Source organism: Microcebus murinus, chromosome X (genome assembly GCF_040939455.1).
Source record: "Microcebus murinus isolate Inina chromosome X, M.murinus_Inina_mat1.0, whole genome shotgun sequence".
Taxonomy (NCBI): domain Eukaryota; kingdom Metazoa; phylum Chordata; class Mammalia; order Primates; family Cheirogaleidae; genus Microcebus; species Microcebus murinus.
In genome coordinates, this window is record NC_134136.1 from 12830083 (window position 1) to 12902171 (window position 72089).

A 72089-nucleotide genomic window follows, 5' to 3' on the forward strand; every position below is an offset into this window, starting at 1 on the left:
TTATATATATCGTCCAAGTGTGTCCATCCTTTAGATGATGTGCACCAAACCCAATAGATGTGAATATAACCATCCCTTCCTCCCCCCTCCCACCTGTCCAAAACCCAATAAATATTTAAGGTACTGGCACAATGAGAGAGACATAAATGAGTGGAACAGAACTGGGAACCCAGATATGAAACAAGCATCATATAGCCATCTAATCTTTGACAAAGCAGACAAAACCATACACTGGGGAAAATAATATTTATTCAATACATGGTGCAGTGAAAATTGGATATCCACATGTATAGAATATATTTTAATTTAATCAAGTCTCATTTATTTATTTTGTTGTTGTTGTATTCTTCATAAGTTCTTTGACTAGGCCAATATTCAGAAGAATTTTCCAAAATTTTCTTCTAAAATTCTTATAGTTTCATGCCTTGAGTTTAAGTCTGTTATCCATTGTGTATTAATTTTTGTGAGTCGTAAGAGGTGTGGATTCTGTTTCAGCCTTCTACATATGTTTATCCATTTTTACCAGCACAATTTACTGAATAAGAATTTTTTATCCATGGTGCATGTTTTTGTCTTCTTTGTCAAAGATCACTTGGTAATATGAGGACAGTTTTATATCTGCATTCTCTGTTCTGATCCATTGGTCTATGTCTCTGTTCTTGTGCCAATACCATGCTGTTTAGGTTGCTATAGGTTTGCAGCATTTCTTGAAGTATGGGAAAGTGATGTCTCCCAATTTATTCTTTTTGATTAAGGCTGCTTCAGGATTTTTTCTTATTCCATATGAAACTTAGAATTATTTGTTCTAGGTCTGTGAAAAATTATATTAATATTTTAATGGAGATTACGTTAAATATGTAAATCACTTTGGTAATATGGGCATTTTAACAATGATTCTTCTGATCCATGAGCATGATATCCTTTTCCATTTATTCACATCCTCTGTGATTTCTTTCCTCAGTGTTTTGTAGTTCTCCCTGTAGATGTCTTCCACCTCCTTGGTTCAATATACTCCTATGTATTTTGTTTTCTTTGTTAGTTTTGTGAAAGTTATTAACTCTTTGATTTGATTCTAGTTTGACTGTTGATGTATACAAATGCTAATGTTTTATGTACATTGATTTTGTAACCTGAGACTTTGCTGAATTTATTTATCAATTCTGGTAGTCTCTTGGAAGAGTCTTTGGGGTTTTCTAGATATAAGATCCTATCATCAGCAAAAAAATCACAATTTGACTTTTTTTTTCTCCTTTGGATACCCTTGATTCATTTCTCTAGCCTGTTTGCTCTGGATAGGACTTCCAGAAATATTTTGAGTAGAAGTGGTGACAGTGGATAACATTGTGTGATTCCAGTTCCAGTTCCAAGTGAGAAAACTTTCAGTTTTTCCTATTTAGTATGATGTTGGTTGTAAGTTTTCTCTGTATGGCTTTTATGATTTTGAGTTATGTTCCATCTATGCCTATTTTGTTAAGTGTTCTTATCATAAAGGGGTCATGAATTTTGACAATTGCTGAAATTCCGTCCCTGATGGTTCTCCATAGTGCTGCTTGCCCAGTGGCCCCATTAGAGTGGGTAAACCCCAAGGCAGATTGACATTGAATGAGCTTGGGTACCCTGTAGGTGCCTCGGAATCAGCATGCTTCTCCCTGGCATGGTCAGAGATTGATCTCTGGATCCATGGGGATGGGCCCACAGGCCATATACCATACACTCAGGCCTTGGTCATATTCCCTGGGGGTACAGAGGAGACATTTTTGCATTAGTCTCAGCAGATGGGGGTGAGTGCAGTGTGTGTCCTAGCTGCAGTGAACTCACGGAGCAGCACTCCTCTGATGGGAGGGCCATACTTTCAGCTCAGTCCAGGATCCTGGGCAGGGAAGCTCTTGGCCTACATTACATTTGTGTGCGATTTCAGCTGGTTTTAGGTTTTACCAGTCAGTAGAGGCCTGGGGTAAACTGCAGAAGAGGGGTAGAAAAGTGTAAGGACTGCTCCAGACTGATGGATTATAGGTATCAGACACACTTGCCTCCACAGGCTGAGTTTCTGATTAAGTGGGGCCATTTTCAGCCCTCCCTGGCAGCTTTGCCCAGAGATGGGGAATGAACTTTTGACCCCTGATGAACCAGATGCCCTTGCCAGCATTTGTGGAACTTGAGGGTAGGCTCATCCAACCCACTCTTGCCCAGCATAACTCCCCCACCTATGTCTGCCGTGGTGGAAAATAAGGACTCACCTGAAAATTCCAGAGTGCCACCCATGACCTGGGGCATTCAAGTTTATCTTTTGAGGAACCAGTGTTGGTCATAGGACCCAAAAGCAATATTGCAGTTGTTCCTTATGGCAAGTGCCACCTACTGAAAGTGAGGTCAATTTTCACACCGTTTACAGCATTTACTAACTCAATCATACAGGGTATGGTTGATTCTTACCCACAAGTTCCACCTATTGGCTCAGAGATTCAAATGGGCATGTCATTGTCTAAACAAAATAGAATTCAAAGTAATTAGTCACAGCTGCTCCAGATGTCAAGGAACCAGAGTAAGAACACTGGAAGTCTGAAGAATCACAGTGCTAGGATACACCTAAAAGGGAACAACAGCCCCCTAGCAATGGATACCAATGAAAATTACAATAGCAAAATGACATATAAAGAAATTCGAACATGGATTGTAAGGAAGTTCAATGAAATACAGCATGTGTAAGTGCCAGTGGTGGGTTAAATGGGCTAGTACACAGGGTCTTAGTTAGTGCATGTGGACTGGTAACAGTGGCAGTCATGATGGTTGTCTGGGCAGGCCTAACCTCAGGCCTCTGGGAAGAGTGCATGGACACTGGCAATGGTAAATGGACTTTCCCTCATTTGATTAGTAAAAAAAAAAAAAAAAAAAAAAAAAAATCAAAGTAGGGGTGTCTCTTAAAGAAAAAATTCTAATTTTGGGTACAGAGAACTCATTAATTTTTAAGGCAGTGGATATTCACTGAAATTTTTGAGCCACAAATAATATTACTAGAGCTGGCAGAACCAGGAAGGACAAAAGACTGGGGAGAAAAAAACTAGAAAGGCAATTCATATGCCTATTACACAAAGAATTCAAAAATACGAGAAAAAGGTTGATCATACATTCCTGTATTCATTTAACAAACCATCAATGAGCATCAGCTATGTAGGTGTAGAAATAGATAAATGTGTCAGAAATTACAATCTAACAAATTTATTTTCTCAATATTGTGACTAGAGGACAGATGTAGCTAACTCTGGGTGAGTATGACCCATTCTGAAGTGGAACAGAATTAAGAAGTACATCTTATTCCAAATCTGGTTGTATGTGGAGCCAGTGGGTAAATGCAAATTGACATTAAGGAGGATTGTAGTTCCAATGCTAGAAAAGCCTGTCTAAACAGGCAACCAAAGCATGAGGCCCAAAGGCAAATAATTAAAGGTAAGACATGAAGCCAAGGGATAGAAGAATGAGCCAAGGAAAATAACACTAAAGAAGAGTCAAATAAAATGGGAGAGGAGGAGGGCAATCTAGGCATATTCAGAGACAGAGAGTTTATATACCCTTCATCCAAAATGTTAAAAGCCATATACAACAAACACACAGTCAACATAAAACTGAACAGAAAAAAAAAATTGAAATCATTCACCCATAAGCCTGGAACCAGACAAGGGTGTCCTCTATCACCACTTCTATTCAACATAGAGCTGGAAGTACCAGACAGAGCAATCAGAGAAGAGAAGGGAACCAAGAGGATACAAATGGGGGCAGAAGAAGTCAAACTAGTGCTCTTTGCTAATGATATAATCTTATATCTATAAAACCCCAGAGATTCTGCCAAGAGACTACTAGAGTTGATAAATAAATTCAGCAAACCCTCAGGTTACAAAATCCACATACACAAATCAGTAGCATTCATATATACCAACAACAGTTAAGCTGAGAACCAAATCAAGGACTCAATACATTTCACAATAGCTACAAAGAAAATAAAATACCTACGAATAAAATTAACTAAGGAGGTGAAAGACGTCTACAGGGAGAACTACAAAACACTTAGGAATAAAATAGCAGAGGACATAAACAGATGAAAAACCATACCAGGCTCATGGAGCAGCAGAATCAATATTGTTAAAATGTTTATACTTCCCAAAGTGATTTACAGATTCAATGCAATCCTTATTAAAATACCAATGTCATTTTTCACAGATCTAGAAAAAAATAATTCTATGCTTGATGTGGAACCAAAGAAGACCCTGGAAAGCAAAAAGAACAAAATGGGAGGCATCAATTTACCACACTTAAACTATACTACAAGGCTATAGTAATCAAAACAACATGGGACTGGCATAAGAGCAGAGATATAGACCAACAGATCAGAACAGAGAACCCAGATATGAAACCACCCTCATATTGCCATCTAATCTTTGACAAAGCAGACAAAAACATACACTGTGGAAAAGAATCCCTATTCAATAAATGGTGCTGGGAAATTGGATAGCCACATGTAGAAGATTGAAACAGGATCCACACCTCTCACCACTTACAAACATCAATTCACAGTGGATAACAGAATTAAACATAAGACATGAAACCATAATAATTCTAGGAGAAAATGTTAGAAAAACTCTTATAGACTTTAGGTAAGGTGAAAAAATAAATTATGAAGAAGATCCCAAAAGCAATCACAGCAACAACCAAAATAAATAAATGGAATCTGATCAAATTAAAAAGCTTCTACATAGCCAAGGAAAGTATCATTAGAGGGAACAGACAACCTGAAGAATAGGAGAAAATATTTGCATGCCATACATTTGATAATGGGCTGATAAATATAATCTATATAGAACTTAGGAAAATCAGCATGAAAAAAATAAAACAACTCTATTAAAAAGTAGGCAAAGGACATGAACAGAAACTTTTCAAAGAAGATAGACTAATGGCCAATAAACATATAAAAAAATGCTCAACATCTCTAATCATCAGGGAAATGCAAATCAAAACCACAATGAGATATCACTTATCTCCAGTGAGAATACTTGTTATCAAAAATTCCCCAAACAATCAATGTTGGTGTGGATGTGGAGAGATAAGAACACTCATACACTGCTTGTGGCACTGCAAACTAGTACAACCTCTTTGGAAAGTAATATGGAGATACCTCAAAGAGCTACAAGTAAAACTACCACTTGTTCCAGCAATTCCATTACTGGGCATCTCCCCCAAAAGAAAAAAGACATTGTATAAAAGACACAACTGCACTTGAATATTTATAGCAACACAATTCACAGTTGCGAAGATGTGAAAGCAACTCAAGTGTGTAGTATATGTATACCATGAAGTACTACTCAGCCATAAATAATAGTGAAGCAACTCTTGTATTATGCTGGATGGAGCTGTATCCCATTCTTCTAAGTGAAGTATCACAAGAATGGAAAAACAAGCACTGTGTCTATTCACCATTAAATTGGTACTAATTGATCAAACCTTATGTGCACATATGGAAGTAACATTCATTGGGTTTCAGGAAGGTAGGAGGGGGCAGGAAAGGATGGGTGAATTCACAACTAACAGATGTAGTGCATGCTGTTGGGGGATGGACATACTTGTGGCTCTAATTTGAGTGTTTCAAAGGCAATTTCTGTAACAAATAGTTTTGTTCCTCCATGATATTCTGAAGTTTCAAAAAGATATAATTTTTATATTCTTAGATTTGAATGAACAAAACAAAATGAAGTACCGTTGTATGATGGTTAATTTTATGTGTCAACTTGACTGGGCTAAGTGATGACTAGATAGCTGGCAAAAGTTTTCTAAGTACGTTTGTGAGGGTGTTTCCGTAAGAGATCATCATTTGAATCAGTAGATTGTGTTGAGCAGATCACCCTTATCAATGAGGGTTGGCATGATCCAATCCATTGAGAGCATGAATAGAAAAGTAGAGGAAGGGCAAATTGGTTTTCTACTTGAGCTGTGACATCCATCTTCTCCTACTCTTAGGTGTCTGTGCTTTTTATTCTCTGGCCTTTAGACTCAAACTGGGACTTATACCATTGGCTTCCCTGCTCCTCATGCTTTCAGGCTTAGACTGTAACTACACTACTTGCTTTCCTGGGCCTCCAGTTTGCTGACAGCAGATTGTAGGACTTCCCAGCCTCCATAATCATGTGACTCAATTTTTCATAATCAATTTATTTCTATAAATCTATTTATACTCTATTGGATATGTTTCTTTGGAAAATTTTGACTAATATACCTTGAATAAATGTGTTCGTGTTCTGAACAGCATGGTAGTGGATAGGTTCAATGCACTCAAGAACCTGAGACAGAGCAGACAGACTATGCCATTCAACTAAAATTAATTCAGTGAGCTATGGGCTGGTTCATTGGCCCATGGATGCTCCATCTCAAATATAATCGCTTAAATTTCATGATTTAATGTTAAATTTGTTCAGCATAGAATTATTCCTTTAACTTACCTAACGTTTGTATGAAAATAAATGTCCTTATATCTGTTTAGTAATTAAAACTTTCCTAAGATCCTTTACTTATGTTTTATCATTTGCTCACAACAGCCATATGAAAATGAAATTCTCATATTTACAGAAGTTGGGAGATGAAGCAAGGTTCAGAGAGGTCAGAGAAAATTTAATGGTAGATAAGAGCAAAACATGGGCCTCAATCTTTCTGGGGAAAAAGTCTTTAGCCATATGTAACAGTGATGCTAATGTACCACTCATATTTTAGACTGTAGGAAGTATATTTCACTGACAATATAACTGCCACTCCTCTGGATCATTGACCTATTCATATTAGGTCACACTCCTATAGGTTTCTCCCTAGCCAATAACCGAGTATGGTAGGAATGTTAGTATAGGGCCATTTCTGCAGGACTCCTCTATCAGGCAACATTTACTTGAGGTATCACCATCAGCCTATCCAAAACTTTCTCAAAACAATGTTGCAGTTTGAGACTCCTGCTACCCAATCCTCCTTCTTTTACTCTCTCTCTTTAGAAGTGTCATATATGTATTACAGTGTGAAATATTTTCCTGCCTCTGCAGGCTCCCTCTCCTTTATTCATCATAGGTGCTTCTCCACAACAAATCTCTTGCACATCTAATCCCATCTTGACATTTGCTTCTCAGAGGACACAAACTGATATAGGTAGTACCAGTAAGAAAGGCTTTGGTGACTGGCTTACTCACATCCTAGCTAGCAATTATGGTCTCATTCTGACCAGTGTAAGGGTGCCCACATGGAAGTAATATTCATTGATGCCAGGTGGGTGGGAGGGGGGTGGTGGGGATGGGTAAACTCACAACTAATGGGGCTAGAGCATGGGCATTAGCATTAGCTAGAGCATGGACTAGAGCATGGGCACTTATTGAGCATGGGCATACTGTAGCTCTGGCTTGGATGAGGCAAAGTCATTGTATGTAACCAAAATGTTTATACTCCCATAATATTCTGAAATTTAAAGAAATAATTTTTTTTTAAGTAGCAGGTCAGTTGCTGGTGATTTTACTGGTAGCTACAGTTTCTTAAAGTATGAGTTCAGTTAAAGCATTTTAAAGGATTGAGAGAGACAATGACTCAAGGAAAATGGAGTTGGTTGCTTATTGCTAAGTGGTATTTAAACCCCCATGAGGGAAAATAAGAAACTGAGGACAGTTAAAGAAAGTTAAAGTGTGAAATCCAGAGCTTTCATAGCTTACAAAGAAAAAAAATTATCTCCTGCAGTGAAAGAGTACACACAGCAAAGCTGCAAACACTGGATTTAAAAATAAGACAGGGCTCCAGAGATATTTAAATTCTCAGCAAAGACAGTTTGTAATAGTAATGTCAAAAATCTTTCAGAAAAAAATGGGACCTTGAAATGTGGTATATGTGAACATCTAGATGGATGCCCTGAAAATTTTTGACTCTGTAGACCTTACTGGACCTTCTGAGCTCGCAAGTGTTACCATGTCTTCCTATTTTCAGCTAAGACTTCTCTTTAGTGGGCTGAAAGGACCTTTGGAAGTAGGGAAAACTTAGAACTAGGGTGGCTCTTAGAAGCTTGGGTAAAATGGAAAACTTAGATATTTTAAGAATTGTTAGACAAAGGTCTGAGTTGACATTGATACCTAGAGACCCAAAAGATAATTGCATCCCCTTTTTCAAAGTTGGGGAATACAGGAGCCAGGTAATAAATGGTGTTCTGTCCAAAGTTCAATTCAAAGTAGACCATTTGGGTCCATGGGCCTACTTAGTAGTCGTTTCTCCAATGTGGCCCCAACTATTTTACTGGAGCCAGTTGGCGTAATCACACTTAGGATCCTTGACCTATGAAAGTAAAAGTTATCAAAGTGAGGAAGGCCAAGCAGAAACCCCTGAAACTCTATTTAACAAGATCATAAACTAAAATAGTTTAATTCTTCATAAGAGATGATTGTTTTAACGTACTACCTTGAGTGAGGTATGGTGAGGCAAGATGAAGATCAAGAGAGAAACTAGAAATACTTTTAGTTTGTTATACTCACAGTTTCCTGGAGAGAACACAGACACTGTGCAGGACTATTTAGTAGAAGCACTGGGGTTGGTCAGGAGGCAGAAGGAAAGAAGAGAACTGTGGCTGAGTGTCTTTATTGTGATTTCTGCAGGAAGAAACAGGTAAGACTATGTTAGTATGTTTAAAATTTGCTAATTTGAACAAATTCAGTGGGCTTTGGGATATAGAGGATGTCCAGGGCTGTCTGATACCTGTCTCTAGAGTGATTAAGATAGATGTATAATGGCCCAGAGTATGCAAGCCCAAAAAGGGAGGTGGTAGGGGTTGTGGACTTAATCAGCTGTTAAAGAAGAGGAAGTAACCAGTCTCTAACCAGGATCTCAGAACTGGGTTAAGAAAATATGAAAGCTATATTAAAACTATGGAGATTATTACCAACATTAATGACATAAAGAATGCAATGGCTATACTCTTGTGCATATCTCTGTTTAATTTGTCCCTAACAAAAAAGAAGAAAAAATGAATCTTGAAAAATAACTGTAGACTACTACAAGCTCAACCAATTAATACCTCTAATCACAACTGCTCTGCCAGAAATTGTATTGCTTCCATGGCAGATTAATAAGACCTCACATAAATGATAAATCATTATTGACTTGTCAAATACATTATATTCTATTCCAATTATGAAGTAGATTCATGAAGAGTTTGAATTTATATGAGAAAGATGATTATATTAATTCATAGTTTTCCCCAGGGCTATTTTCACTCTCCCAGTGTCATATTTTATGAAGAGATATGTACCAACTATACATTTCACAGAACATCACACTAATCTAGTCTATTGATGACATTATTCTAATAAGTCAAGATAAGAAGAGATAGCTAGTATGTAGACGCCCTAATAAGACACAGATGATCTAGAAGGAAGGCAATAAACCCTATGAAGATTCAGGGACCAAGTACTTTCATGAATTTTTTAGAGAACTATTGGTCAGGGATGTGTCGTGATATCCCTTCCTTATTATAAGATAAATTTAGGCATCTTATACCTTCTACAAAAGGAAAAAAAACAACACAGTGTATCTTAGGTCTCTTGGGTTGTGGAGGTAGTACATTGTACATTCTCGGATCCTGCCCTGGGGTTTCCGGCGCCTTGGACTGCGGGTGCCCACCGATAGTTCTCATTCCTCGGCGGGACTTGTATGCGGGCCCCGGCCTCCACGCATCCTGCGCAGGGATTTTCACCGGCTTGGACTGCGGGTGCACGCTGATACTTCTCGTCCCTCGGTGGAACTTGTCCATGGCTCCCAGTCCCTTGAGCTCTGCTGATGAAGGGACAGAGGGCGGGGTGAGAGTCATCCTCCATGGATCCTCCTCAGGGATCCCCAGCAGCCCAAGCCCTGCTGCTGCGGATACGTGCCGATAATCTCTGCCCCTGGGTGGAACTTGTCCGGGGTTCCCAGCCCCTTGAGCCCTACTGGTGAAGGGTCAGAAGGCGGGGCAAGAGCCATCCTCTGTGGACCCTCCACAGGGGTCTCAAGCGGCCCACGCCCCAACGTCGCCAAAACATACAGATAGTTTTCGCCCCTCCCAGGAACTTGTCCACGGTTTCCAACCACCTGAGCTCTGCCGGTGAAGGGACAGAAGGAAGGGTGAGAGCCATCCTCTGCGGACCCTCCACAGGGGTCTCCACCTGTGGGGTCACACACCTCGGGTCACACACCCCGCTGAAGCGGGGACCCACAGATAGTTTTTGCCCCTCCGTGGAACTTGTCCATGATTCCCAGGCACTTGAGCTCTGCCGGTAAAAGAACAGAAGGCAGAGTGAGAGCCATCTTCTCCAGACCCTCCCCAGGGGCCTCCAGTGGCCCAACCACAACGCTGCAAGGATGCACAGATAGTTTTCAATCCCCAGCAGAATTTGTCTGCAGACCCAAGTCGCTTGAGCTCTGCCGGTGAAGGGACAGAGCTGGGGGTGAGAGACATCCTCTGCAGTCCCTCCCCAGGGATCTCCAGCGATCCAAGCCCTGCTGCCAGGGACGGAGATGTGTGGATAGTTTTCACCCCTCAGCGAAGCTTGTCCATGGTCCCTAGCCACTTGAGCTCTGCCAGTGAAGGACCAGAAGGGGGGGAAAGAGAGCCATCCTCTGTGAACCCTTCCCAAGGGTCTCCAGTGGCCCAAGAACTGCCAGCGGGGTGCAGAAAGTTTTCATCCCTCAGTGGAACTACTCTACAGACTCCAGCTGCTTGAGCTCTGCCTGGGAATGGACATAAGAGAGGGAGAGCGCCATCCTCCATGGATCCTCCTCAGGGGTCTGCAGTGGCAAAAGCTCCACTGGTGACACACGGAAAAGGGATAGTCATCACCCCTCAGTGGAGATTCTCAGTGGTCCCTGGCAGCTCAAGCACTGCTGATCTTAGCTCATAATCCATTCACTCCATTTCCAATCCTCAATAAAGCATCCAGATGAGAAAGAACCAGAGAAAGTTTACAGGAAACATGAAGGACCAGAGAGAAAAGTCACTTCCAAAGCAAAATTCCCATTTTCCATCGTCTGACACCAACTTACATGATATGAGTAAACTGAAAGAGGAAAATTTCCGAATATGGATTGCTACAAAACTGAATGGAATTGAAGAGAAAATAGAATTACAAAATAGAGAAACCACAAGAACAATACAAGAAATGAACGAAAGATTCTCCAAAGAAATTGACACTATCAAGAAAAACCAAACAGAAATCCTGGCAATGAAGGAAACAATCAAGGATCTTAATAATTCAGTGGGAAGCCTAAAGAACAGGATGGACCATGCAGAAGAAAGAATCTCAGAACTTGAAGATTATGCCTATGCTTTAAATAAATCAGAGGAAGAAAGGGAACACAGAAACAGAAAAACAAAATCAAAGTTTACAGGAAATGTGGGATTATGTTTAAAAAACAAATATCAGACTGATTGGGATAACAGAAGGGGAAGAGGAACATTCACAAGGGATGGAAAACTTATTTCACGGAATACTGGAGGAAAATATGCCAGGCGAGGCCAGAAATCTTGACATCCAAATACAAGAAGCACACAGAACTCCAGGGAGACTCAATGTGAAAAGGCATTCACCTCGCCACGTGGTTTTTAGGATGACCAAAGTAAACGTGAAAGAATCAATTCTCCGAGCAGCGAGATGAAAGCAATAAATGACCTATAAAGGTAAGCCTATCAGACTAACAGCAGACTTCTCATCTGAAACCTTACAAGCCAGGAGGGATTGTGTATCTATCCTTAATCTTCTAAAACAGAACAAAGCCCAGCCTAGAATTCTTTATCCAGCAAAATTAAGTTTCACCTATGAGGGAGAAATAAATTCCTTCTCAGACAAACAATCACTGAAGGAATTTGCAAAGACCAGACCACCCCTACAGGAAGTTCTTAGACCTGCATTTCCAACCGAGCAAGGCAGTAGACACTCCTCAAAGTGAAATCATCAAAGAATTAAAGTTTAGATCTCGAACTAAAGGATGGCCCAAGGAGTAAGACAAAGGAACAAGACTCCACCCAAAAATATGAATGGTAATCTTCCTCCAATTTCAATCCTCTCAATAAATGTAAATGGCTTAAACTGTCCTCTGAAGAGACATAGACTGGCAGAGTGGATAAAATTGCACAAACCTAGCATCTGTTGTCTACAGAAAACACATCTAACTCACAAAGAGGCCCGCCAGCTGAAGGTCAAGGGATAGAAAACTATCATCCAGTCAAACGGAAGTCAAAAGAAAGCTGGAGTAGGTATACTATTTGCAGATAACATAAGCTTTAAAATAGCAAAAGTAAAAAAGGATAAAGATGGCCATTATATAATGGTGAAAGGGAAGATCCAACAAGAAGATTTAACAATTCTTAATGTCTATGCACCCAAGACAGGAGCAACCAATTACTTAAAGCAAACCTTGTCTAATATAAACACCTTGTTACATAACACTACCATAGTAGCAGGGGACTTCAATACCCCATTGAATGATCTGGATAGATCCTCCAAACAGAAAATAAGCAAAGATTTAATTGACCTGAATAAAGCCCTTGATCAAAAAGGCCTGACAGATCTCTATAGGGCATTCCACCCAAACAAACTTGAATTTACATTCTTTTCAGCAGCCCATGGATCCTACTCCAAAATTGATCACATCCTAGGCCACAAATCAGATCTCAAAAAATTCAAGAAAATAGAAATTATACCTTGTATCTTCCCTGACCATAACGGTATAAAATTACAGTTCAATTCCAGTAGAAACATTCAACCCCTCACAAAACCATGGAAAATAAACAATATATTAATGAAAAATTATTGGGTAAAGGAAGAAATTCAGAGGGAAATCGAGAATTTCTTCAAACAAAATGATAATGGTTATAGCTCTTACCAAAATCTATGGGATACAGCAAAAGCTTACCTGATAGGAAAACTAATAGCAAACTAATAGCTCACATCCAAAAAACAGAAAGCTTAGATACTGACAACCTAATGAATGAGCTTAAGGAATTGCAAAAAGAAGAGCAAACAATCTCCAATCCTAATAGAAGAAAAGAAATAACAAAGATCAAAGCAGAACTGAATGAAATGGAGAACAAAAGAACTATACTAAAAATCAGCAAAACTAGAAGCTGGTTTTTTGAAAAGATAAACAAAATCGATGGCCCTCTTGCTAGATTGACAAGGACCCAAAGGGGAAGGACTGTAATAAACTCAATAAGAAATGAAAAAGGAGAGATAAAAACAGATACCAAAGAAATACAAAACATTATTTTTGATTATTATAAAAAAACTATATGCCCAAAAACTACAGAACGAAGATGAAATGGACAAATTCTTGGATTCATACAACCTCCCTAAAATCACGCAGGAGGCAACAGAATTCCTAAATAGAGCAATCTAAAGCTCAGAAATTGAAGCAGTAATTAAAAACCTGCCCAAACGGAAAACTCCTGGGGCAGATGGCTACACTTCAGAGTTCTACCAAACATACAAAGAGGAATGCATACCTATACTACAGAAACTATTCCACAACATTGAGAAGGATGGTATCCTTCCTAACTCATTCTATGAAGCCAATATCACATTGATACCAAAGCCAGGAAAGGACACAACAACAAAAAAGAAAATTATATACCAATATCCCTCATGAATACAGATGCAAAAATCCTAAATAAAATTTTGGTGAATAGGATTCAGCAGCACATCAAAAAAATAATTCACCATGACCAGGTCGGCTTTATTCCAGAGATGCAATGATGGTTCAACATACGCAAATCTATAAATGCAATTGACTTCATAAATAAAATCAAGAACAAAGACCATATGATTCTGTCAATAGATGCAGAAAAAGCATTTGACAAGGTCCAACACACCTTTATGATAAAAACTCTTAACAAAATAGGCAGAGATGGCTCATACCTTAAACTTATCAAATCCATCTATGACAAACCCCCTGTAGTATCATCCTAAATGGAGAAAAATTAAAATCTTTCCCCCTTCAATCCGGAACTAGACAGAGGTGCCCACTATCTCCTCTCCTATTTAACATAGTGCTCGAAGTCCTAGTGATAACAATTAGACTGGAGAGGGGTATTAAGGGCATTCAAGTGGGGGCAGATGAAATCAAACTCTCGCTCTTCACCAATGTTATGATATTATACATAGAAAACCCCATGGACTCTTCCAAGAGACTCCTAGACTTGATAACCAAATTTGGTAAATTGTCAGGTTATAACATCAATATACACAAATCAGAAGCATTCATATATGCCAAGAACCATCAAACAGAAACTCAAATCAAAAACGCAATACCCTTTACTATAGCCCCAAAGAAAATTAAATATCTAGGAGTATTCTAGATATATTCTAGATAGTATTCTTAACGAAAGATATAAAAGATTTATATGAGGAGAACAATGAAACACTAAAAAATAAATTGCAGAAGATTTAAACAGATGGAAAAATCTACCTTGTTCATGGATTGGTAGAATCAATATAGTTAAAATGTCAATATTACCTAAAGTGATCTACAGAATCAATGCAATCCCCATGAAAATATCATCAGCATTCTTTACAAATCTAGAAAAAATAATTCTTCACTTCGTATGGAATCAGAAAAAACCTCGTATAACAAAAGCAATCTTAAATAGAAAGAAGAAACTGGGAGGCATCAGTCTTCCTGACTTTAAACTGTACTATAAAGCAATAATAGTTAAATCAGCCTGGAACTGGCACAAGAACAGAAGCATAGATATCTGGAATAGATCTGAGATACCAGAGATGAAACCATCAGTATATGGCAATCTAATCTTTGATAAAGCTGACAAAAATATACATTGGGGAAAAGAATATCTCTTCAACAAATGGTGCTTGGAAAACTGGTCAGCTACATGCAGAAGAGCAAATCAGGACCCCTACCTCTCACCTCTCACAAAAATTCACTCAAGATAGATAACAGACTTAAGACATGAAACCTTAAGAATCCTAGAAGAAGATGTTGGGAAAACCCTATCAGACATTGGCCTAGGCAAAGAATTTTTGAGGAAGACCCCCAAGGCATTCACCGCAGCATCAAAAATAAACAAATGGGACTCATCGAGGAAAATGGCAGAGTAGGGGTGCTCTCCTGGCTTTCTGCTCCCAGAGCGAAAAGTGAAGAAAGCGGATAGCCACACTCGAGTAATCTGCACTTCCACGAGACCAGCTTCGCAAGCCTGCAGACATCCAACAGGAAAAGGAGGGATAAGACCATTTGCAGCCTAAAGCAAAGGTGAACCGATCATTCTTCCGCAAAACTCGGGGATTTGGAGGCACACAACAGGGAGGGAGTGAGGCGTGGTTTAACCGTTGCCGGCTGGCAGTGGCTCCAGCCCAACCTGGTGCTGAGAAACACCCCCTGCTACACTGACCTCCACTTCCACGTAGGCCGGGAGGTACCTGAAATTGGTGAGAAGTGGCAGCGTGGGACTAAGCTGTGTGGAGAGGAGACTAGAACAGGGAACACGCTGAGTTCTCCAGAGCATACAGCTGCCACAGTTTAAGGTGGAGGAGGGTCCAAGCGCAGCAACTGCTCTCCATGCAGCAGGAACCAGAGCCCACTCAGGCATCTCCCTGCAGAAAACTCCCAGATCAAGGTTAAGGGGAGTTTACACAGAAGGAGGCTTTGACTTTGGATATAGAGGAGGTTTGGGATAGCACTGAGAGGTCAGAGCATGCAAAGTTAGAGTCCTCGATCCATTAGGACCCCCCTCCCTCTACCCCTCCGGCACCGCTCCCGACCCCACATTCCGGTGCTGACTTGGGCTCGGGGTTTGGAGAGGAGGTGCAGAGAGAGCGCCAGTGCGCGCCACTGCTCCACCAATTTGATATTGAACCGTCACTTGATGCACAAGGGGCACTGACTCTGTGCTCAGAGAGTGGACCCTGCCTGAATGGGGCAGTGCTACAGGGGAGATTGCCCTTGGCGAATTTAAGGCAGAGAAAAATTGCCCTCCACACTCTCCTGGGACCCGGAGCCCCGCCGTGGGCTCCAAAGTCTCTGTCCCAGCCTTGGGGGTGGAGCTGAGATAGAAACTGTTCTCATTCGGGCCGCTTATCTCCACCGGTGTAATTAAAGAGACAAAAGACAGGGATAGGTGGATCCCATTGAATGCCTGCCTGCTTCTGGTCAGTCTCTCCCTGCACAGGTCTCCTGCGTGCTGTGCCCAGGAGCCCGCCTAGGCAGAGCTTGGCCTTGCAGAAGGCTGCCTTTAGTGGTTATAAGGCAGAGATATTTTACAACCCCCACATCCGGGGATTTGGGGCTAGGCCTTTGGCTCTAAAGTTTGTATCCCCGCCTTGGGTGCGGAGCCGAGACAGAAACTGCTCCCCTTCCTGCCGCTTATCTCCACCTGTGGAATTAAAGAGACAGAATACGGGACCTGGTGGGCCTGGCTTCAGGACAATCTCTCACTGCACAGGACTCCCGAGTTCTGTGTCCAGAGTGCATAACCCGCCTGGGCAGAGCCTACCTTTGTAGGAGGCTGCCCTTAGTGGCTATAAGTCAGAGAGACTTTATGTCTACCACTGTCCCGTGTCTTGTGGCTGAGCCTTCGGCTCCAAAGTCTCTGTCCCCGCCTTGGGGGCAGAGTTGAGATAGGAACTGTTCCCATTCCTACTGCTTATCTCCACCTATGTAGTTAAAGAGACAAAAGACAGGGATAGGTGGGTCCCACTGACTGCCTGCCTGCTTGAGGTCAGTCTCTCCCTGCACAGGTCTCCTGTGCTCTGTGTCCAGAGTGCAGAGCCTGCCTGAGCAGGGCTGAGCCTTGTGGGAGACTGCCCTTAGTGGCTATAAGGCAGAGAGACCTTACGTCCACCACGCTCCAGTGTCTTGTGACTGAGCCTTTGGCTCCAAAGTCTCTGTCCCTGCCTTGGGGGCAGAGTTGAGATAGGAACTGTTCCCATTCCTACTGCTTATCTCCACCTGTGCAATTAAAGGGACAGAAGACGGGGATCCGTGGGTTTGGCTACGGGCCTGCCGACTTCAGGACAGTCTCTATCTGCACAGGTCTGTGCACGGTGTCCAGGCCCTGGAGTTTGCCTTGGCAGGGCCGAGCCTAATAGGAGGCTGCCTTTGGTGAATACAAGACAGAGAGACGTTACGACCCACACACTCTGGTGATTTGGGGCTGGGCCTTCTGTTCCAAAGTTTCTCCACCCGCCTTGGGGGTGGAGCTGAGATAGGAACAGCTCCCATTCCTGCCATCTATCTCCACCTGTGTAATTAAGGAGGCAGAAGACGGGAGGACACCAGAGCAGCCCAGAGACCAGCGGGAAGGGTAGGGTAATTGACTGTTTCCCCTCCACTACATCTTGGACTGCTGGCTCCCCAGCGGGTAGAGAAACGTGCAGACACCAGTCCAGCGACGCCTGCCGCAAGTGAGCAACATCACCTACTGGCTCAGAAACTAAACAAGGCATGTTAATACCCCAAAGAAACCCTAAAGGAAAGAAACAACAACTGAGAAAAATAGGAAGAAATCAGCGAAGGAACTCCGGAAATGGGAAGAAACAAATGGAAAACACACCCACAAAGAGGAGCACCAGTCCCTTAGAAACAGACAACAACCAAAACCTGGCAACCAAAATGACAGAAGATAAATTTCGAATGTGGATCATAAGAACACTCACCGACCTGCAACAACAACTCAATAACCAACACAAAAAAACCACAAAAAGCCTCCAGGATATGGAATAAAGGTTCACTAAAGAGATCGACACAGTGAAGTAAACTTTAAACGAACTTCTGGGATTGAAGAATCAACTCAGGGATTACAAAATACTGTGGAAAGTCTCAAGAATAGGGTAGAACAAACAGAAGAAAGAATCTCAGAGATTGAAGATACCACTTTCCAATTAAATAAATCAGTGACAGAGATAGAGCAGAGAAACAAGAGAAAAGAGCAAAGCCTACAAGAGCTGTGAGATTATGTGAAGAAACCTAACATGAGGGTCATAGGGTTAGCAGAAGGGGAAGAAGACAACACTCAAGGTTTGGACAAAGTTTTTGAAGATATAATAGAGGAAAATTTCCCAGGCCTTGCTCAAAATATCAATATAAAAGTTCAAGAAGCCCAGAGGACCCCTGGGAGGTTCAATACAAACAGGAAGACGTCACCTCATGCAGTCATCAGACTGACCAAATATCAACTAAAGAGGCCCTCTAAGAGCTGTAAGAAGAAAGAAGCAAGTAACTTACAAGGGAAAGCCAATTCGAATAACACCAGACTTCTCTAATGAGACTTTACAAGCAAGGAAAGACTGGGGCCCCATTCTCACTCTTCTGAAAAAAACAATGCCCAGCCTAGAATCTTATTCCCTGCAAAACTAAGCTTCACATATGAAGGAGAAATAAAGACATTCCCAGACAAGCAAAGCCTCACAGAATTCACCAAGACAAGACCAGCCCTACAAGAAGTACTCAAAACAGTGTTACACATGGAACACCATAATAGAAAATCACGAATATAAAAAAAACCCAAACCCAAAGATTAAAGGCCAGATGTTTCTATGGATCAAGAGAGAAATCAAAGCAACAACATCCAACCCAACAGAATGAACAGTAATCTACCTTACCTATCAGTTCTCTCAATAAACGTTAATGGCTTAAACTCTCCATTGAAGAGATATAGGCTGACTGAATGGATAAGAAAATAAAGGTCAAGTATATGCTGTCTTCAGGAAACACATCTAACCTGCAAGGATACATATAGACTAAAAGTAAAAGGGTGGAGAAGAGTATTCCAGGCAAGTGGAAGCCAAAAGAAGGCTGACGTGCCAGTTCTAATTTCAGATGATATAGTTTTTAAACCAACAAAAGTAGTGAAAGACAAAGAGGGTCATTATATAATGGTGAAGGGCACACTTCAACAAGAATACATAACAATTTTAAATATATATGCACCCAACTTAGGTGCACCCAGATTCATAAAGCAAACTTTACAGGATCTAAACAAATTGATTAACAGCAATACCATAATCACCGAAGATTTCAACACCCCACTGACGGCACGAGACAGATCCACCAATCAGAAAATTGACAAAGAAATAATGGTCTTAAATAAAATTATAGAACAATTGGGACTGACTGACATTTACAGAACATTCTACCCAAAATCCACTGAATATACGTTCTTCTCATCAGCTCACGGAACATCCTCTAAGATTGACCATATCCTAGGACACAAAGTAAAACTCAAGAAATTTAAAAAAATAGAAATCATACCATGTACCTTCTCAGATAACAGGGGAATAAAATTAGAAATCAACCCTAACAGAAACTCACACTTCTACACCAAAATGTGGGAATTAAACAACCTCCTATTAATGATTACTTCATAAATGAAGACATCAAGATGGAAATAAAAAAATTCTATGAAGAAAATTACAATGGAGAGACAAGTTATCCAATCCTCTGGGACACAGCTAAAGCAGTTCTGAGAGGAAAGTATATCTCCATAAATGCCTATAACCAAAAGTCAAAAAGATCACAATAGACAATCTAATGAAACGACTCAAAGAGCTCGAAAAAAGAAGAACAGACCAGCCCCAAACCCAGCAGAAGGAGGGAAATCAATAAGATCAAATCAGAACTAAATGAAATTGAAAACAGGAAAGCTATTCAGGAGATTAACATAACAAAAAGTTGGTTCTTTGAAAAAATAAACAAAATTGACACACCACTGGCTAAGCTAACGAAAAACAGGAAAGAGAAATCTCTAATAAGCTTTATTATGAACAAAAAAGGATATATCACAACTGATCCCAAAGAGACACAAGATAGAATTACTGAGTACTACAAAAATCTTTATTCACACAAACTGGAAAATATGGTGGAAATGGACAAATTTCTAGAAACACACAGCCTCCCTAGGCTCAATCAGGAAGAAATAGATTCACTGAACAAACCAATCTCAACAGCTGAAATAGAAACAGCAATTAAAAATCTCCCTAAAAAGAAAAGTCCCGGTCCAGATGGCTTCACACCCGAATTTTACCACACTTACAAAGAAGAACTAGTACCTATCTTGCAGAAACTATTCCACAACATCAAGAAGAATGGAAACCTCCCCGACACCTTTAATCAAGCGAATATTACTCTGATACCAAAACCAGGAAAGGATGCAACAAAAAAAGAAAACTATAGACCAATATCTCTAATGAATATAGATGCAAAAATTTTCAACAAAATCTTACCTACCCGAATCAAGACACTTATCAAAAAAATAATCCATCACGGCCAAGTGGGCTTCATCCCAGGGATGCAGGGATGGTTCAACATACGTAAATCTATAAATGCAATTCACCACATAAACAGAAGCAAAAACAAAGACCACATGATTCTTTCAATAGATGTAGAAAAAGCTTTTGACAAAATTCAACACCCTTTCATGATACGAACACTTAAGAAAATAGGCATAGAAGCGACATACCTAAAAATGATATAAGCCATATATGACAGACCCATAGCCAACATTATACTGAATGGGGAAAGATTGAAATCATTCCCACTTAGAACTGGAACCAGACAAGGCTGCCCACTATCTCCACTTCTGTTCAACATAGTTCTGGAAGTCTTGGCTACAGCAATCAGACAGGAAAATGGAATCAAAGGTATCCAAATAGGGGCAGAAGAGATCAAACTTTCACTGTTGGCTGATGATATGATATTATATTTAGAAAACCCCAAAGATTCAACCAGGAAACTCCTGGAACTGATAAATGAATTTAGTAAACTCTCAGGATATAAAATCAATACACAGAGATCAGAGGTATTCGTATACGCCAACAACAATCAAATTGAGAACCAAATTAAAGACTCAATACCGTTCACAATAGCAACAAAGAAATTAAAGTACTTAGGAATATACTTAACCAAGGAGGTAAAAGACCTCTACAAGGAGAACTATGAAACACTGAGTTAGGAAATAGCAGAGGATGTAAACAGATGGAAATCCATTCCATGCTCGTGGATCGGCACACTCAACATCATTAAAATGTCTATACTACCCAAACTGATCTACAGATTCAACGCAATACCTTTTAAAATCCCATCAGCATTCTTCACAGATATAGAAAAAATAATTTTACGCTTCGTATGGAACCAAAAAAGACCCCGAATATCAAGAGCAATTCTAGGCAACAAAAACAAAATGGGAGGTATCAATATGCCAGATATCAAACTATACTACAAAGATGTAGTAATCAAAACAATCTGGTATTGGCATAAAAATAGCATTATTGACCAGTGGAACAGACATGAGAATCCTGATATGAAACCATCCTCATATAGCCATGTAATCTTTGACAAAGCAGACAAAAACATACACTGGGGAAAAGAATCCCTTTTCAATAAATGGTCGGGGAAACTGGATAGCAACTTATAGAAGGCTAAAGCAGGACCCACACCTTTCACCTCTAACAAAAATCCACTCACGCTGGATAACAGACTTAAACCTAAGGTATGAAACTTTTAGAATTCTAGAGGAAAATGTTGGAAACACTCTCCTAGACATTGGCCTAGGCAAATAGTTTATGAAGAAATCCCCAAAGGCAATCAAAGCAGCAACAAAAATAAATAAGTGGGACATGATCAAACTACAAAGCTTCTGCACATTCAAAAAACAATAATGAAAGTAAAAAGATAACCTACATAATGGGAGAAAATTTTTGCATCCTATGTATCCGATAAAGGGCTGATAACTAGAATATACTTAGAACTCATGAATATCAGTAAGAAAAAATCAAATAACCCTATTAAAAATGGGCAAAAGACTTGAACAGAAACTTTTCTAAAGAAGACAGAAGAACGGCCAACAAACATATGAAAAAATGCTCATCATCTCTAATCATCAGGGAAATGCAAATCAAAACTACAATGAGATATCACTTAACTCTAATGAGAATGACCTTTATCAAAAAGTCTCCAAATAACAAATGCTGGCGTAGATGTGGAGAGAGAGGAACATTCCTACACTGCTGGTGGGACTGCAAACTAGTTCAACCTCTGTGGAAAGCAATATGGAGATACCTTAAAGCGATACAAGTGGATCTACCATTTGATCCAGCAATCCCATTACTGGGCATCTACCCAAAGTATCCAATGACACTCTACAAAAAAGACACCTGCACTCGAATGTTTATAGCAGCACAATTCATAATTGCAAGTCTGTGGAAACAGCCCAAGTGCCCATCAATCCAAGAATGGATTAATAAAATGTGGTATATGTATACCATGGAATACTATTCAGCTCTAAGAAACAACGGTGATATAGTACATCTTATATTTTCCTGGTTAGAGATGGAACACATGCTACTAAGTGAAGTATCCCAAGAATGGAAAAACAAGCACCATATATACTCACAAGAAAACTGGTATTAACTGAGCAGCACCTAAGTGGACACATAGGTACTACAGTAATAGGTTATTGGGTAGGAGGGAGGGGAGAGGGGGTCAGGTATATACATACATAATGAGTGACATGTGCACCATCTGGGAGATGGTCATGCTGGAAAATCAGACTTGTGGGGGGGAGGGTGGGGAAAGGGCATTTATTGAAACCTTAAAATCTGTACCCCCATAATATGCCGAAATAAAAAAAAAAACAAAGCCTTTGGAGAGAAAGATAACATAAGAGCAATTTGGTCTTTCTTGGGATTAATTCATTATGATGTTTTATTTGTAGAAACATACATAGTACAAGTCCAGGTGCTGAGAAAGCAATACCAACTACCAATACTGATGGTGGCTATTCAGCAGTGAGAAATATGATAGAGGCCTGGATTAAAGAGTAATCTCTAACACCAGCTATGACAAATGGTTGACCCAAATGATCAAAGATAAGTGGCAGAGGATCCTAACAGCTGGGCAGGGCCAGCCAGAAAGACCCAGGTGTTAGCAATACTTGAAAATTCAGGCAATTATATCTGAGAAGAGTAGAACAGGGAGACTGATGAGGAAAGGGCAGGACACCAATCCCAGCTGAGATTGGGCAAACTCTGTGGATGATTGAAAAAGGAATTTCAGACAAGAAACTAAAACTAAAGAATTTTTGGTAAATCCTTGCCCAGAATGCCCTTTCCAAACAGGCACTACACAACAGCTAAAGCCCCACAATCAATCATCAGTTATCATCATCAAGGTTGTACAATAGTGATAATTTGGATTTAAGTCCCTGAATACCTAGCAGAGCTAAAGTGACTACCAAAATGAAAAAGATATACAAAAATCATAATGTGATACCAATACCTGGACACAATACATTAGAATTGCCTTTGAAAAATTTCTACCTATTATTGGAATTGGTATTTCATGCTGAGTTGTTTATTAGTCATGAAATTATTACCAATAAAAACTCCATTTGAACTATATACTTTATTGTCCAAATAGGGACACATTTGAAAGTAAGAGTTGGAAAAACAAATACCACATGTACTCACTTATAAGTGGGAGCTGAACACTGGGTATCCATGATCATACAGAGTGGTATTATGGACTTTAGATACTCAGATGGGAGGAGGGGGAAATGACGGTTGAGGTATCAAAAACCACCTACTAAGTACAATGTACACTATTTGGGCGATGGGTACGCTAAAAGCCCTGACTTCAGCATTATACAATTTATCCATGTAACAAAAAACAACTTGTATCCTCTAAATCTAACTTCTCAAAAGAAGACAGAATAATGGCCAACAAACATATGAAAAAAATGTTCAACATCTCTAATCATCAGGGAAATGCAAATCAAAACCACAATGAGATATCACTTAACTCCAGTGAGAATGGCCTTTATCAAAAAGTACCCAAACAATAAATGCTGGCGTGGATGCGGAGAGAGAGGAACACTCCTACACTGCTGGTGGGATTGCAAATTAGTGCAACCTTTGTGGAAAAGAATTTTGAGATACCTCAAACAGCTAGAAATAGAAATACCATTAGACCCTGCAATAGCATTGTTAGGCATCTACCCAAAAGAGCATAAGACATTCTATTATAAAGACATCTGCACCTGAATGTTTATAGCAGCACAATTCACTATTGTACGATCATGGAAGCAGCCCAGGTGCCCATCAATTCATGAGTGGATAATTAAAATGTGGTATATGCTCACAATGGAATATTACTCAATCCTAAGAAATGACAGTGAGCTAGCACCATTTATGCTATCCTGGATTAAGCTTAAGCCTGTTATCCAAAGTGAGGCAACACAAGACTTGGAAAATGGGCTCCACATCTACTCGCCATCAAATTGGTACCGACTGATTTAAACTTTGTTTTTCAAATGGTGGCAATACCCACCAGAGATTCGGTGGGGGGGGGGACCCAATCTTAGGGATAGGACGAGCATTCTGGAGGGGGAGGGCATAACTCTAATCCTTCTTAGGGAGAGGCAAAGATATACAATGTAACCAAAATGTTAAACAAAACAAACAAACAAAAAAAGCTTTCTAGCAGGTGGTGGGCAGGCAGGAGTGGGGAGGAGGAAAGGGGTGTATGCTTCCATAACGTGTATGATGCACACCACCAGGGCATTGGACATTTCGGGTGAAGGGAGGGGGCAAGAGCAATATTTGTAACCCTAACAATATTTGTACCTCCATAATCTGATGAAATAAAAATCATGTTATAATAAAAAAAAAAGAATGCAGTTTTAACTCATATACCACATGACACAGAAGAATGCTAAGTTTGAGTTCAGCCAGGAGCAGGAAAGAGCTTTGCCCCAGGTCCAGGCTATGTTGTAAGTAAACCTGCTGCTTGGACCATATGAACTGTAAAGCTCTGTGGCATGTGATATTGGAGGTGTTGATGGTGGGAAAATATGCAAAATGGAGCTTTTGGCAGCCTCAAGAATCACAATGAACTCCCCTGGGATTATAAATAAAGGTTTTACCTTTCACAGCAAAGAATAATATGTCTTTTTTAAAAATTATACAATATATTTACTGTTTTTTCTCTTTTTCTTTTTTTAATTTCAGCATATTATGAGGATATAAATGTTAAGATTATGTATATTGCCTTTGCCCCCCCTTCCCCCTTGACTCAGAGCTTCAAGCGTGTCCATTCCCCAGATGATGCGCATCATTCATTATGTATGTATATACCCATTCCCTACCCCCCACTTACCTGACACCTGATAAATATTATTCCTATCATCTCTAGTCATCAGGTAAATGCAAATCAAAACCACAATGAGATAGAGATATCACTTATCTCCAGTGAGAATGACCTTTAATAACAAGTCAAAACAATAAATTTTGGCATGGATATGGAGAGATAGGAGCACTCCTACACTGCTGGTGGGACTGCAAACTAGTTCAACCTCTGTGGAAAGCAATATGGAGATACCTTAAAGCGATACAAGTGGATCTACCATTTGATCCGGCAATCCCATTACTGGGCATCTACCCCAAAGAACAAAATATATTCTATAAAAAATATATCTGCATCTGAATGTTTATAGAAGCACAATTTACAATTGCAAAGTTGTGTAAACAACTCAAGTGCCCATCAATACATGAATGGATTAATAAAATGTGGTATATGTATACTGTGGAGTACTATTCAGCTTTAAGAAACAATGGTGATATAGCACCTCTTGTATTTTCCTGGATAGAACTGGAATCCATTCTACTAAGTGAAGTATCCCAAGAATGGAAAAATAAGCACCACATGTACTAACCAGCAAATTGGTTTCACTAAACAATGTGTCTCTTTAAAATCAACTTCTGAAGCGTTACTGTGCGTTACTGTGTCCTGATAGAGCTAGAAGTTTGACCACAAGGCACCATGCATTCACAGCTGACCATTATTAGCTGGATTCTCTCACATGTGCTAAAACAAGCCTTATAGCACTTCATCATAATATAGAAAATATAAATATTAGATCAAGCCTGAGGTGGATCAAAGGACATAAGTAAGCATCATGAGAAGGTAGCCCATACCCTCATCTTACCGACTATAGTTGTAATAGCACTCCTTCCCTAAATCAAATCTGTGGTAAAATTTGATTTCCAATATGACCAAATGAATGTGGGGGAAAAAACTCAGGCTTGTTTTACAAGTGGGTCACTTTGGTACGTGAGTGTAATCCAAAATGGGTGATGGCTGCATTATAGCCAAATTAAGGGGTGATCTTCAAATAATTTGGAAAGGGTAAAGCTTTCCAGTGGTTGGTTTTGAAAATGGTAAACCTGATCATTCACATTGTGTGGAAGGAGAAGAGGACCAATATGAGGACAGTAGATAATTATCTAGCTATCTGACCAGAGGCCTGGAAGAAAAAAGGCTAAAAGATATGAGACAAGAAGGTCTGCAGTAGAGGCATGTGGATGGGACATATTGTGGGCAAACGCTGTGAAGATTTTTTTATCACGTGTTTATGCATACCATAAAGCATCCACTTTAGAAGATGCATTGAACAACCAGGTAGTAAAAATGACTCAGCAAGTTTACATTTACCAGCCTTCAGCACTGATCCTCCTAGAACTGGCATGATTGGCACGTGAATGGTGTGGCCACAGTGGCAGATATAGGAGCTACATGTGGTTCTGATAGCATGGAATCCCATTTAGCAAGGCTTATTTAGCTATTGCAGCCACTGTATGTCCAATCTGTCAGCACCAGAGACCAACACTGAGCCCCCAATTTGACACTATTCCTCAAGGAGACCAACTGCTCACTTGATGACAAGTCACCTACATCACACTCCTATCTTGGAAGGGCCAGTGTTCTAACCTCATAGGGATAGATTCCTATTCTGAGTATAGGTGTGCATTTCCTGATAATGGAGTTTCAACTAGTACTAGTATCTAGGTGCTTATGAAATGTTTAATTCATAGGCAAATAATGCCACACAACATAGCATACAACCTGGGGACTCCCTGCACAATGAAGGAAGAAAAGAAGTGGGCCTATTACTGTGGAATCCATCATTGTATCATATACCATATGATATAAGAGGATCTGGCCTAATAGAGTGCTGCAATAGCTTGTTAAAGTGTCAGGCCAAAGACAATACTCTGAAAAGATGGAGTACCATCCTACGTGACTCAGAATGAATGTGCAGAAATCTCTATATAGCACTATTAATATGTCCCCTATAGGACCAAAGGATGAAAATAGGAATGGCCTCACTTATCATCATTCTCAATAACCTGGTGAAGGACTTATGTTTTCCAATTTCTACTACTATAAGGTATATAGTTTGTCAGCCCTGTTCACCAAAAGGGTGCACACTTTTACCATGAGAAAGCAAAGGTCCTATTGAACTACAAGCCTCAGGTTCTTCATGGCACTTCAAACTCCTTGTATACAGAGACTAGCAGGGGAGAAGATGAGTTACCATTTTGGCAGAGGTAATTGACCCCAATCAACAGAAGATGTAAGGCTACTTTTATACAATAGGGGTAGAAAAAATACATGGAGAATCCAGGTGATCCACCTGAAAACCTGTTGGAATTCCCTTGTTCCATTGTAACTGTGAATGGGCATGTGTGTGTGATTTACCAAGGATTCATACCTCTTAACAATAAAGATTATATTGACACCACCAGGTAAACCATCAAAACCTACAAGAAGTATTAGCGAGGGAGAAGGGAAATTACAATAGATAATGGAAGAAGAGAAAGAGGAGTACAATTTGTGGCTTTTAGACTAACTTCAGTGATTATGGTTTATTCTGCTGGCTTTATTCCTTTAAGTTTCACTTTAGAAAGCAAGTCCAATGTTGTGGTAGTTTCTCTTGTTGCTGTAACAAGTTATCACATAGTGACTTAAAACGACACAAATTTATTATCCAACACTGCTGGAGGTAAGTGGTCCTAAATCAATCTCAGTGGGCTAAAGTTAAACTGTTGTCAGGGTTGTCCCTTGTAAAGAATCTAGGATAGAATATGTTTCCTTGTCTTATCTTGATTCTTGTGATTGCCTGAATGTCTTGGCTCAAGACCCCTTACTTCGTCTTCAAAGCCAGCAGTGTAGCTACTCCAGGTCTGTCTCTGACTCTCTGATCTCTATTTCTACTGTAACATTTCTTTCTCTGTCTCTCTTCTTTCAAAATCCCATTACCTATTCTCCCTCATAATCACATCTCCTTTGAATTTAACTTTCTTTCCTCATTCTTATGGTGAGGGTCTTTATTGTTCAATTGGGCCTGCCTAAATAATCTGTAAAAATCTTCCCAATTCAAGATGTTTAATCTAATTACGTTTGCAAAGTCCCTTTTGCAATATGTTACCTTTGTCAAGGTAATATATTCACAGCTTCTGGAAATTAGGATGTGGGTATCATTGGGGTAGAGGCATTATTCTGTCTACCACAGCCCTCCCTCTGGCCACCAAAGATTTATGTCCATCCCCTATGCAAAATGCATTCACCTTATTCAAAGATTCCCCCATAGTGTTAACCCGTTACACATGAGAGCCATAGAGAAGCTACTCCTCAAACCTGTATTGGAAAGTAGAGCTATGTGGTGTATGCAGTGGATTGTGAATGCCATGAAAATGTGCCACTCTGATATCTTTCTGTGGAAAGCATAGGAGACTGACAGCTCCAACTTCCATGCCTCTTGATTCACCATTGCATCTGTGCCAAGACTAAGGTCACCCAACTAAGCAGTAAAAAATACAGAATTCCAAATTACATTTTAACTTTACAGAAACAACAAATATATGTCCCATGCAATATTTAGGATATTTGGGAAATATTTATAAAAATTGTTTATTATTTATAGGAAATTCAACTTTTATTTTGTATCTTGAATTTTATCTGTCAGCCCTATCCAAGACCATATTCTTTGTGTTATGAAGTATTTCTTTTTGCCTTGTACCTATACCAACTTTAACCTAGCATAGGTTTTTTTTTTTTTTTTTTTTTTTTTTTTTTTTTTTTTTTTTTTATTACCACACATATAAACACACACACACACACACACACCTTTTAAGGGAGATTTTTGCTCATTAGGGATTAGTGTTTTACTAAATTTGAATACTAAATTTGAATTGTTTAAATTCAAATTTAAAGTTTTTACTGTCCTTCCATTGGATGAAAAAAAAAATATATATATATATATACCTCTGAGTGTTGGATGGAGGAGAGAAACAGACTTGTAGTCAAACCTAGGCTTTTTCCTGGTGAGAAGATGTACTTTATTTAGTATGATTCAACTTAAAAAGACTGAGAAAGCAGAACATGAGAGCAGTGAATATAAGAAAGAGGATGGTAGCTGAACAAAGATCACATTTTCCAGTAAGATTGCTACACCTTTACCAGTATTTCATAATCCAGGATGGATGTGCCCTCTTCATTTCAGCTACATTTAATTTGGCATTCTAAAATAATGCTGAAATGAAAATAAAATTGACTGACCTTAAAGTGCCACTATTTTCCTTCGGCCTTTTCTGGAGTTCTTTTTCTGTCTGCATTCTATTTTCCTCTTATTTCTTTCTGTTCAATAATACTGTATGACACTTCTTTCTCCAGATGCAGAATAATTCTTACATTTTCCTCTTCCTTCCCTCTACTCCTTGGCCCCAGATTTTTGTATTCACTCCTTTTTTATGACTTTCTCTACTGGAATTCATATACCAAATTAAACACACTAGGTATCATTTCCTTTGTGTGTATTATAACAAGATTTCAAGAACCTCAAATAAAGAGCTTTGTACAACTATCAGTCAAGAAATGAGAGGGGGATCTTTTTTTCAGCTATAGCTTTGGAGATATCATTCTTCCCTTTTCCTCTCTGGCAAGATCAAGTTTTCTCACATACAGTCAGCTTCATGGAATGCAGTATATCTTTATTTCAATGTGGATGACCTCAAAGTGCAAAGTGTATGATTATTATTCTCAACGAGAAATTCCAGCCTAGTTTCTGAGCCCGACTTTGTGCATCCTTGTAAGTTCCTAATTTCATTGACCAGTGGTTATTGTGTAATCCATGGGTTTTTTCTTAAAGTTTTATTTCAGGATATCATGAGGGTACAGACATTTTGGTTACATTTTATGACTTGCTTCACCCAAGCGAGGATTAGAGGCATGCTTTCCCCTCTTCAATGCTCACCAGGTCCATTAGTTGTGAGTTTACCCCCCGCCAACCCCCCTAATCCCTGAAGAATATTAGTACCGTGTGAGCACCATAGTGTTGACCAGTTAGTGCCAATTTGATGGCGAGTACATGTGGAGCCTATTCTTCTGTTCTTGTGATAACTCACTTCGGAATATGAGCTCAAGCTCTATCAAGGAAAATATAAGAGGTGCTAGATCACCGTCATTTCTTAAAATTGAGTAATATTCCATTGTATACATATACCAAATTTTAATAATCCATTCATGAGTTGATGGGCACTTGGGTTGTTTCCATATCCTTGCAATAGTGAATTGTGCTGCCATAAACATTCGGGTAGAAATGTCTTTATTAAATAATGTCTTTGCTCTTTTGGGTAGATGCCTAATATGCTATTGCTGAGACGAATGTTATTTCTATTTTTAGCTCTTTGAGGTGTTTCTAAATTCTTTTCCATAGAGGTTGCACTAATTTGCAGTCCCACCAGCAGTGTAAGAATGTTCCTGTCTCTCCACATCCTCGCCAGCATTTATTGTCTTGGGTTATTTTTGATACAGGCCAATCTCACTGGGGTTACGTGATATCTCATTGTAGTTTTGATTTGCATTTCTCTAGTGATTAGAGATGTTAAATATGTTTTTATATGTTTTATGGCTGTTATTCTGTCTTCTTTTGAAAAGTTTCCGTTCATGTCCTTTGCCCATTTATTGATGGGGTTGTTTGATTTTTTCTTGTGGATTTTTTTTTTAGGTTCTAGATAGATTTCTGTTATCAGTCCTTTATTGGATGAGGTAAGAGCAAATATTTTCTCCCATTCTGTAGGTTGTCTATTCGCTCTAATGATAGTTTCCTTTACTGTGCAAAAGCTTTTTAATTTGATCAGGTCCCTAATACATGGGTCTTGAGTAAACAAAACTTATGATACTTTAAGAGAGTAGTAAGATTTGGGAGATATTAGCCTCAAAAATCTGTTTTGGCTGACACATGATTATAAAATTTCACTTAATTAAAACTTCAGAATATTACTGGCTTTTCATGAACATTAAGATTTTTTTTTTCAATTTTAAGCACATATTCTCACATGGCAATAATAAGCTGGGGCTGTTTTCTGATTCTACAGATTTCTCAACATAACAGGATGTTTGCATCATTCATTTATGTTACCCTCAAGGCTCATCTTGTCTAGGCTTTGGGTTTTCAACCACTGGTTTGCTCTAAATCTTCTCCTTCAAGAATCCCCAGACTTCCAAATGGCTGTCCTAGTCTACCTAATTAAAGGGACCAGAGTTTTCTTGAAGTATATTCTTCTAGGGCTCTGCTCCAGGCTTCCTTTTCAAAGTCACATTTTCCAGCTATTCCTTTTTATTGAGCACAGATTTTTCCTCTCTTTATCAACAATATCTCCATCATCTTTCCTTTCTTCCTTATCATTTCTTTGTATTTTCGTAGGCCTTCAAACACATGAGTTACATGGTTTCATTGTTATCATTTATTATTCAGCTTCTGGCTCATGCCCTCTTATCATTTATCATTCAGCTTCTGGGTCATGAAAAGGTGAGCATTTTTTTTTATTATTTCGGCATATTACAGGAGAACAGATTTTAAGGTTTCAATAAATGCCCTCCCCACCCACAAGTCTGAGTTTCTAGCATGACCATCCCCCAGATGGTGCACATCTCACTCCTTATGTATATATATACCCGCCCCCTGCCCCCTCCCACCTGCCCAATACCCTATTACTGTAGTACCTATGTGACCACTTAGGTGCTACTCAGTTAATACCAGTTTGCTGGAGAATATATCTGGTGCTTGCTTCTCCATACTTCAGATAGTTCACTTAGTAGTATAGGTTCCAGCTCTAACCAGGAAAATATAAGATGTGATATATATCACCATTGTTTCTTAGAGCTGAATAATACTCCATAGTATACATATACCACATTTTATTAATCCATTCTTGGATTGATGGGCACTTGGGCTGATTCTACAGCCTTGCAATTATGAATTGTGCTGCTATAAACATTCGAGTGCAGGTGTCGTTTTTGTAGAGGGTCATTGAATCTTTTGCGTAGATGCCCAGCAATGGGATTGCTGGATCAAATGGTAGATTCACTTGTATAGCTTTAAGGTATCTCCATATTGCTTTCCACAGAGCTTGAACTAGTTTGCAGTCCCACCAGCAGTGTAGGAGTGTTCCTCTCTCTCCGCAACCACGCCAGCATTTGTTATTTGGAGACTTTTTGATAAAGGCCATTCTCACTGGGGTTAAGTGATATCTCATTGTGGTTTTGATTTGCATTTCCCTGATGATTAGAGATGTTGAGCATTTCTTCATATGCTTGTTGGCCATTCTTCTGTCTTCTTTAGAAAAGTTTCTGTTCAAGTCCTTTGCTCACTTTTTAATGGGGTTATTTGATTTTTTCTTCCTGATTTTCGAGAGTTCTAAGTATATTCTAGTTATCAGCCCTTTATCGGATACGTAGGATGCAAAAATTTTCTCCCATTCTGTAGGTTGTCTGTTTACTTTCATGACTGTTTCTTTGGCTATGCAGAGTTTGTAGTTTGATCATGTCTCATTTATTTATTTTTGTTGCTGCTTTGATTGCCTTTGGGGATTTCTTCATAAACTATTTGCCTAGGCCGATGTCTAGGAGAGTGTTTCCAACATTTTCCTCTAGAGTTCTAATAGTTTCATACCTTAGGTTTAAGTCTGTTATCCAGCGTGAGTTGATTTTTGTGAGAGGTGAAAGGTGTAGGTCCTGATTTAGCCTTCTACAAGTGGCTATCCAGTTTTCCCAGCACCATTTATTGAAGAGAGATTCTTTTCCCCAGCGTATGTTTTTGTCTGCTTTGTCAAAGATTAGATGGCTATATGAGGATGGTTTTATATCAGGATTCTCACATCTGTTCCACTGGTCAATATTCCTGTTTTTGTGCCAATACCATATTGTTTTAATTACTACAGCTTTGTAGTATAGTTTGATATGTGGCATATTGATACCTCCCATTTTGTTTTTGTTGCCTAGAATTGCTCTTGGTATTCGGGGTCTTCTTTGGTTCCATACGAAGCGTAAAATTATTTTTTCTATATCTCTGAAGAATGCTGATGGGATTTTAATAGGTATTGCATTGAATCTGTAGATCAGTTTGGGTAGTATAGACATTTTAATTATGTTGAGTGTGCTGATCCATGAGCATGGAATGGATTTCCATCTGTTTACATCCTCTGCTATTTCATTCCTCAGTGTTTCATAGTTCTCCTTGTAGAGGTCTTTTACCTCCTTGGTTAAGTATACTCCTAGGTACTTTAATTTCTTTGTTGCTATTGTGAACGGTATTGAGTCTTTAATTTGGTTCTCAATTTGATTGTTGTTGGCGTATACGAATGCCTCTGATTTCTGTGTATTGATTTTGTAATCCTAAGACTTTACTAAATTCATGGATCAGTTCCAGGAGTTTCTTGGTGGAATCTTTGGGGTTTTCTAGATATAATATCATATCATCAGCAAACAGTGAAAGTTTGATATCTTCTGCCACTATTTGGATACCTTTAATTCCACTTTCCTCTCTGATTGCTGTAGCCAGGAATTCCAGCACTATGTTGAATAGAAGTGGAGATAGTGGGCAGCCTTGTCTGGTTCCAGTCCTAAGTGGGAATGCTTTCAGTTTTTCCCCATTCAGTATAATGTTGGCTATGGGTCTGTCATATATGGCTTGTATCATTTTTAAGTATGTCCCTTCTATGCCTATTTTCTTAAGTGTTCGTATCATGAAAGGGTGTTGAATTTTGTCAAAAGCTTTTTCTGCATCTATTGAAAGAATCATGTGGTCTTTGTTTTTGCTTCTGTTTATGTGGTGAATTGCATTTATAGATTTACGTATGTTGAACCATCCCTGCGTCCCTGGGATGAAGCCCACTTGGTCGTGGTGGATTATTTTTTTGATAAGTGTCTGGATTCGGTTAGCTAAGATTTTGTTGAAAATTTTTGCATCTATATTCATTAGGGATATTGGTCTGTAGTTTTCTTTTTTTCTTGCATCCTTTCCTGGTTTTGGTATCAGGGTAATATTCGCTTCATAAAAGGTGTCAGGGAGGTTTCTGTTCTTCTCGATGTTGTGGAATAGTTTCTGCAAGATAGGTACTAGTTCTTCTTTGTAAGTATGGTAAAATTCAGGTGTGAAGCCATCTGGACCGGGACTTTTCTTTTTTGGGAGATTTTTAATTGCTGTTTCTATTTCAGCTGTTGAGATTGGTCTGTTCAGGGAATCTATTTCTTCCTGGTTGAGCCTAGGGAGGCTGTGTGTTTCTAGAAATTTGTCCATTTCCTCCACATTTTCCAGTTTGTGTGCATAAAGATTTTTGTAGTATTCATAAATTGTATCTTGTATCTCTTTGGGATCAGTTGTGATATCACCTTTTTTATTCCTGATGGAGCTTATTAGAGATTTCTCTTTTCTGCTTTTCGTTAGCTTAGCCAGTGGTGTGTCAATTTTGTTTATTTTTTCAAAGAACCAACTTTTTGTTTTATTAATCTCCTGAATAGCTTTCCTGTTTTCAATTTCATTTAGTTCTGATTTGATCTTGTTGATTTCACTTCTTCTGCTGGGTTTGGGGTTGGTCTGTTCTTCTTTTTCCAGCTCTTTGAGTCGTTTCATTAGATTGTCTATTTGTGATCTTCTTGTCTTTTGGTTATAGGCATTTATGGAGATAAACTTTCCTCTCAGAACTGCTTTAGCTGTGTCCCAGAGGAGTTGATAACTTGTCTCTCCGTTGTCATTTTCTTCATAGAACTTTTTTATTTCCGTCTTGATTTCTTCATTTACGAAGTAATCATTTAGTAGGAGGTTGTTTAATTTCCACGTTTTTGTGTAGAAATGTGAGTTTCTGTTAGGGTTGATTTCTAGTTTTATTCCGCTGTGATCTGAGAAGGTACATGGTATGATTTCTATTTTTTTAAATTTCTTGAGATTTTCTTTGTGTCCTAGGATATGGTCAATCTTAGAGAATGTCCCGTGAGCTGATGAGAAGAACGTATATTCAGTGGATTTTGGGTAGAATGTTCTGTAGATGTCTGTCAGACCCAATTGTTCTAGAGTTTTGTTTAAGTCCATTATTTCTTTATTAATTTTCTGTTTGGAGGATCTGTCTCGTTCCGTCAGTGCGGTGTTGAAATCTCTGGCGATTATGGAGTTGCTATTAATCCATTTGGTTAGCTCCTCTTTTCCAGATTCTTGATCACCTTTTTTTATCTAGTATGCCTGAGAAAATGTTCTTTAACCACATTTCTGTTCTCGACAGTTCCATCATCTCTGCAAGCTGGAAGTTTGTCATCTCTTATTTACATTTGCCCTTTTATTCTTAGTTCCAACCTTAAAAGCTGTCTCTGATTCACAATACCAAAAATCAATGGCTTAGTACTTTACTAATTGCTATCCCCCATATTCTTATAAGATGATTCTTAGACAGTTTTGTCTCAGTTTTGCCTTAAAAGCAACAATGTTTGCATTATAATTTGGCTATTATTTCATAACTTTTAGTATCAATTTTTAAATTTTTCCTTTATTCCCCCCTGTGGCACCAAGTTCAGCTAATTTTTTTTGGTTATATGTGTTTATTTCACTACTGTGTGTAGTCTGTGGACAACCACACATTAGTAGTACACATGCACTGTTTTGACATCAAAATTCTCAATTAAGTTTACTTTGCTGTGATCATGTGATCACTGCATTCATTGGGGCTGATAATATATTAATTGCTAATAGGGAGCTTCTAGGTGTTTTGGAAACCTGAGAAAGTGATAAATTTTATGAGTATGCTTTTGTTATTGTTGTTCCAAAATAAGTTTTTAAAACTCTCTTTTGTTCCATTACCTGTTCTTTGGTGTTCAGCACATCATACATTAGGTAAATGTCCTAATCCTCCAGTGTAACCCCAATCTCTCGAGTAGATAATTTATAAACACTGGATAAAGCCCTTAGTACACTTGAAGAGAGGTCAGATAAAGTTTCAGTTTTGAAGCATTTCTCACCCCGTATCTGCTGTTGACAGAAAGTGTTTTGGATCATTAAGCAGAACCTGGGAAAACATAGAACTATGTGCATGGCTCCAGTAAAGGGCACACATGACAAACTTGTTTCTGGTCAGGATCACATCCCGATATTCATGTTCCATAGAAGCAAAATATTTGCTTCCAGGACTGAATTGCTTAGGGATTATATTTAGCTTCAGTAAAAGTACCTGGAAAATCATTGGCATAGGCAAGTTTTAGTAATTTATTTTTCTAACAACAACAACAACAAAAATTATTCTGTTGATAGGTAATGTCTAGGGCATACTTAATGATGTCCTGATATCTCTTACTCAATGATTATCTGCTTCTCTCTCATTGTTAACATGTATATGATTTCTAGCTTCAAATTGAATCATGGTCACTAGAATATTGCTGAAGTGGTAGCCAATGTAGTCACAATCCAAGTAGCAGGAAGGATTAGGGCAATAATAAAAGTATCTCTTAGCTGAGCCAGATATCCTTCCCCTTTTAAGGAACTTTCACATAATGTCTACTTACATCTCATTGGCCACTTATATCTATAAAACAGCTAAAAAGTATAGAGTTTCATTGGGTCAATATCATATCCTAAAACATCAGGATTCTAATGGATATTTTTAGGTAATTATCAGTCTTTTCCATAAGGATAGTGTTCAATACTAGAGTCATGCAATGACTTTGAGAAAGTTTTATAGCTTGCCTTACCTTATTCACCAGAAAGTAGTGTTGTTAGTTATTATGTTAATCTGGCTTATGACCTCTAAATAAAGCTCTTCACTTTTAAAACTCATATATATTTGAATTGCTAACTAACAGTTAGTGTCTAAACACCAACCCCAGCTATGGAAGTAATTTTGTTAAAACCATTACATATTTAGATACAGTCTGTATTTAAGGTAAAACATACGGCATTTTGCAAAACTACAATTATGTTCATGTTAATAGATAAGAAAAGACAAACAAAGAATAGTTTAATAACTAAATAAGGTCCCACAGGTTGTCTTCAGCAACCCTGAAGAGCAAAAATGGTTATTCAAAGTCCAGCAAATTCTTTTTTTTTATTTCAAAATATTAAGGGGGTACAAATATATTTGTCACATGGATACATAGTATAATATTCATATCCAGTTAAGACTCATATCCAGAATAGTGTTCATTGTACCTGATAGGCAAGTTTTTATCCCTCACCTCCTATACTCCCCGACTTTTGGTTTTGAATGTCCTTTACATAACCCCATGTATATCCATCATTTACCTCCCACTTGTTAGTGAGAATATACTGTGTTTGTGTTTGTTTTTACTTTCCTGATATATTTCACTTAGGATAATAATCTCCAGTTCTATCCAAGTTGCTACAAAAGGTATCATTTCTTTCTTTTTATGGATGAGTAGTAGTGCGTTGTGTACATATACCACATTTTCTTTATCCACTCATGTATTGATGGGCACTTGGGTTGATTCCACACCTTTGTAATTGTGAATTGTGCTGCAATAAACATTCAAGTGCAGGTGTCTTTTTCATAAAATGATCTCTTTTCCTTTAGATGGGTACCCAGTAGTTGGATTGATTGATCAAATGGTAAATCTACATTTACTTCTTTGAGGAATCTCCATGTTGTTTTCCCTAGAGGTTGTGCTAAATTGCAATCCCACCAATAGTGATGAACTGTTTCTTTCTATCTGCATCCACTCCAGTATCTTTGTGTTTTTTTGGTTTTTTGCTTGTTTATTTATTTTTCATTTTAATAATGGCCATTCTGACAGAGGTAAGATGGTATTTCATTGTGGTTTTAATTTGCATTTCTCTGATGATTACTGATGTTGAGCAGTTTTCATATGTTTGTGGCCGTTTGTCTATCTTGTCTGGAAAGCTTCTGTTTATATATTTTGCCCACTTTTTGAAGGAGTTGTTTGATTTCTTCTTGCTTACTTGAGTTCTTTATACATTCTGGATATTACTCCTTTGTCGGATATATAGTTTGTGAATATTTTCTCCCATTCAGTATGTTTTCAATTTATTCTGCTGATTATTTCCTTTGCTGTGCATAAGCTTTTTAATTGGATTAAGTCCCATTTATTAATTTTTGTTGTTGCTCTATTTGCCTTTGTGTTCTTAGTCATAAATTCATTGCCTAGACCTATGTCAAAAAGAGTTTTCCTTTATTTTCTTCTACAATTTTTATGGTTTCATGCATTACATTTAAGTCTTTAATCCATCTAGAATTACTTTTTCCATGTGGCTAGACATAGGGTCCAGGTTCATCCTTTTGCAGGTGGCTATCCAATTTGCCCACCACCACTTATTGAATAGGGCATCCTTAACCCAGTGTATGTTTTTGTGTGTTTTTTAAAAAAAATCAGTTAGACAAAATCAACTCATGGTGGATAACAGACTTAAACCTAAAGTGTGAAACCCTAAAGCATGAAAGAATTCTAGAAGAAAATGTTGGAAAAAAACTCTTATAGACATTGGCCTAGGCAACGAATTTATGAAGAAGACCCCAACGGAAATCACAGAAACAACAAAAATAAATAAATTAGACCTGATCAAATTATAAAGTTTCTGCACAGCCAAGGAAACTATCATGAGAGCAAACAGACAACCCACAGAATGGGTGAAAATATTCCCATGTTATACATCTGATAAATGGCTGATAACTAGAATCTATATAGAGCTCAGGAAAATAAACAAGAAAAAAATCAAACAACAATACCAAAAAGTGAGCAAAAGACATAAACTGAAATTTTTCAAAAGAAGATAGACTAATGACCAACAAACATGAAAAATACTCAACATCTCTAATCATCAGGGAAATGCAAATAAAAACCACAATGAGAGATAGCTTATCCCCAGTGAGAATAGACTTTATCAAAAAGTCCAAATAATAAATGTTGGTGTGGATGTGGACAGATACTGCTGGTGGGACTGCAAACTAGTACATCCTCTATGGAAAGCAATATGGAGATACCTCAAAGAGATACAAGTAGAACTACAATTTAATCTAGGAGTCCCATTACTGGGCATCTACCCAAAAGAGCAGATGACATTCTGTATATATTAAAAAAAGACATCTGCACTTGAATGTGTATAGCAGCACAATTCACAATTGCAAAGATGTGTTGGCAACCCAAGTGCCCATCAATACATGAGTGGATTAATAAAATGTGATATATGTATACCATGGAGTTCTACTCAGCCACAAAAAACAATGGTGATATAACATCTCTTGTATTATCCTGGGTAGACCTGGAACCCATTCTACTAAGTGACTATTCCAAGAATGGAAAAAGAAGCACCACATGTACTCACCATCAAATTGGTATTAGTTGATCAACACTTCCATGCATATATAGTAATTACATTCATTGGATGTTGGGAAGATGAGAGGGGAGAGGATGGAATGGGTATATACACATGTAATGGGCATTGTGCACACCATCTGGGGTATTGACACACTTGAAACTCTGACGGGGAGGTGGGGCACAGGCAATATACATAACCTAAACTTTTGTACCCCTGTAATATGCTGAAATAAAAAAAAAAACTAAAAAAAATGATATGATAGTTGTCAGACTGATTCATTTTTATATTTTCATTAAATGTATAGGAAAATTTGATTATGATCATTTCTGATTTTTAAATATTTAATTCTTATTTATTTTAAAAAGAAATGAAGAACCCAAATGTAATCACAACAACAAAATTTTCAAATGCTGATGGGAATAAGACCAACAGGCTTAGGGACCCCATTTCTGAGGCTATGCGAGGAGAGGAGGTGAAGGAATGCTGCCTGAGCAGGAGCTGGAGATAAGGGTAGAAGTTAACTGCCAATTGAGGGACATTCCAGTGATCTAGGAGTACAGCAAAACAGGTTCCCACCTTAAATCCTGAGGGGCCTCATGCCTAAAATGCCACAAAGCATCCTGATATCAAAGCCACCCATGGCTATAGAGGAAGATTGCAAAATGTCAGCCTGGGAGAAGGGACATCAGGCTTCAATTCTTAAAAGATACCAGGTTGAATTTCTTCCCTCCACTTTTTTTGGCAGAACGCTTCAGTTAATGGGGAGCTAACCTCCAATAAGAAGTATTAATCTCTTTGTTCTTCAATAGAATGGGCCACAGCTGTTGAGTTCAGAGATACTATCTATACATACCTTAAGGTGTAGTTGTGCTTAATATCATGCTATGTGTTCCTGCTTCTATAGATAAAGGAATAATTAGCTCAAGCATCTTGTGACTTTTAGGGAATACTTGAAACTTTTACACACTCTAACTCATGAGATTTTCACGTGAAATCATTGTAATCCATAGCATGAAAAAGAGAATAAAAATGGGTGCTAGATTTCAGTCAGTACCACCTGGCTCATGAGAATGCTGGTGGTCCTCTGAGTTCTACACACCCTTTCTCCTTACTTTTTGTGCCCATGTCTTTGTCTGTCCCATCTCTTGCAGTGCACACAGCCCGGGAACCCGGTCATATTGGGGGATGTCATGAACCCCTGATAAAATGTAACTTGATAAAATTAAAAAGCTTCTATACAGCCAGGGAAATATTCAATAGAGTAAACAGACCATCAACATAATGTGAGAAAATATTAGGATGCAATAAAGCCGATAAAGGGCTGATAACCAGAATCTACAAGGAACTCAATCAGCAAGAAAAAATCAAACACCATAAAACCTGGGTAAAAGACAGGAACAGATGCTTTTCCAAAGAAGATAGTCTAATGGCAATAAATATATGAAAAAATACTCAATGTCTCTAATCACCAGGGAAATGCAAATCAAAACCACAATGAGCTATCACCTAACTACAATGAGAATGGCTATAATCAAAAAGTCCCTAAAACAAAAGAGGCTGCTGTGGATGTGGAGAGAAGGGAACATGTGTACAATGTTGGTGGGACTACAATGTAGTACAACCTCTATGAAAAATAGTATGTAGATATCTCCAAGAACTAAAAGTAGACCTACCATTTGATCCAGCAGTACTACTATGGATATTCACTCAAAGGAACAACAACAACAAAGAAAAACATTTTATCAGAAACCCACAAGAACTAAAATGTTTATAGCAGCACAGTTCACAATTGCAAAGATGTGGAAAAAACCCAAGTACTCATCAATACATGAGTGCATTAATAAAATGTAGTATATATACTATGGAGTAATACTCATCCATAAAAAAATGGTAAACTAATACCTTTTGTAACAACCTGGATGGAACTAGGCAGCATTCTTCTAAGCGAAGTATTGTAAAAATGGATATACAAATACCACATGTACTCACTATTAAATTGAAACTAATTTATCAACACCAATATGCACATATAGTAATAAAACTCACTGGAAACCTACTAAATTGTGGGGGGATGAAGAGATGCATTAATTCACGCCTAATGGGTACAATGTATGCTATCTTCATGCTGGGCATACATATAACTTTGACTCAAACTGCACAAAATCAAATAATGTTACCAAAACATCTGTACTCCTCAATATTCTGAAATAAAAATATTAGGGAGAGGCAAACATATACAATGTAACCAAAATGTCAAAAAAACCCACAAAACACAACCTTTTTATGGGGGGGCAGGCAGGAGGGGGGAGTAGGAGAAGGGTGTATACTTACATAATGTGTGCGGTGCACACCACCAGGGGATTGGACACGCTTGAATCTCTGGTGCATCAGGGGGAGGGAGGGGGACAGGGGCAATATATGTAATCCTAACAATATTTGTACCTCCATAATATGATGAAATAAAAGGAAAAAAATAAATAAAATAAAAAATATATTATGCATCAAAAAATCCATTTACTATAGCATCAAAAATAAAATATGTATACATGAGCTTAAAAAAGAAATTAACATATTAACAATCACCATTTTATCCTCCTCTTTCCCTGCCCTTTTTAGCTTCTGGTAACTATTATTCTACTCTCTTTGTGAGTTCAATTTTTTTTAGCTTCAACATAGAATAAATAATATTCAATACACAGTAGCAATATAGAGTGAAGAGTTAACAATAATTTATTGTGTACTTAACAATAACTAAAAGAGTGGAATTAGAATAGTTCTAACACAAAGAAATGATCAATGCTTGAGATGATGGATACCCTACCCCAATTATTCTGATTTGATCATTATAAATGATCATCTATGCATGTTTCAATGTATCACATATACTCCATAAATACAGACAATTATTATGTACCATAGTAATTAAACATAAAAACATTAAAAAAGAAATGAATGACATATGCACTAAAATGTACAAAATATTATTGAAAAAATTTAGATAAATCTAAATAAGTGAAGATGTAACCTATCATGGACTGGAAGAATTAATTTTGTTGAGATGGCAACATTCCCCAAATTCATCTACCGATTTGATGCAACCCCATCAAAATCTCAGATGGCTATTTTTTTTTTCTGAAATTAGCAAGCTGATCCTAAAATTCATATATAGATTCCAAAAATATCAGAATGACCAAAACAATCATAAAAATGAGCAATGTTAGAGTACTCACACTTCTCAATTTCAAAACTTACTACAGAGTTACAATATTCAACTAGATTTTGGACCAAATGTACATAACGACATATGCATAAAACTAGCAGAATACACATTCTTCTCAAGCATTCATGTAAAGAAATATATCATATATTAGTCCACAAACTAGTCTTGATAAATTTAAAAAGATTGAAATCATATCAAGCATTGTTTTTTTTTATGAACACAGTGGCATGAAATTAAAAATCAATAAGAGAAAACTTTAAAAATTAAAAAAATATATGCAATTTAAACAAGTCTCTCTTGGACAACAAATATGTTAAAGATGAAACCAAAGAGGAAAAATATGTATATTGACAAACAAAAATGAAAACACAACTTAAAGGATGTAGCAAAGCTAGTTCTAAGGGGGAAGTTTATAGCAATAAATTCCTACATTAAGAAACAAAACAAAACAAAACAAAAATCACAAAGATTTCAAATAACTAACATAAATTTACACCTAAAAGGAACTAGAAAAAGAAGAGCAAACTAATCCCAAATTAAATGAAAGGAAAGAAATAAAGATCAGAACAGAAACAAAATAAATAAAGACTAGAAAATCAATAGACAAGATCAACAAAAGTAAGATTTTATTTTTTGAAAATATAACCAAGTTGATAAACCCTTACCTAGATTAACTAATAAGAAAATAGAAAAAGCTCAAATAAATCAAGTCAGAAATGAAAGAGGAAACATTGCAATGATACCACAAAAATACAAAAGTCATAAGAGACTACCATGAACAGTACACACTAATAAATTTAATTACTATACCTACAAGAAATGAATGAATTCTTAGAAAGACACACTCTACCAAGACTGAATTATGAAGAAATAAAAAACTTGAACAAAGAGGAGGAAGAAATTAAATCAGTAATAAAATGTCTCCCATCAAAGAATATAACAGGATGTGATGCTTCACAACTGAATTTTACCAAGCATTAAAAGAAGAACTAATGCCCATCCCTCTCAACCTCTTCCAAAAAATTAAAGAAAGAATACTTTCAAACTCATTTTTCCAATAAGCATTACTCTCAAACATAAGCCAGATTAAGACACTACACGAAAAGAAAATTACCGGTCAATATTCTTCAGGAACATAGATGCAAATATCCTCACAAATATTAACAAATCAAATTCAGTAGCACATTAAATGGATAACACAAAGGATGGTTCAACATATGCAAATCAATAAATGTAACACTTCATAGTATCAGAATAGAGTATAAAAATCATATGTGCATCTGAATACATGCAGAAAAAGTCTTTGAAAAAAATGCAACATCCTTTTATGATAAAAACTCTTAACAAATTAAGTACAGAAGAAATTTACATCAACATAATAAAGGCCATATATTGCAAGCCTACAGGTAAAATCATACTCAATTGTGAAATATTGAAACCTTTTCCTCTAAGATCAGGAAGAAAATAAGATGTCCACTCTTGCAATTGGGATGAGACCATCCCAAGCAACATAGCGAGGACTTGCTTTAAAATAAATTTTAAAAACAACCCAGCGGTGGTGGTTTACACCTCCAGACCTAGCTATCTGGGAGGCTGAGGCAGGAGAAAGCCTTGATCCCAGGAGTTCAAGGCTTCAGTGAGTTTTGATTGTGCCACTGCTATCCAGCCTGGTAACAGAGTAAAACACTATCCAAAAAAAAAAAAGAGAGAGAGAGAAAGAAAGAAAGAAAGACAAAACCTTATGTACTATACTGAATATATGTTAGAAATAATAATTGAATTCAGTGTAGTTGCATACAGAATTCAAAAATCAAGGAAACAATTACATTTATAATGGCAAAAAAATCTAAAATATTTAGAAATAAATTTAATCAATAAGGTAAAAGATCTCTAAACTGAAAACTATAAGGAATTGATTTAAAAAATGCAGGAGACACAAATGGATAGATATTTTGTGTTAATGGATTGGGATAATTTATATTCTTAAAATCTGCATACTACCCAAAGGAATCTATAGATTCAATGTATTCCTTATTCTAAGGACATTTTTTCCCAGAAATGACTAAAAAAATCCAAAAATTTGTATAGGTCTACAAAACATCCAGAATAACAAAGTAATCTTGAACAAAAAGAACAAAGCTGGAGGCATCACACTATCTGATCTCAAAATATACTATGATATGGTAATCAAAACAACAGGACACTAGCATAAAAACAGACACATAGACCAATGGAACAGGATGGAGAGCACAGAAATAAATTCATACAGTTGCAGTCAACTGATCTTCAACAAGTTTTCAAGAACACTCAATAGGGAAATGACTGTCTTTTCAATACATTGTGTTAGTAAAACTTTATATTCAAATGTAGAAGAATAAAATTGGACGCTATCTATACCTTTCACAATAATAAACTCACAATGCATTAAAGATTTATATATAAGGCCCAAAATTGTAAAATGAGTAGAAAAAACATAGGGGAACAGCTTTTTGGACACTGATCCTGTATGTTTTGAATATGACCCCAAAAGTACAGGTAACCAAAGGAAAAATAGACAAATGATATTGTATCAAATTAAATAACATTTACACAGCAAAGGAAATAGTCAATAGAATGAATGTACCACCAACCAAATACAATACAATTTTTGGAAATTACACATCTGTAGGGAGTTATTATTCAAAGTATATAAGGAACTCAAGCAACTCAAGAACAAGAAAACAAACTTATTTTAGAAAAGGGGAAAGCATCTGAATAAACATTTCTCAAGAGAAGATATACAAATGACCAACAGGTATATAAAAAGGTATGCAACATCACTCATTATCTGGAAAATGCAAGCCAATACTATTAATATAATGAAGTATTATTACCTATACCTGCTAGGATGGTTATTATCAAAAACATGAAAGATAAGTGTTAGTGAAGATGTGGAGAAAAGGGAACTTTTGTAGAATGTTGGTGGGTGCTATGATTTGGATATGGTTTGTTTCCACAAAAGTTCATGTTGAAATTTGATCCCCAGTGTAGCAGTGTTGGAATGTGGGGCTTACTGGAAGGTGTTTGGGTTATGGGGGTAGATCACTCACGAATGGCTTGGTGTAGCTCTCATATTAGTGAGTGAAGTCCTCATTTTGATGATATTGAATTAGTTTCCACGGGAATAGGTTAATTCCCCCAGAGTGGGTTGTTATAAATTCCGCATGCCACTCAGATATTATATCTTTTGCATGTGTCCACTTCCCCTTTGATCCCTGCCATGTTATGAGGTGTCACAAAAGCCCCACCAGAAGCCAGGACCATGCCTTTGAACTTCCCATTCTGTAGAACCATGAGCTAACTAAATCTTTTATTCTTTGTAAATTACCTAGTCTAAGGTATTCTTTTTATAGCATCAGACAATAGATTAAGATAATGAGGATGTAAATTAGTATAGCAATAATTGATAAAAGTATAATATTTCCTCAAAAAATTAAAAGTATAACTATCACATGATCAAACAATCCCAATTCTGTGTATATATCCAATGGACATTAAAGCAGTATGTTCAAAGAGATATCTGCACTCTCGTAGTCATTTTGGCATTATTTACAATTGCCAATATATTGAATCAACCTATGTGTACATCAACAGATTAACTTATAATGAAAAATATGACATAGACACACATACACGCACGCAATGGAATGCTATTCAGCCTTTAAAAAGAAGGAAATCTTGCTCATTGGATGAAAATGGAGGACATTATACTAAGTGAAATAAGCCAAGCACAGAGAAACAAATATTGCACTTATATGTAAAATCTAAATAAGTCAAAATCATTGAATCAGAGAGTAGTATGGTGATTACCAGGTACTGGGGGTAAAGAGAAAAGAAGAAATGCTTGTCAAAAAATACAAAGTATCGAGTCACGTCACGTCAACACTGGGCAAGGAAGTGGAGCAGGGTCACCACTGGATGAAGGAGAGCTTCAGAGAGATGTACTTGTTGCCTTCATGCTTCACCATGACAAGCCTGCCACACTAGTAGGAAGACAGTTGGGGCTCCTGTCATTTTGGTCACAGTCAAACCTCATCAAACTTCTCTTCCAAGTTTTCTGTTGGATGCTGTAACACAAGCACACACTTGGGATTGTCAGGAATGGCAGATTAGGGATGACCTCCTGGCTCTTGGCTCTCAGAGTGGGAGGTGAAGAAAATGGTCTAAATCATGCAAGTGGATAGTACTCCCACAGGATCCACTCCGAGGAATCTCAGGGAAGCAACAAGGGTCAAGTACTATTGGGAAAAGGATGAAAGTGACTCAGTGGATTTGCCACAAAGTTCCAAGAGTGCTAGTTGTACAGCAGGGATTGGAGCACAGGTCAGCTGTGCTCATGGACCAGCCAGCTGGGACAATGTGATATGTCCCACAGGGGATGTCTTCTCCTTCAGTGACCCTGGCACCCACGCAGGCAGAGAAGTGCCTGAAGTCAGTGCGAAGAGGTAACATGGGCAGTGAGGCAGTTCAGAGAGGAGACAGGAGCGGAAAGCATTTTGAACTCTCCAGTGCATCATGCGGAGACCCTTTGGATGGGGGCGTCTGTACATGCCAGCGGCTTATGCTTCACTTTCGAAGGGGCAGAAAAGTGAGAGGGATCACTTTATTGACTGAATTGTCTGGTGGTCTTGGGTGGCTCAAGATTCGCTTGTGAGGGGGTGGAAGAGGGAAGGATCTTGCTCCTCAGCGGAGACTCCCCGTGGACTAAGGCAGCTCAAGGTCTGCCTGTGAGGGGGCAGAAGAGGGAGAGAGATTCCTCTCCAGGCAGTGCCTCCCGGTGAAGTTGGGAGGTCCTCCATTCCACCCAGCTGCCTATGTTTTGTGCCAAAATAACAGACCCCACCCTAACAGGGTAGATTTGTGAAGGAGACTGATTTTCCAACTGTAACTTGAGACAACAGTACCACCTGCACTTTTCTGTGTTTTGGGCTGGGTGCTTCTCTCTAAAGCAACAGACTCTGCCCCTGGGTGGAGTTGTGAAACAAGCCATTTTTTCAAGCTGAAACCAGAGGCTGGAGTACTACCTCCTCTTGCTTATTATCCACTGCTGGCCCATTTTTTCATCAAAGGACCAGATCCTTCTCCTGAAAGGGTTTAGTATGAGATTCTCTAGAATGCTATCCAAGCTGAGGCCCGTGGCCATCTCCTTATGTGACTTCATAGACAGGGCCTCCAGCCAAAGGATCAGTCCCCAGTCTTGGAAGCATGGAGTGGTGAAGGATACCGCTTTTAGGAATAAGACACACCTGGGTTGCGGAGGGTCCTTGTCTGTGACCATGCCACTGGTATTTCATAGGGAAGGGCCTGGCCCCTCTTATGCAGGAGCAGAGCAGCCAGGCAGGTCACTCTCTGGTTTGTGTCCCTCAGCAGCCTTGCAAAGGGCCTCTTCAACAGTCCTGAGGCTTTTACTTCTTACCAACTAGATAAACCCCATCCTTGGAGGGGGCAGAGTAATGAGTTGATGCCCTGCTACAGTGTGTTGGTTTAGATAATCAAACAAAAGAAGAATACAAGGGCTTGCCATTGGTACCCAGGCAGTTGGCAAATTACAAGCTCATGTTCTGGGGGAAAAAAATCTCAACCACAATCCCTAGCAATTGCACCAAAAGACACCTCTCACTATGAGCTGCCCCACATTAGTGGTGAAAGATCTCTGAATAACTTTTTAGCAGCCCCCCCCCCCAGTTACAGCTCAAGCAACCTCTGAAGTATACCCTCTTAGGCTTGCCAATACCTGTTGCTTATCTCACCCCATCTAAATAAGTAACAGGGCTCAAGGAACCCTTGGCAGTGGCATGACACTCCCCAAACAATGAGATTCCTGTTTATGACATTTAGGGGTTTAGAGCTCATTAAAAAGGTATTGGAATACCTTGATAACAGACCCCCCATGCAAACCACAAGCAACAAAAACAGAGTAACCTCATTACTCATCACATAGCCTCCCACCTCATACTAGTAGTTGTTAGTGGAGTCACACACACAATAGTGATCCAACACCTGGAATTCAAGAAAGGGATCCAAACTCATTAATCTCTGTTAAAAGATGATAAAGAAAACAGGTCAAAGGTAACACAACAGGCTCAAACTCCTCTAAGACAATACAGGACCACAGCAAGAATCATTCCTTTGGAATCCGAAAATTTAGCTCATAATACAGTCGCTACATCTCCGGTCCTCAGTAAAGCACCTAGATGAGAAATAACCAGTGAAAGATCACAGGAACCATGAAGGAGCATAGAGAAAAGTCACCTCCAAAAGAAAATACTTGATCTTCACCAACTGACACCAACTTACATGATATGATTAAATGGACAGAGGAAGAATTCCATATGTGTATTGTTAGAAAACTCAATGGAATTGAAGAGACAAAAGAATCACAACATAGAGAAACCACAAGAACAATTCAGGAAATGAATGAAACATTCTCCAAAGAAATTGAAATAATACATAAAAAATGAACAGAAATCCTGGCAATGAAAGAAACAAACAAGGAACTCCTTAATACAATGGAAAGCATCAAGAACGGGAGGGGGGGGTGGAGCAAGATGGCGGACGAATAACACCCTCAGACAGAGTGTCTCTGCAGAAAAGAGAGATTCTAGCAGAAATTAGAGGAAAGAAGCAAGAAGACGAGCATACAGCAGACGAGGGCCGGAAGGAGGGGTACCTGAGACCCCGGTAGACTCGACGGGAGGAGGCTGTGGAGGAGAACTGGAGGCTGAGACCACCGGAGCAGCCTGGAGACCAGTGGCAAGGGTAGGTGGATTTGCTGTTTCCACATTTGGACTGCTAGTGGGCTCCCCAGCAGGTGGAGAGACCTGTGGACACCAGCCCAGAGACGGCCGCTGCCAGCCAGCGGTGAGCCTGCAGCAGAAGTGGCACGAGGTTCACAACTTCCTCCGGGCACCTCCGTGTGCACAGACCCGAGGTGCCCGGCAGGTGCCAAATTCCCTCCTCCTCCCCTCCGCCGACCCTACCCGCAGCTGCCCAGAGAGACAATACAGCCACCAGCCAGAGGCACCTCCAGGGAACGGGATCTTCCCTTTGGGACACTACAGCTGACTCAGGGGAACTCAGACTGTGAGCTCCCCACCTGCCCGCCCTCCCAGGTGCTGCTGGCACTGAGTTACCAGGAGAACAGTGCCGATTCAGAGGCTGAGAGACATAGACCCAGCTTCGGCTCCCTGTGGGTGAATTGGGACCGGAAATCCTCTCCCTGGTGGCGATACAGCTTAAACTCTAGGACCCAAAGGTCGGACCTGCAGACCAGATCCCCTGCACCGAGGGCTAGCATTGCACGGGACACAGAAGGGTTATACATGAACAGCCTACTGAGGTGTGTGTGCCTCCAGGGGTGGATCGGCCTCCTAGAGGGTAACCCTCCTCCCAGGAGGAGGCTGTGCACCCAACCCAGGTGGCGTTCCTGTACAGGGAACCTCCCCGCCGACATCACAGTCTTGGGAGGCCTGGTGGCTTGTGGTCTGGCCTGCTGGCAGAGGCCCAGGAGAAGCTGCGGAGTTGGGGAGGGTGGAAAGAAGCGAGGCCTGCTCCAGACTGCCGGTCTCAGAAAGCCCCACCCCCACACCCAGACTTTCTGGCTGAGCAGGACCATTCCAGCCCCGCCCTGACAGCTTTCCCTGGAAACAGAGAATGGAACTTTGACCCCTGCTAATGGCCTGAGGGCAGGCTTACCCAACCCAGCTCCGCCCAGAACAACAGCTGATAACAGGACACAAAATCAACAGTATAGCCTGTTCCTCCAAGCAAACGCCACCTACTGACAGAGACGGCATCTTGCACAGATTTTCCACGGCACCCACTGACTCAATATATGGGGAGTGGTCCAATTTCACCCACAGACACAACCTGACGCCTCAGAAACTAAACAAGGTGTGTGAATACACAAACAATAAAATTAAAGAAAGAAACAACAACTGATCGATATGGGAAAAAATCAGCGAAAGAACTCAGGAAACATGAAGAACCAAATGGAAAACACACCCCCAAAGAGGACCACCAGCCCCCTAGAATAGGACACCAACCAAAATCAGGCAACCAATATGACAGAAGAGGAATTTCGTATGTGGATCATAAGAACACTCACCCAGCTGCAACAACAACACAATAACCAACACAAAGGAACCACAAAAAGCCTCCAGGATATGGGAAAAGAAATAGACACAATGAAGAAAAGTGTAACCGAACTCCTGGAAATGAAGAATCAATTCAAGGAACTACAAAATACAGTGGAAAGTCTCAAGAACAGGGTAGATCAAACAGAAGAAAGAATCACAGGGCTTGAAGATAACACTCTCCAATTAAATAAATCAGTCACAGAAATAGAGAAGAGAAACAAGAGAAAAGAGCAAAGCCTACAAGAGCTGTGGGATTATGTAAAGAAACCTAATGTGAGGGTCATAGGCTTACCAGAAGGGGAAGAAGACAACACTCATGGGTTGGACAAGCTGTTTGAAGATATAATAGAGGAAAATTTCCCAGGCCTTGCTCAAAATCTTGATATACAAGTTCAAGAAGCTCAGAGGACCCCTGGGAGATTCAATGCAAACAGGAAGACATCACGACATGCAGTCATCAGACTGACCAAAGTATCAACTAAAGAGGCCCTTCTAAGAGCTGTAAGACAAAAGAAGCAAGTAACATACAAGGGAAAGCCAATTCGAATCACATCAGACTTCTCTAATGAGACTTTACAAGCAAGGAGAGACCTGGGCCCCATTCTCACTTTCTTGAAACAAAACGATGCCCAGCCCAGAATATTATTCCCTGCAAAACTAAGCTTCATATATGAAGGAGAAATAAAAACATTCTCAGACAAGCAAAGGCTCAGAGAATTCACCAAGACAAGACCAGCCCTACAAGAAGTACTTAAAACAGCGTTACGCACGGAATATCATAATAATAACCCACTAATATAAAAACAACCAAACCCCAAAGATTTTAAAGGCCAGATATTACAATGGCTCAAGACAGAAATCATAGCAACAACATCCAACCCAACAGAATGATCAGTAATCTACCTTACCTATCAGTTCTCTCAATAAATATCAATGGCTTAAACTATCCACTCAAGAGACATAGGCTGGCTGAATGGATAAGAAAACACAGGCCAAGTATATGCTGTCTTCAGGAAACATATCTATCCTGAAAGGATGCATATAGACTAAAAATAAAAGGGTGGTGATCAATATTCCAAGCAAATAGAAGCCAAAAGAAGGCTGGTGTGGCAGTTCTAATTTCAGATGATTTAGTATTTCAGGCAACAAAAGTAGTGAAATACAAAGAGGGTCATTATATAATGGTGAAGGGCTCAGTTCAACAAGAAGAGATAACAATTTTAAATATATATGCACCCAACTTAGGTGCACCCAGATTCATAAAGCAAACCTTACTGGAGCTAAGCAAATGGATTAATAGCAACTCCATAATCGCCGGAGATTTCAACACCCCACTGACAGCACGAGACACATCCTCCAAACAGAAAATAAGTAAAGAAATAATGGACTTAAGCAAAACTCTAGAACAATTGGGTCTGACTGACATTCACAGAACATTCTACCCAAAATCCACTGAATATACGTTCTTCTCATCAGCTCACGGGACATTCTCTAAGATTGACCATATCCTACGACACAAAGAAAATCTCAAGAAATTTAAAAAAATAGAAATGATACCATGTACCTTCTCAGATAACAGTGGAAAAAAACTAGAAATCAACCCTAACAGAAACTCACATTTCTACACAAAAACGTGGAAATTAAACAACCTCCTACTAAATGATTACTTCATAAATGAAGAAATCAAGAAGGAAATAAAGAAATTCTATGAAGAAAACGACAATGGAGAGACAAGATATCAACTCCCCTGGGACACAGCTAAAGCAGTTCTGAGAGGAAATTTTATCTCCATAAATGCTTATAACCAAAAGACAATAAGATCACAAATAGACAATCTAATGAAACGACTCAAAGAGCTGGAAAAGGAAGAGCAGACCAACCCCAAACCCAGCAGAAGAAGTGAAATCAACAAGACCAAATCAGAACTAAACGAAATTGAAACCAGGGAAGCTATTCAGGAGATTAATAAAACAAAAAGTTGGTTCTTTCAAAAAATAAACAAAATTGACACACCATTGGCTAAGCTAACACAAAGCAGAAAAGAGAAATATCTAATAAGCTCCAACAGGAACAAAAAAGGAGATATCGCAACTGATTCCAAAGAGATACAAGATACAATTTATGAATACTACAAAAATCTTTATGCACACAAACTGGAAAATGTGGAGGAAATGGACAAATTTCAACAAACACACAGCCTCCCTAGGCTCAACCAGGAAGAAACAGATTCCCTGAACAGATCAATCTCAACAGCTGAAATAGAAACAGCAATTAAAAATCTCCCTAAAAAGAAAAGTCCCGGTCCAGATGACTTCACACCTGAATTTTACCACACTTACAAAGAAGAACTACTACCTATCTTGCAGAAACTATTCCACAAAATTGAGAAGAACGGAAACCTCCCCGACACCTTTTATGAGGCGAATATTACTCTGATACCAAAACCAGGAAAGGATGCAACAAAAAAAGAAAACCACAGACCAATATCCCTAATCAATATAGATGCAACAATTTTCAACAAAATCTTAGCTAACTGAATCCAGACACTTCTCAAAAAAATAATCCACCACGACCAAGTGGGCTTCATCCCAGGGATGCAGGGATGGTTCAACATACATAAATCTAGAAATGCAATTCACCACATAAACAGAAGCAAAAACAAAGACCACATGATTCTTTCAATAGATGCAGAAAAAGCTTTTGACAAAATTCAACACCCTTTCATGATACGAACACTTAAGAAAATAGGCGTAGAAAGGACATACCTAAAAATGATACAACCCATATATGACAGACCCATAGCCAACATCATACTGAAAGGGGAAAAATTGAAATCATTCCCACTTAGAACTGGAAGCAGACAAGGCTGCCCACTTTCTCCACTTCTGTTCAACATTGTGCTGGAAATCTTGGCTACAGCAATCAGACAGGAAAATGGAATCAAAGGTATCCAAATAGGGGCAGAAGAGATCAAACTTTCACTGTTTGCTGATGATATGATATTGTATCTAGAAAACCCCAAAGATTCCACCAAGAAACTCCTGGAACTGATCCATGAATTTAGTAAAGTCTCAGGATACAAAATCAATACACAGAAATCAGAGGCATTCATATACGCCAACAACAATCTAATTGAGAATCAAATCAAAGACTCAATTCCCTTCATAATAGCATCAAAGAAATTAAAATACCTAGGAATATACTTAACCAAGGACGTAAAAGACCTCTACAGGGAGAACTATGAAACACTGAAGAGGGAAATAGCAGAGGATGTAAACAGATGGAAATCCATACCATGTTCGTGGATTGGCAGACTCAACATTATTAAAATGTCTATACTACCCAAACTGATCTACAGATTCAATGCAATACCTATTAAAATCCCATCAGCATTCTTCACAGATATAGAAAAAATAATTTTACGCTTCGTATGGAACCAAAGAAGACCTCGAATATCAAGAGCAATTCTAGGCAACAAAAACAAAATGTGAGGCATTAATATGCCAGATATCAAACTATACTAGAAAGCTGTAGTAATTAAATCGATATGGTATTGGCACAAAAATAGGAATATTGACCAGTGGAGCAGATGTGAGAATCCTGATATAAAACCATCCTCATGTAGCCATCTAATCTTTGACAAAGCAGACAAAAACATACCCTGGGGAAAAGAATCCCTTTTCAATAAATGGTGCTGGGAAAACTGGATAGCCACCTGTAGAAGGCTAAAACAGGACCCACACCTTTCACCTCTCAGAAAAACCAACTCACGCTGGATAACAGACTTAAACCTAAGGTATCAAACTATTAGAACTCTAGAGGAAAAAGTTGGAAACACTCTCCTAGACATCGGCCTGGGCAAAGAGTTTATGAAGAAGTCCCCAAAGGCAATCACAGCAGCAACAAAAATAAATAAATTGGACATGATCAAACTACAAAGCTTCTGCACAGCCAAAGAAATAGTCATGAAAGTAAACAGACAACCTACAGAATGGGAGAAAAGTTTTGCATCCTATGCATCCAATAAGGGACTGATAACTAGAATATACTTAGAACTCACGAAAATCAGGAAGAAAAAATCAAATAACCCCATTAAAAGTGGGCAAAGGACTTGAACAGAAACTTTTCTAAAGAAGATAGAAGAATGGCCAACAAACATATGAAAAAATGCTCAACATCTCTAATCATCAGGGAAATGCAAATCAAAACCACAATGAGATATCACTTAACTCCAGTGAGAATGGCCTTTATAAAAAAATCTCCAAACAATAAATGCTGGCGTGGTTGTGGAGAGAGAGGAGCACTCCTATACTGCTGGTGGGACTGCAAACTATTTCAACTCTGTGGAAAGCAATATGGAGATACCTTAAAGGGATACAAGTGAATCTACCATTTGATCCAGCAATCCCATTGCTGGGCATCTACCCAAATGATCCAATGACACTCTACAAAAAGGACACCTGCACTTGAATATTTATAGCAGCATAATTCATAATTGAAAGGCTGTGGAAACAGCCCAAGTGCCCATCAATCCAAGAATGGATTAATAAAATGTGGTATATGTATACCATGGAGTACTATTCAGCTCTAAGAAACAATGGTGATTTAGCACATCTCATATTTTCCTGGTTAGAGCTGGAACCCATATTACTAAGTAAAGTATCCCAAGAATGGAAAAACAAGCACCAGATATATTCTCCAGCAAACTGGTATTAACTGAGTAGCACCTAAGTGGACACATAGGTAGTACAGTAATAGGGTATTGGGCAGGTGGAAGGGGGGAGGGGGGCGGGTATATACATACATAATGAGTGAGATGTGCACCATCTGGGGGATGGTCATGATGGAGACTCAGACTTTGGGGGGGAGGTGGGGAAATGGGCATTTATTGAAACCTTAATATCTGTACCCCCATAATATCCCGAAATAAAAAAGGGGGGGGGCAAAGAGTAGGATGGACCATACAAAGGAAAGAATTTCAGAGCTTAAAGATTATTCTTATGCACTAAAAAAAATCAGAGAAAGAAAGGGAACACAGAGACAAGAGACAAGACCAAAGCTTACAAGAAATGTGGGATTATGTAAAAAAGCCAATTCTCAGATACATTGGGATTATGGAAGGGTAAGAGGAATATTCACAAGGGCTAGAAACCTTATTTATGGAATACTGGAGGAAAATATGCCAGTCCTGGCTAAAAATATTGATATCCAAATATAAGAAGCACACAGAACTCCTGGGAGATGCAACGTGAATGGGCAATCACTTCGTCACATGGTTATTAGGCTGACCAAAGTTAACGTGAAATAAACGTGCAGCGAATTCTCCGTGCAGCAAGACGAAAACAGCAAATAACCTATAAACGTAAGCCTATCAGACTAACAGCAGACTTTTCATCTGAAACCTTACAGGCCAGGAGGGATTGGGCACCTATCCTCAATCTTCTAAAACAGAATAAATCCCAACATGGAATTCTTTATCTGGCAAAATTAAGTCTCATCTAGGGAGGAGAATTAAAGTCCTTCTCAGACAAGCAATCACTGAAGGAATTTGCAAAGACCAGACCAGCCCTACAGGAAGTTCTCATACCTGCCTTCCACACATAACAGAGCAATAGACACTCCTCAAAATAAAATCTTCAAAGAATTAAAGGCTAGAACTTGAACTGCATGATAGCTCAAAGAGTAAGTCAAAGCAACAGGAATTCACCCAACAATATGAAAAGAAATTGCCCTCCAATTTCAATCCTCTCAATAAATGTAAATGGTTTAAGCTGTCCTCTGAATAGACATAGACTGGCAGAGCAGATAAAAACCCACAAGCCTAGTAACTGCTGTCTACAGGAAATACATCTAACCTACCAATATGCCTTCTAGCTGAAGGTCAAGAGATGGAAAACTATCAAGACAAACTGAAGTCAAAAGAAAGCAGGGCACCACCTAGAGGCTGGACACGCTTGAAGCTCTGGCATAGTGAGGTGAGGGAGGGGGGCAGGGGCAAGATATGTAACCATAAAAATATATGTACCCCAATAATATGAGGTAATAAAAAAAAGCCAGAGATCCATAAAAAAAAGCAGGGGTAGCTATACTATTTATGGATAACATAAGCTTTAAAATAGCAAAAGTAAAAAAGGACAAAGACGGCCACTTTATAGTGGTGAAAGGGAAGATCCAACAATAAGATTTAACTATTCTTAATATTTATGCACCCAATGAAGGAACATCCAATTACATCAAGCAAACTTTGTATGATCTAAATAGCATGTTAAGCAATACTGCCATAGTAACAGAGGACTTCAGCACTCCACTGAATAAACTGGATAGATCCTCCAAACAGAAAATAAGCAAAGAAATAATGGGCTTAAACAAAGCTGTGGATGAAAAAGGTCTGACAGATATCTACAGAATATATCACCCAAATAAAGTTTAATTTACATTATTCTCAGCTGCCCATGGATATTTCTCCAAAATTGATCACATACTAGGCCTCAAATCAGATCTCAAAAAAATAGAAATTATACCATGTGTCTTCTGTGACCATAGTGGTATGAAATTAGAGTTCAATTTCTATAGAAACACACAATGATTCACAAAGTCATAGAAATTAAACAATATATTATTGAAGAATTATTAGGTCAAGGAGGAAATTCAGAGGGAAATCAACAGTTTCTTTGAACAAAATGATAAGTGAGACACTTGTAAATGGTAAAGTGAGACACTTTACCAAAACCTTTGGGATACAGTAAAAACATACCTGAGGGGAAAACTAATAGCAATAAATGCTCACATCCAAAATACAGAAAGTTTAGATACTGACAACCTAATGAATGGAATCAAGGATTTGTAAAAAGAAGAGCAAATTATTTATAATCCTAGTGGAAGAAAAGAAATAACTAAGATCAAAGCAGAACTAAACTAAATGTAGAAGAAGAGAATTATATGGAAGATCAAAAAAACCAGAAGCTGGTTTTTCCAAAAGATAAACAAAATTGATAGCCCTCTGGCTAGACTGACAAGAACTCAAAGGGAAAGGACTCTAATAAACTCAATAAGAAATGAAAAAGGAGAGGTCACAACACACATCACAGAAATACAAAACATTATGTTTGACTAATATAAAAAACTATGTGGCCAAAAACTATATAACGAGGAAGAAATGGACAAATTCCTGGATTCATACAACCTCCCTAAGTTCATCCAGGAGGTAACAGAATTCCTGAATAGAACAATCTCAAGTGCAGAAATTGGAGCAGTAATTAACAACCTCCCCAAACAGAAAAGTCCTGGACCAGGTGGCTACACTTCAGAGTTTTACCAAATATACAAAGATGAACTCATACTTATACTACAAAAATTATTTCACTACAATGAGAATGATGTTATCCTTCCTAATGCATTCTATGAAGCCAATATCACCTTGACACCAAAGCTAGGAAAGGATGCAACAGAAAAAGAAAATTACAGACCAATATCCCTCATGAATACACATGCAAAAATCCTCAGCAAAATGTTAGCAAACAGAATTCAGCAGCACATCAAAAAATAATTCACCATGACCAGGTGGGCTTTATTCCAGAGATGCAAGACTGGTTCAACATACACAAGTCTGTAAATGACATTCACCTCATAAATAAAAACAAGAACAAAGACCATATTATTCTTTCAATAGATGCAGAAAAAGCATTTGACAAAGCCCAACACACCTTTATGATAAAAACTCTTAACAAAATATGCATAGGCGGCTCATACCTTAAACTTATCAAATCAATTTATGACAAGCCCACTTCCAATATCATACTGAATGGGGAAAAACAAATCATTTCCACTTTGAACTGTAACTAATGGATGCCCACTACGTCCTCTTCTGTTCAACATAGTGCTCAAAGTCCTAGCTATAGCAATCAGGCAAGAGAAGGATATTAAGGGCATCCCAGTGGGTGCAGATGAGATCAAACTCTTGCTCTTAGCTGATGATATGATATTATACCTAGAAAACCCCATAGATTTGTTGAATAGACTCGTAGACTTGATAAATGATTTCAGTAAATTCTCTGATTACAAAATCAATATACACAAATTAGAGGCATTTATATGTGCCAAGAACCATCAAGCTGAAACTCAACTCAAAACGCAATACCTTTTACTATAGCCCCTAATAAAATTAAATATCTAAGAATATATTAATGAAAAATATGAAAGTCTTATACAAGGAGAACTACAAAACACTAAAAAAAGAAATGGTAGAAGATGTAAACAGATGGGAAAATCTACCTTGTTCATGGATTGGTAGAATCAATATCATTAAAATGCCAGTATTACCTAAAGCCATCTACAGAATTAAAGCAATCCCCATCAAAGTACCACCATTATTCTTTACAGATATAGAAAAAATAATTCTGCACTTTGTATGGAACCAGAGAAAACCTTGTATAGTCAAAACAATCTTAAGTAAAAAGAACAAACTGGGAGGCATCGGTTTTTCTGACTTCAAGCTGTACTATGAAGCAATAATAATTAAGTCAGCAAGTTAATGACACAAGAATAGAAGCATCGATATTTGGAATAGGATTGAGATTCCAGAGATGAGACCATCTGCATATGGTATCCTAATCTTTGATAATGCAGACAAAAATATACAATGGAAAAAATAATCTCTCTTCAATAAATGGTGCTGGGAGAACTGGATAGCTACATGCAGAAGAATGAATCAGGATCCCTACTTCCCACCTCTCACAAAAATCCACTAAAAATGGTTAACAGACTTAAATCTAAGTTATGAAACCTTAAGAATTCTAGAAGAAGATGTTGTGAAAACCCTTTAAGACATTGGCGTAGGCAAAAAACTCTTCAAGAAAACCCCCAAAGCAATCACTGCAGCAACAAAAATAAACAAATGGGATCTGATCAAATTAAAACGCTTCTTTACAGCCAAGGAAACCATCATTAGAGCCAATATACAACCTACAGAATGGGAGAAAAAAATTTCTCTACACTTCTGATAAAGGTCTGATAACAAGAATCTATCTAGAGCTCAAAAGAATTAACAAGAAAAAAAAATCAAACTACCCCATCAAGAAATGAGCAATTGGAAATGAAGAGACTTTTCCAAAAAAAACAGAATAATGACCAGCAAACATATTTTAAAAAATGCTCAACATTGCTAATCATTAGAGAAATAAAAATCAAAACCACAATGAGATGTCTGTTGTGGTTTTCTTGATACAGACCAGTGAGATTGGTCTGTATCAAGAAATTCCAAAACAACAAATGCTGGTGAGGATGTGGACAGACAGGAATACCCTTACACTGCTGTTGGGACTGCAAATTAGTGTATATTTGGAGAAAAGAATTTGGATATATCTCAAGGAGCTAAAAATAGAAATACCATTCAACACAGCAATACCATTATTATGCATCTACCCCAAAGAGCATAAGACATTCTATTATAAAGACATCTGCACCCGAATGTTTATGGCAGCACAATTCACTATTTCAAGGACTTGGAAACAACCCAAGTGTCCATCAATTCATGAGTGGATTATTATAATTTGGTATATGTTTACAATGGAATATTACTCTATTCTAAGAAACGGCAGTGAGCTAGCACTGCTTATATTATCCTGGATTGAGCTTAAGCCCATTATCCAAAATGAGGTGACACAAGATCAGCATAATGGGCTTCACATGTACTCATCATCAAATTGGTACTGACTGATTAACACTATGATGCTCAAAGGGTAGTGGTGTTCACCAGGTATTCGGGGGTTGGGGAGGTAGTCCCACATCTGAGGGATGTGGTGAGCATTGTGGAGGGGAAGGGCATACCTCTAACCCTTTCTAGGGAGAGGCAAAGACATAAAATGTAACCAAAATGCCAAAAACAAAAAATTATCAGGTGTCAGCCAGGTGGGAGGGGGGAGGAGAGGATGGGTAATTACATACATAGTGAGTGTAATGTGCACTGTCTTTGGATGGACACGTTTTAAGCTCTGAGTCAAGGGGGGAGGGGAGGCAAGAGGAATATAAGTAACCTTAACATTTGTTCCCCCATAATATGCTGAAATAAAAAAAAATACAAAGTTTCAATAAGGAGGAATAGGTTCTGGAGATCAGCATGGTGACTATAGTTATCATTAATGTATTGCATACATGAAAATTGCTAATAGAGTATACCTTAGATCTTTCAACCACAAAAAAAAAAAATTATGTATGTGAAATGATCCTTAGCCTTGTTTTAATCCTTTTCCTCTGTATACTGACATCAAACCATTACATAGTATACCATAAACATACACAATTTTTATTTTTCAGTGAAACCTTAAGGAAGTTTAAAAATGTGACTCAAAATGATCAGAAACATAAATGTAATAGATATTACTATAAAATTGATAGAAGGAAATTCGAAGTAAATCTTTTTGACTATATTAGATTATATATAGTCTATATAACACTACAATTAAAAGTGACAAAAGAAAACTGATCAAATGGAGTCATCAAAATAAAAAAAAAGAAACTTCTGTACTTCAAAGGACAACACCATCAAAAAAATAAAAATACAAGTCACAGTATGAGAAAAACAGATTTAAAAATCATATATATGCTCACCACTATATATGATTTTTGAAGTCATTTATATACTTTAATTTATTGCTACTGTGTTGACCAGAATCATAAAAAGCTTACAACTGACTCTACTTGTGAATATTTCCCAGGGCTTAAAACACGATGAACAACTTGTGTAAACAAATTGCCTTATTAACGAAAAAGAGTCAGGTCATATGTTTAACTAATAAACTGTGGAAATTTCTCACATAAATCAAAATATAAGCTTGGTAATGTATATGCTATCCCAACTGGTTAACTCAATGCTAATTTATATGGTTCAAATTAACTATCGGCCATATCAGATTATTTTAAACATGAAAGGAATACCCATGTAATCCAAAAGTTTTTAAACTTTTGTTGAAATTTGGCTGAATATCAATTTAGTTTTCACACTGTTATGCATATTAAATTGAAAATGATGTCTTAAAATATTATATATATGATAAGAAACTTGGTATCCAGAATACACTAACACAAATTTAACTTAATAATGAAAAGAATAATCAGTTTAAAACAGACAAATTACTTGTATAAACATTTCTTTGTAAATGGTATAAAAATAACCTATAAGCACATGAAGAGATGCTCAACATCATTATTCATAAGAGAAATGCAAATGAAAAGCACAATGAGATAACACTTCACATCACTATTATGGCCATCATAAAAAAAATTATGGAGAATAACAAGTGTTAGTAAGGACAGAGAAATCAGAACATTTCTGGCAGGAATGCAAAATGATATTGCAACTTTGGAAAACTATATGGCAATTCCTCAGAAAGTTAAACATAGCATTGTCATATGAACCAGCAATTCCATTCCAAGTATGTACTCAAAATAAATAAAATAAATAAAAACAAGTGTCCACACGAAAACTTATTCACGAGTGTTCATATTAATAGAAATATCATTAAAATAATAGCCAAATGGTGGACCATCTAAGATGTATATCAATTAATAAGTATATAAATTCATGTGGTACATTCATATAATAGAATGTTTTTCAACCATAAAAAGAATGAAGTACTAATCCATGCTACAACATGGATAAAACCTGAAAACATACAAAGTGAAAGAAGACAGACATAAATATCCATATATTATATCAGTGCATTGGTATGGAATGCCCAAAATAAGCATATGTATAAAGACAGAAAGATGATTAGTGGTTTTCAGGAGCTAGAGTGGGAGGGGCAAATGAGCAATGACAATTTAAATGGTGTGGGGTTTCATTTTGTTTGTGATGAAAGTCTTCCTGGATTGTATAGTGACATTTGCATAGTATCGTGACTATACTGAGAATAACTGAATTGTATACTTTAAAATGGTTAATTTTATGTGATATGAATTTTTATTTCAAAGAAAATTATACACCTATATTTATGTCTGTATCTATACCTATGTTTAGAATACATTTAAATGAAACAAGGCCACATAACAAAGAAAGCAAGGGAGCAGTGAAAATGGGATTCACAGCAGGTGGCTCAGGGAAATAGAATGGAGTATGCTGGGGGGAGTATGATTAACTATAAGTCATTATCAAGGCCAAAGTTTAATTTTAGGTTTTGGATGTATGAGTGCTTATTATATTATGAAAAGTAACTTACTAAATGTAAAACATACCTTGGACAATTTTTTCCCACCCAACTATTCTTAAAAATTTATATAGTACTTTTATTATGGCTTAATTTCAGTCAAAAATCTTGAATTTCCTTTCATTTTTGAAAAAATTTAAACATTTCTGATTGTAAGATGATTACATAGTTCTACAGAAAAATCGTAGAATTTTTCACTCTTTTCTGTAACCTAACATGGGAGATTCTAGAGGACACCAAAGCTTTGTTCCTCAGAGGTTTGGGGGTATACGATCCAGATGGGGGATTTTAAGTGGCTGGTGCATATGAATGTCATATGATATCAACAAATAAGGCATTTTACAGCAAATACTTTTCCAAAGGGGTAAAGGTGACATCTTAATCTTCAATTGTATCTTTTCTTCTGATTGAAAAACTCCATTGTTATGGGGAAGTCGTTTTTTTTTTTTACTTTTTTTTATTTCAGCATATTATGGGGGTACAGATTTTAATGTTTCAATAAATGCCCATTTTCCCCCCTCCCCCCACAAGTCTGAGTCTCCAGCATGACCATCCCCCCGATGGTTCACATCTCACTCATTATATATGTATATACCCGCCCTCCGAACCCCTCCCACCTGCCCAATACCCTATTACTGTAGTATCTATGTGACCACTTAGGTGCTGTTCAGTCAATACCAATTTACTGGTGAGTATATGTGGTGCTTGTTTTTCCATTCTTGGGAAACATCACTTAATATTATGGGTTCCAGCTCTAACCAGGAAAATATAAGATGTGCTATATCACCATTGTTTCTTAGAGCTGAATAGTACTCCATGGTATACATATACCACATTTTATTAATCCATTCTTGGATTCATGGGCACTTGGGCTGATTCCACAGCCTTGCAATTATGAATTGTGCTGCTATAAACATTCGAGTGCAGGTGTCTTTTTTGTAGAGTGTCATTGGATCATTTAGGTATAGATGCCCAGCAATGGGATTGCTGGATCAAATGGTAGATTCACTTGTATCGCTTTAAGGTATCTCCATATTGCTTTCCACAGAGGTTGAAGTAGTTTGCAGTCCCACCAGCAGTGTAGGAGTGTACCTCTCTCCCCGCATCCACGCCAGCATTTATTGTTCGGAGACTTTTTGATAAAGGCCATTCTCACTGGGGTTAAGTGATATCTCATTGTGATTTTGATTTGCATTTCTCTGATGATTAGAGATGTTGAGCATTTTTTCATATGTTTGTTGGCCATTCTTCTGTCTTCTTTAGAAAAGTTTCTGTTCAAGTCCTTTGCCCACTTTTTACTGGGGTTATTTGATTTTTTTCTTCCTGATTTTCGTGAGTTCTAAGTATATTCTAGTTATCAGTCCCTTATCGGATGCATAGGATGCAAAACTTTTCTCCCCTTCTGTAGGTTGTCTGTTTACTTTCATGACTATTTCTTTGGCTGTGCAGAAGCTTTGTAGTTTGATCATGTCCCATTTATTTATTTTTGTTGCTGCTGTGATTGCCTTTGGGGACTTCTTCATAAACTCTTTGCCTAGGCGGATGTCTAGGAGAGTGTTTCCAACGTTTTTCTCTAGAATTCTAATAGTTTCATACCTTAGGTTTAAGTCTGTTATTCAGCGTGAGTTGATTTTTGTGAGAGGTGAAAGTTGTGGGTCCTGTTTTAGCCTTCTACAGGTGGCTATCCAGTTTTCCCAGCACCAATTATTGAAAAGGGATTCTTTCCACCAGCTTTTTCTGCATCTATTGAAAGGATCAAGTGGTCTTTGTTTTTGCTTCTGTTTATGTGGTGAATTGCATTTATAGATTTACGTATGTTGAACCATCCCTGCATCCCTAGGATGAAGCCCGATTGGTCGTGATGGATTATTTTTTTGATAAGCGTCTGGATTCTGTTAGCTAAGATTTTGTTGAAAATTTTTGCATCTATATTCATTAGGAATATTGGTCTGTAGTTTTTTGTTGTTGTTGTCGCATTCTTTTCTGGTTTTGGTATCAGGGTAATATTTGCTTCATAAAAGGTATCGGGGAGGTTTCCATTCTTCTTGATGTTGTGGAATAGTTTCTGCAAGATAGGTACTAGTTATTCTTTGTAAGTGTGGTAAAATTTGGGTGTGAAGCCATCTGGACCGGGAATTTTCTTTTTAGGGAGATTTTTAATTGCCATTGCTATTTCAGCTCTTGAGATTGGTCTGTTCAGGGAATCTATTTCTTTCTGGTTGAGCCTAGGGAGGCTGTGTGTTTGTAGAAATTTGTCCATTTCCTCCACATTTTCCAGTTTGTGTACATAAAGATTTTTGTAGTATTCATAAATTGTATCTTGTATCTCTTTGGGATCAGTTGTGCTATCTCCTTTTTTGTTCCTGATGGAGCTTATTAGAGATTTCTCCTTTCTGCTTTTCGTTAGCTTAACCAATGGTGTGTCAAGTTTGTTTGTTTTTCCAAAGAACCAACTTTTTGTTTTATTAATCTCCTGAATAGCTTCCCTGGTTTCAATTTCGTTTAGTTCTGTTTTGATCTTGTTGATTTCACTTCTTCTGCTGGGTTTGGGGTTGGTCTGTTCTTCTTTTTCCAGCTCTATGAGTCGTTTCATTAGATTGTCTAATTGGCATATTTTTGTCTTTTGGTTACAGGCTTTTATCGAGATAAACTTTCCTCTCATAACTGCTTTAGCTATGTCCCAGAGGATTTGATAACTTGTCTCTCCATTGTCGTTTTCTTCATAGAATTTTTTAATTTCCATCTTGATGTCTTCATTTATGAAGTAATCATTTAGTAGGAGGTTGTTTAATTTCCACGTTTTTGTGTAGAAATGTGAGTTTCTGTTAGGGTTGATTTCTACTTTTATTCCATTGTGATCTGAGAAGATACATGGTATGATTTCTATTTTTTTTTTAATTTCTTGAGTTTTACTTTGTGTCCTAGAATATGGTCAATCTTAGAGAATGTCCTGTGAGCTGATGAGAAAAACGTATATTCAGTGGATTTGGGGTAGAATGTCCTGTAGATGTCAGTAAGACCCAGTTTTTCAAAGGTTTTGTTTAAGTCCATTATTTCTTTATTAATTTTCTGTTTGGAGGATCTGTCTTCTGCCGTCAGTGGGGTATTGAAATCCCAGTGATTATGGAGTTGCTATTAATCCATTTGCTTAGATCCAGTAAGGTTTGCTTTATGAAACTGGGTGCACCTAATTTGGGTGAATATATATTTAAAATTGTTATCTCTTCTTGTTGGACTGTGCCTTTCAACATTATATAATGACCCTCTTTGTCTTTCACTACTTTTGTTGGTTTAAAAACTAAGTCGTCTGAAATTAGAACTGCCACGCCAGCCTTCTTTTGGCTTCCACTTGCCTGGAATACTGATCTCTACCCTTTTACTTTTAGTCTGTATGCATCCTAGCAGGTTAGATATGTTTCCTGAAGACAGCATATACTTGGCCTGTATTTTCTTATCCATTCAGCCAGCCTATGTCTCAGAGTGGAGAGTTTAAGCCATTGATATTTATTGAGAGAACTGATAGGTAAGATAGATTACTGTTCATTCTGTTGGGTTGGATGTTGTTGCTTTGATTTCTCTCTTGAGCCATTGTATTTTCTGGCCTTTAATCTTTGGGTTTTGGTTGTTTTTCTATTCGTGAGTTTTTATTATGGTGTTCCGTGTGTAACACTGTTTTGAGTAATTCTTGTAGGGCTGGTCTTGTCTTGGTGAATTCTCTGAGACTTTGCTTGTCTGAGAATGTCTTTATTTCTACTTCATATATGAAGTTTAGTTTTGCAGGGAATAAGATTCTAGGGTGGGCATTGTTTTGATTCAGAAGACTGAGAATGGGGCCCCAGTCTCTCCTTGCTTGTAAAGTCTCATTAGAGAAGTCTGATGTTATTCGAATTGGCTTTCCCTTGTATGTCACTTGCTTCTTTCTTCTTACAGCTCTTAGAAGGGCATCTTTAGTTGATATTTTGGTCAGTCTGATGACTGCATGTCGTGACGTCTTCCTGTTTGCATTGAATCTCCCAGGGGTCCTCTGAGTTTCTTGAACTTGTATATGGAGATTTTGAGCAAGGCCTGAGAAATTTTCCTCTATTATATCTTCAAATAGGTTGTCCAACCTTTGAGTGTTGTCTTCTTCCCCTTCTGGTAACCATATGACCGTCACATTAGATTTCTCCACATAATCTCACATCTCTTGTAGGCTTTGCTCTTTTCTCTTGTTTCTCTGCTCTATCTCTGTGATGCTTTCATTTAGTTGGAGGATGTTATCTTCAAGCTCTGAGATTCTTTCTTCTGTTTGATCTACCCTGTTCTTGAGACTTTCCACTGTATTTTGTAGTTCCTTGAATTGATTCTTCATTTCCAGGAGTTCGGTTAAACTTTTCTTCATTGTGTCTATTTCTTTAGTGAACTTTACTTCTAGGTCCTGGAGGCTGTTTGTGGTTTCTTTGTGTTGGTCATTGAGTTGTTGTTGCAGGTCCGTGAGTGTTCTTATGATCCACATACAAAATTCCACTTTTGTCATTTTGGTTGCCTGATTTTGGTTGGTGTCTGTTTCTAGGGAGCTGGTGCTCCTCTTTGGGGGTGTGTTTTCCGTTTGGTTATTCATATTTCCTGAGTTACTTTGCTGATTTCTGCCCATGCAGATCAGTTGTTGTTTCTTTCCGTTAGGTTTTTGTTTGGGTATTCACATGCCTTGTTTAGTTTCTGAATCGTTAGGTGGAGTCTGTGGGTGAGATTTGACCACTCCCTGTATAATGAGTCAGTGGGTGCCATGAAAAGGCTCTGCAGGATGCCGTCCCTGTCAGTAGGTGGCTCTTGCTTGGAGGAACAGGCTATGCTGTGGATTTTGTGTCCTGTTATCAGCTCTTGTTCTGGGCAGAGCTGGGTTAGGTAAGCCTGCCCATAGGCACCACCAATGCCGTTAGCAGGGGTCCAATTTCTATTCTCTGCTTCTAGGAAAAGATGTCAGGGTGGGGCTGGAATGGTCCTGCTCAGCCAGAAAGTCTGGGTGTGGGGGTGGATCTGTCTGAGACCCACAGTCTGGAGCGGGCCTGGCTTCTTTCCACCCTCCCCAACTCCGCAGCTACTCCTGGGCCCTGCCAGCAGGCCAGACCACACACCACCAGGCCTCCCCAGATTGTGATGTCAGCGGGGAGGTTCTCTACTGAGAAACGCCACCTGGGCTGGGCGTTGGGCCTCCTTTTGGGAGGAGGGTTGCCCTCTAGGACTCTGATCTGCCCCTGAAGGCACACACACCTCAGTAGGCTGTTCACATACATCCCTTTTGTGCCCCGGGCAATGTTAGACCTTGGTGCAGGGTATCTGGTCTGCAGGTCCGACCTCTGGGTCTCAAATTTCAAACTGTATCCCCACCAGGGAGAGGAGTTTCGATCCCAATTCACCCACAGGGAACCCAAGCTGGGTCTATGTCTCTTCCTTTGATTCTGCGCTGTTCTCCTGGGAACACTGTTCCAGCAGCACCTGGGAGGGCTGGCGGGTAGGGAGCTCACAGTCTGAGTTCCCCTTAGTCAGATGTAGGGTCCCAAAAGGGAAGGTCCCGTTCCCTGGAGGTGCCTCTGGCTGGTGGCTATATTGTCTCTCTCGCCTCCGAGGATAGGGTCGTCAGAGGGGAGAAGGAGGGAATATGGGGCCTGCCGCGTGGCTCCGGTCTGTGCACACGGAGGTGCCCTGAGGGAGTTGGGAGCCTGGTGCCGCGTCCGCTACAGGCTCACCGCTAGCTGGCAGCAGCTGTCTCTGGGCTGATGTCCTCAGGTCTCTCCACCCACTGGGGACCCCACCAGCAGTCCCTAATGCAGGGGAGGTGAAAGGTGACTTATCCAGGTACCCTTCCCGCTGGTCTCCAGGTTGCTCCGGCAGTCTCAGCTTCCAGTTCTCCTCTGCAGCCTCCTCCCATGGAGTCTCCCGTGGTCTCAGGTACCTCTCCTTCTGGCCCTCGTCTGCTGTATGCTCGTCTTCTTGCTTCTTTTTTCTAATTTCTGCTAGAATCTGTCTTTTCTGCAGAGACACTCTGTCTGGTGGTGTTTCTTGTCTGCCATCTTGATCCTTGCCCCGGGAAGTGGTTTTTATGGCATTGGAAGTAGGCTGTCTAGGACAAAAGTAGAAATGAAATTTATGTGGAGGGTTTTAAATTTATGAAAAAAATCATAAACATGCTTCTGGTACATATTTTCTCCTTTCACCTATACGTGAGACATCATATCACCTCCTCCCAAGAAGCCATTATACATTACAAAATAATACATTTGGATTATCCCTATTAATCTCTGTCTTCACTTCATTCATGTCACTTCATTCAGGATTCTTCCTGTGAGTGACTTGCCCTGACCATCTTATCTAAAACACATTCCCTATTCCATCATTCTCTTTCTTCTTCCTTTTAAAAATTTTTTCTATATATCATCTATGATAGTATTTAATATTATTTTATATTTATTTATTTGCTTATTTTTTCTCCCCTAGAATATAAGTTCCATAAATACAAAGGCTATCTTTTTCATTGTTGTATCCTGATAACTTAGAATTGTGCCACTCGTTGCTAAATGAGTAAATGGATAAATGACCCTCTGGGGTTCCTCAGGAAGGCAATGCCTACCAAAGCAATGTTTAGGAGTATCTCAGTATCATCAACAAAATATACCGTTTATAGTGGTAATATTGATGCTGATATTCATTCTACTTTTCAGAAAAAGAAAATGAGACGTGAAGTTTCTTACTCTTTTGGTTGATTTGTACAGGCATTCCTTACTAAATGTAACAAATACATCCTGAAAAACCTGAAAATCAATCTTTGGAAACTAACTTCTCTGTTTCTATGTGTATTAGTTTCCTATTGATGCTGTAATAAATCACCATAAATATAGTGCTTAAAATGACACAGATGTATTATTTTACAGTTCTGGAAATCAGGTGTCCAAATTTCATCTCAATGGGCTAATATCAAAGTATCAGCAGGGCTGGTTCTTTCTGGAGATTCTAAGGTAAAATCATGAAAGTTCATTTTTTTTCTTTCTTTAATTTCAGCATATTATGGGGGGTACAAATGTTAATGTTACATATATTTCCCTTAACCCCCTCCCCCCTCGGGTCAGAGCTTCAAGCATGTCCATCCCCCAGACAGTGTGCATCACACACATTATGTATGTATATACCCATCCCCTTCATATACCATGGAGTACTACTCAGCTATAAGCAACAATGGTGATATAGCACCTCTTGTATTTTCCTGGATAGAGCTGGAACTCATTCTACTAAGTGAAGTATTCCAAAAATGAAAAAATAAGCACCACATGTACTCACCAGCAAATTGATTTCACTGATCAACACCTAAGTGGACATATAGGAATAACAGTTCTTTTCTTTTTTCTAATTTCTAAAGGCTGCCCACATTCCTTGGTTTGTGGCCCCTTCTTATCTGTTCAAAGCCAACAATCACTAGTCAAGTCTTTCTCACAGTACATTGTTCTGACACTGACAGATTTACCTTCCTCTTCCACTTTTAAGAATACTTATGTTTACATTAAGTTCACTTGAATAGCTCAGGAAAATTTCATTTTAAGGTCAATTCATTAATAACATTAATTTCATCCACACATTAATTCCCATTTGCCATGTAACTTTACTATTCACAGGTTCTATGAATTATGACATGTACATCTTTAAGGGAATATTATTCTGCTCATCACAATATGTCTACTATAATTTTGTACATGTTTATTTTTTAGGCCAATTCAAATGCTTTTCTGAAAATAGAGTATATTTTTAAATGTATTCATTAAATGTAGCCACTATTTAGAAAATATCCATAGACTAAGTGCCTACTATGTGTCAGATATAATAAATATGACATGCTCCCTGATCTTAAGATCTTACTTATCTCCACAGTGGATGGATTTTCAGGGGCAGATGCTCCCAGGTCCTTAGTTTTCTGCTTCTCTGCCCCTTAATCCAGTTCTCTGTGTAGCTACTGATCTGTAAGTAGATATGTAAATGTATTTAGGGAAACTCTAGGCATACACTGGGTCTTTCACATCCCATATAGACCCCAGTCCTCAGGAAAGGTAGGAAAAATGAATTCCATCCTCAAGATTCACTTAACTAAACTTACCTCATAAGTGAAGGAACCGTGGACTTCCCTATTACCAATAGCCCTCATGTGAATCCAGGCAATGCCAAGGGCCCCTACTTTCCTTAGCCCATTTGAATTCATGTATGGCCACCCCTTTACATTAACTCTGTTCCCACAATTAGACCCTCCTGCCCTTAGAAACTATATACCTACCCTGCAGTTGGTTAGACAGCTACTTAGAGACTTTGCTAGTGTAACTCTACCACAATCACAGAGCTCTACTTCACACAATCTGACCATATAGCCTGGAGATTGGGTTTTAATAAAAATCTCACATCCCAAACCACTCCAACCAAAATGGGGAGGCTCGCATCTTGTGCTATTGACTACACTAAGAGCAGCAAAACTCCAAGGCCTCTCAACCTGGATCCACATTTCTTGTCTTAAACCCTACAATGAGGGAGTTATTACCTTCATCCCATCTTTCTACATGTCTGCTGTAACAGGATCCATATCCATCCAGCTCACCCACACACCAGAAGAATCTGTCTCAGATGTCCAAGTAGATGAATAATTTACACCAAAATGTACAGCCTTTCCCTTCACTCCACGCCCAAATAATAAGAGCCCTGTCATGAGACCTCCAACTCCTTCAAACATCTTCTCCTTCAATTTCTCTGGGATGCATACTTATAAGGGCATTTTGACTTCCCTTGGGAGGAAATACATCAGACTCTAGATCCTGATCAACTAATTAGTCTCCCCTTTGATTACACTCAATCCTATTACTTCTCTCCCCACCAAGCATAAGATGGCTATCTTAACTTCTATGACACTTTACTTATTCTTCTGTACTCTAATTTCCCCTACCAAAACCATGTGGTGGGGGAAATAATAACACAGTCTTTCTCACCTCCAGTGGAATAGGCTT